The sequence below is a fragment of the Phascolarctos cinereus genome, unplaced genomic scaffold, assembly GCF_003287225.1.
Source record: "Phascolarctos cinereus isolate Bilbo 61053 unplaced genomic scaffold, phaCin_HiC Scaffold_5;HRSCAF=322, whole genome shotgun sequence".
Lineage (NCBI taxonomy): Eukaryota > Metazoa > Chordata > Mammalia > Diprotodontia > Phascolarctidae > Phascolarctos > Phascolarctos cinereus.
Window position 1 is genome coordinate 217,409,394 of NW_027555958.1, and position 72,089 is coordinate 217,481,482.

Below are 72,089 nucleotides of genomic sequence, written 5' to 3' on the forward strand. Positions count from 1 at the left end.
CCCCGGGCAAGTCACTTCACCCTGTTTGCTCAGTTTCGTCATCTATAAAACGAGCTGGAGAAGAAAATAGCAAACCAGTCTAGTGTCTTTGCCAACAAACACAAATTGGGGTCGCAAAGAGTCGAACACAACTGAAATTACTAAACAACACGTACCAGGCACTATGTTAAGTGCTTCACAAATATTAGTTCATTTGGTCCCTATACCAATCCTGAGAAGTAGGTACTATTATCCCCATTTTCCAGATGAGAAAACAGGCAAACAGAGTTTAAGTGACTTGCCCAGGGCCATACTGCTAAGAGTCTGAGGCTGGACTTTAACTCAGGCCCAGCTCTCTATCCACTGCACCATGTAGCTAGAAGGGATCTGCAAGGCCATCTAGTCCAACTCTCTTATTTTACAAATGAGGATACTGAGGCCCAGATGGGTTAAATGATTTGAGCAGGGTCATACGGGTAGTAAATGGGATTTGAACCCTCTGACTACAGATCCAATGTGCTTTTCCATTGTATTATTTGTCATCTGATATGGAAACAGCCTAGCAGGAATGGGACTGCTGGAACCTTTCATGTATTACTTAAAAACTCTATAACACAAAATGGGAAAGCACATTTGGTGACTTTTGGTGTCATAAACCCAATTCGTTTTTGTCATCTCAAAACAGTCCTACAAAATATCTCCAGCTCTTTGCTGTGTAAAACTCATGAATTTAGTTCATGATCATTGATGTAGAAGAGACCTCTGAGATCATTTAGTCCAACCCCCTCATTTTGCAGATGAGGAAACTGAGTCCCCAGAGAGGTTTAAGCAACCTACACATAAGTGGCAGAACTGGTTTTTGAACCCAGGACTTCTGACTCCTAATTCAACACTCTTTTCACTCGACCATAGTATTCTTTGCAAACATGCTGCTTGTAGAATTCCCCCCTAGCTTTCATCAGCTTAAGTTGAATTTTTCCAAACATTTAATGTTCCTTTGCCAAAAACATAAAGTCACTAAAGACGCGGATTTGCAGCAATTTTTTATGCAAACCAAAAACCTTTTTTTAGGTTCTAGATCATAGGTTCTTAAGCTGGCATCCATGGATCCCCAAGGGGTTTGTAGATAGAATTCAGGGGGGTTCATGAACTTGGATGGGAAAAAACATTAAATTTTTATGTCCCCTAACTTTTAACTGAAATTCAGCATTCTTTCAATTATGAATTTTTTTAAAAAAAAATCATTCTGAGATGGAATCTGTTGGCTTCACAAGACACCAAAGGGATCCAGGGTACAAAAAAAAGGTTAAGAATCCCTGTTTTGGAGAATCATAGGGTTTAGAGATGGAGGCTTAGTACAATTCCTGGCACACAGTAAGCACTTAATAAATGCTTGTTTAGTTGACTTGGAGGAGGCGTTAGTGGTTATCTTTTCCAATCCCCTGATTATACTGAGGAGGAAAATGAGATTTCAGTGACTCAAGATCAAATATCAGAACTAGGGATTTAAATCCTGATTCCAAGACCTGATCTCTTTCAGTTACATACTATATTTAACCACTGACTGAATACCTACCTACCTACCTACTACCTTAAAATCAATTGTGCTCCTAAGGTAAAAAATACAGTTTACATAAAAATTTTGCAATTTGGGGGGGTTTTGTTGTTCAGTCATTTCAGTCGTGTCTGACTCTTTATGACCCCATATAGACTGGTTTGCCGTTTCCTTCTCCAGTTGATTTTACAGATGAGGAAGCCGAGGCAATCAGGGTTGTCCAGGATCACACAGCTAGTGTCTGAGCCAGATTTGAACTCAGGCCCTTCTGACTCCAGACCCAGTGCTCTATCCATTAGTAAAGTCTATACAATGTACAACAGAATCAAAGGCCTCTCAAAACTCAAAAGAGATGATATCTATACCCAAATGAACAAAAAAGCTTTTCTTCTTTTACAGGAGACTTGCTTAGCATCAAAGAATATCAGAGATGTCAAGGGTCTTAAAGATGACTTCGTCCCAACGCCCTTTGTTTTACAGATTAGGAAATCAAGACTGAGAGAGGAAGTATAGCTGCCCCAAGGTCACACAGCTGGTTAGGAGCAAAGCCAGGCATAGGCCCAAGCTCTCCTGACCCTGGCCAAGTACACTCACAAGGCAGCATCTGACATTTAAGGTGATCTTTATATCCCACGATAAAAAAGAAACTAAAGAAAGGTCACTTTTCTCCATCTTTATTGATTCCCAGAAAAATGGCTTTTAAAGAAATGGAGAAACTTTTGGCTTAAATATTCAGCATTGCCTGATAGAACATTGGATTTGAAGTTTGGGGGTTTAATTTCTGTCTCGGACACTATAGATCTGTGACACTAGCTCATTTCTTAGGCTTCTCAGCCTCATCATTTTTCTCCTCTGTAAAATGGAAAGGATAATATCCCCCTCACAGGAGGATAAAATGTTGTAGTGTATGTGATGTGGCTGTTCAGTCATTTCAGTTGTGTCTGACCCTTCCTGACCCCATTGGGGGTTTTCTTGGCAAAGATACTGGAGTGGTTCTCCATTTCCTTCTCCAGCTCATTTGACAGATGAGGAAATTGAGGGAAAGAGGGTTAAGTGACTTGCCCAGGGTCACACAGCTAATAAGGATCTGAGGCCAGATGTGAACTCTGGAAGATGAATCTTCCTGACTTTAGGCCCAGCACTCTATCCACTTCGTCACCTAGCTGCTCTTTATTGCATATTAGGCACAGTTATTATTTTTCTCGTTTAACCAAAGTGCTCTCATAAATTAAATTAAAACATATATCTCACAAAATGATGACATAAGAAACAGATTTAAAATAGAAGAACTTTTATTTGAATATTAGTCACACTCTGCTCCTACATCCAGTGTCTGCAGAGGGTGGAATAAAATTTAAAATTCAGGACACAAGTATTTCCTGCACAGCTTGTAAGACAAACAGAAACTAGGACAATCGGTTAGTATTTTAGTCAAACCACACATAAGGCATCGTATTAACTGACAAGTTTTATTGTCATGTAAACTTTTGTTCGGTAACTCAGTGTTTGGAATTTTCAGTAAACAAATATAAAAGACTTTTAAAATTGACAAAGGTGTACAACGACTTTGCACCTTCTAGAGTGATAAATATATAAGGAGGGGAAAAATGATTATCAACTAGGAAAAAGCTGAAAACTTTTTTGGTTCAAAAAAAAATGTTGTAAACTAATGCTAATATGAGAAGTGTCAGTTTGTTAGTTGTTATCTTTTTCCTTAAAGATGCTTGATATTTCTTGTTGAAACTTAATCTTTCAGGTACAAAGAGCATATTTAGTCTGCTGTGGTAGAAGGATGAGAATGAAGACCTTGGTAGCTGGGGATTCTCATGTGAGCAACAAGACGAGTCTCAAAATCATCAAGAGGCTGTTTTAAAAGAAAAGAAATCCAATATAAGTGCAAATAAATGATACAAAACGTAAAGACAAAAAAGTCAGTCCACAGGCAACCAGACGGCACAGTGGACAGGGTGCCAGGCCTGATACAGAAGATAATATTTGTAAAAGGTTTAGCAAATCTTAAAGTACTATGTAAATGCTAGCTATATGTGTGTGTGTGTGTGTGTGTGATATATAATGTCCTTGTAGTATATGCTATATTATATATGTGGGTTATATATAATACAGGATATATACATATACACACATATTCATTTTTTTTCAGTTATGTCTGACTCTTCATGACCCCATTTGTGGTTTTCTTGGTAAAGATATTAGAATGGTTTGCCATTTCCTTCTCCAGCTCATTTTACAGGTAAGGAAACTTGAGGCAAACAGGGTTAAGGGACTTGTCTAGGGTTACACAGTTAGTAAGTGTCTAGGCCAGATCTGAAATCTGTAAGATAAGTCTTCCTGACTCTACCTCAACACTATCTACTTTGCCACGTAACTGCCTGAATTTATACATACAAACACATGTGTGCATGATATGTACATATATGCACATATGCATGTATATGCATATTGTGATATATAGTAAGTTGGAAGTATGTATACATATATGTATGTGTATATATGTATATATATATGTGATTGTACAATATACTATTATAGTATACTGTACTAGATAGAATACAAACAAGATTCCTACAGAATAAATTAGACATAATTAGGCCTATAATATAGGTACAAAGCTGTTTGCATGTTGTCACCCTCATTACAATATAAGCTCCTTGACGGCAGGGAAATTTTGCCTGTATTTGCTGATTGTAAACTAACTGACTGATGGACTTATATTGGAGAAATCAGGTTTCCCAGGCATGGAAGAACTCAGACTTCATTAGCATACTGGCATGGAAAATCTTATAGGAATTTAAAGAGATTACGGTTTCAAGATTTAGGAAGAAATATAAGCTGTCAAGGATTTAAAGCTAGCAGGTCTTCCCAGTTGATAAATGGTCAAAGGATATGAGGAGGCAGTTTTCAGAAGAAGAAATTAAAGCTATCTTTCGTCACATGAAAAAATGCTCTAAATCACTACTGATTAGAGAAATGCAAATCAAAACAACTCTGAGGTACCACATCACACCTATCAGATTGGCTAACATGATAAAACAGGAAAATGATAAATGTTGGAGAAGATGTGGGAAAACTGGAACACTAATGCATTGCTGGTGCAGTTGTGAACTGATCCAATCATTCTACACAGCAATCTGGAACTATGCCCAAAGGGCTATAAAATTGTGCATACTCTTTGACCCAGCAATACCACTTCTAGGTCTGTATCCCAAATAGATCATAAAAACGGGAAAAGGACCCACATGTACAAAAATATTTACAGCAGTTCTTCGTGCGGCAGCAAAAAATTAGAAATTAAGGGGATGCCCATCAATTGGGGAATGGCTGAATGAGTTGTGTTATATGAATGTAAGGGAATACTATTGTGCTATAAGAAATGATGAGCAGGTAGACTTCAGAAAAACCTGGAAAGACTTATATGGACTGATGCTGAGTGAAGTGAGCAGAACCAGGAGAATGCTGTACACAGTTAACAGCCACACTGTGCAATGACTAACTTTGATAACTGAGCTCTTCTCAGCAATGCAAGGATCTAAGACATCTCCAAAACCTCACGATGGAAAACACTATCTACATCCAGAAAAAGAACTCTGGCGTCTGAATGCAGACAGAGCATGCTATTCGCTCTCCTTTTCTTTTGTTGTTTTCTTTTCATTCTTCTTTCTAGTGGTTCTTCCCACTGGTTCTAATTCTTCTTGACATCATGACTAATGTGAAAATATGCGTAATGTGAATGTATAAGCAGAAACCGTGTCAGACTGCACACCATCTTGGGGAAGGATGATGACAGGGACGGGGAGAAAATTGAAAACTCAAAATCTTATGAAAGTGAATGTTGAAAACTGAAAATAAATAAATAAATTGTTAAAAAAAAAAAAGCTAGCAGGTCAAGGAAATGCCATCTCTTGCAAGAAAGATGGCTTGATCCAACAACAGGAAATGATCTTTTTTTCCTATGAATTTATATATAACTTCTGTCTCTGTTATCTTATGATTCTAATGAATGACAGTATAGTCACTGTACAGTGAATAAATACTACATGACTGTAAATGCCCTATTCCCCCCTCTCCACTACTAGATGTAAAGCCAAATCTCAGTCACCTCTCTATCTTCCCTAGCACCTGGTGCTGTCCTTTGTGCCGGGCGGCTACTTAGTGAATGAATGAATGAATGAATGAATGAATGAATGAATGAATGAATGAATGAATGCTGTTAACACCACCTCAAAAATCCCCCATTTGCCAAGCATTTTTTCTACCTGGACAGAATTCTCTCCAAGCCTCTGCTAAAATCCCACCTTCTGCAAGAAACTTTCCCCAGTTCCCCTTAATGGTGGTGCCCTCTCTCTGAGACTCTCCCCAATTTACTCTGCATAGATCTCATATGTACATAGTTGCTTATACATTATTTCCTTCTTTAGAATGTGAGCCCCTCAAGGGCACTGCTTCTCCTTTGTATCATTAGTGCTTGAAACAATGACTGAGAATCACCTACCCAGCAAAACTGAGTACAATGCTTCAGGGGAAAAAATGGTCATTCAATGAAACAGGGGACTTTCAAGCACTCCTGAGGAAAAGACCAGAGCTGAACAGAAAATCTGACTTTCAAATACAAGACTCAAGTGAAACATGGAAAAGGTAAACAGGAAAGAGAAATCACGAGAGACTTATTAAGGTTGAACTGTTTACATTCCTGCATGGAAAGATGATACTTGTAAATCATGAGTCCTTTGTTAGTATTAGGGTAGTGGGAGGGAAAAAAATTATATGCATTTACATATATAGGGCACAGCGTGAGTTGAAGTTGAAGGGGTGATATCTGGAAAATAAAATTAAGGCGTGAGAGAGGATTATACTGGGAGAAGGAGAAAGGGAGAGGTAGAATGGGGTGAATTATCTCACATGAAACAGACAAGAAAAGGCTTTTACAGTGGAAGGGAAATGGGGGAAGGTGAGAGGGAATGAGTGAATCTTATTCTCATAGGATTTGGCTTAAATAGGGAATAACATACACAGTGGGGTATGGAAATCTATCTTACCCTGCAGGAAAATAAGGGGACAAGAGAGCAGGGGGTTGACAGAGAGGAGGGCAGATTGGGGGAGGAGATAATCAGAAGCAAACACTTCTGAAGAGAGACAGGGTCAAAAGAGAGAATAGAATAAATGGCGGGTAGGACAAGACGAAGGGAAATAGATTTAGTTTTTCACAACAGGACTACTATGGAAGTGTTTTGCATGACTACACATCTATAATCCCTATCAAGATGCTTGCCTTTTCAATGGGGGTGGGTGAGGAGGGAGGGGGGGAGAAAATTTGTAACCCAAAGTTTTAAAAACATGTTAAAAATTTAAAAAAATTAAAACGATGACTGGCATATAGTAAGGGCTTAATATTTATGACTGACAAATCCCAGCTGTTTGCTCGTCCAATCTATTTTATTTTAGACCAAACCTGTGATTTCCCAGGTATCGAGACCTCCTAGTGAGGGAATTTCCTCCATCAATAAAGATCAGTAACTATTCTGTAACTTTATAATCTTAACAGAGTGAGGGGGAGGGAGCAGGGTGTTAAGTGACTTCTCCAAGGTCACAAAATCAGGATGTGTTAGAAGTGGGACTAAAAACCAGGCCTTTCTAACTCTAAGCCTGGTTCTCCACCCAAACAGTAAGTCTAATTTTTTGGTATCCTGGGGACATGAATGTGTGGCAGTTTTACAGAAAGACCTTAAACAGACTCATCCCTGGACTTCTACATGGAAATATACTTAATCATTTGGTTATTATAACATTGAGTTTCCCCTATTTGTTTACAAAAGGTGCTCATAAAAGGGGGAAGGTAATTATGCTAAGCACCTTACAAACATTATCTCATTTGATCTTCACAACCACCCTATGAGGTAGTTGCTATTATTTATCCCCATTTTACAGTTGGGGAAACTGAGGTGAGTGACAGAGGTTAAGTGATTTGCCCAAGGTCACACATATAGTTGAGTCTGGATTTGAACTTGGGTCTTCCTGATCCTGGGCCCAGTGCTCTAACCACTTTGTCACTTAGCTGCCCTTGTTCTTAAAAGAACAAAATGGAACCCGTTATAATTATAAAAACAAGCCTGGCCAAGGAGAAGAACTGGCAAATGTACCACCCTCCCTTCTCTGCAGAGGCGGGGCTATGGGTATGGAATACTGCTCGTATATAAGATAGTTAATGTGTTGGCTGGCTTTAATAAGATGCAAATTCTTAAAAAAAATTCTTAAGGGATGGCTCTGTAAGTAGGGAAGGGGAAAGGAAATACTCAGAAATGAAGGTGATGTAAAAATGGGAAAGATATCAATAAAAATAAGATTTTTTAAAAAGTGGTAACGGATGGGCTCCAAGAAACACAGATGCTAAACCTCCATAACAAGAACAGTCAGGAGCTAGAATTCACCAATACCCATCAGTAAACCAGGTACCAAATGTTTTGGGGAAAATGAGAAAAAATAAAAATGAATTTTAAAAAAAAGGTTCTCCTAAGTTTGCTTCCTGTCAAACTCAAATAATTGGTGGGGATACTGTTATCCAATTTTCTCAATTAACAGAAAGGAGACAATGGGATCTCTTTTGCAGGGGGGATGCTATAGAATCTTCTTTGAAAATTTCAAAGAATGGGGGCAGTTAGATGGTGTAGTGGATAGAGCACCAGCTCTGAAGTCAGGAGGACCTGAGTTCAAATCTGGCCTCAGACCAAACACTTGACCTGCACTAGCTGTGTGACCTTGGGCACTTAACCCGAATTGCCTCACTTAAAAAAAAAAAATTCAAAGAATAAGACAGTTTCTCATCTATTCAGCTTAGAACTACAGATATACCTAAAAGAGGGAGATTACATACTTCAGAACATCCTTATCAAATAGCATTTCTAAAATGTCCAAAAACCTCAAATCTCTATGATAGTGGTCAGTAACCAGTGGTATTATTTTCAATAACACGTTCATCAGGATGTGGCAGTTGGGAAAAAGGACCTATCCCTAAAAATGCCCTTTGCCCACATTCCTTCTTCCTTACTCTAACTGTGGAGGATGGCTGCCACCCCCTCCCCATCACCACATACCTCTTCTGGGTAACTCGCCACATTATCCCTCTCTACCCATCAAAGACGTGGCATGCTATTTCTGCCATGTTGCTTTCCCTTACTTTAGTCAAGGGATCTTAACCAGGGAGTCTGTGAGCTTTGGTTTTTAATATATTGATAACTTTATTTCAATATAATTGGTTTCCTCTGCAATCCTTTGTAATTTATTTAATGCATTTAAAAACATTCTGATAAGGGATACATAAGGCTACCCCAGTCTTTCAAAGGCATCCATTGATACAAGAGAAGTTTACAAACACCTCTTCTAGTGGCTGTCAATCAACCAAGTTCTCCAACTTGCTAAATATGGGACTTCTCAAGTGAGAATTTGGAGGTAATTCATAGACTGAACAAAGAGATGTCTATTTGTAATTGCTATACATAGGACCCTGGGCAGCTAGGTGGTGCAGTGGATAGAGTGGTGGACCTGGAGTCAGGAAGATTCATCTTCCTGGGTTAAAGTATGGCCTCAGATACTTACTGCCACCTAGCTGACCCTTCATCCTTATTTAGTTTGGTAAACTAAAAATGAATGTTAATTTAATTGATTACTAATTAATTAAATTAAAAATTAAATGTAAAAGTTAATGTTAATTTAAAGCTTGCATAGGCTTCTAAGCTGTTGTGTGTGACCCTGGACATGTCACTTAACCCTGTCTGCCTCAGTTTCCTCATCTGGAAAATTAGCTGGAAAGGGAAACGTCAAACCCAAAGGGGGTCACAAAGAGTTGGACATGACTGAAACGACTGAACAACAACAATACACGAGAGCACAGATTTAAAGCTGGAAGTGTCCTTAGAGATCACCCAGTCTACCCCACCCCTCCTTATTTTACAGATGAGGAAACTGAGGCCCAAGAAAGTTAACTGAGTTGACTGGGGTCACACTGCTAGTAATCATCACAGGTGGGATTTAAACCAATTTCTGTGATTCCCAACATAAAATTCTTTCCATTTGTGACTGTGAAGGGAAAGAATGCAGAGCCATATTTGCATGACTTTTTTTTGTTAAAGATCTGTGATTTAATTCCTGGGTTTAGAGACACCTCCCACCAATACAAATGGGCCACTCATTTTACAGCTTTAGAAAGTGGACTGGGACACTGAGAAGTGAAGTGATTTATCTAGGGTCACACTGCCATCATATGTCAGATGTAAGACTTGAACCCAGGTCTCATCAGCCTATGATCTTTATTATTAATGGCCAACTACAGCGTAGGATACTAAGGTAAGAGCTAGGCTTTAGTTATTGGCCACTGAATATAGCAGGGTAGAAGAATTCGATCCTCAGTTGTGAAAATTATTGGTCATTTTCATTTCACTCACCATAGCATCCATGATTCTGAAAAATGTTCATGCATGTTCACATCGAGAAATATTAAGAAGCTCAGATTCTTAAGAGTCTAGCCAAAGGCTCAGATGTTTACAATTCAGCTAATAGCTCACAGGTGCTCAGATTTCTTAAGAGTCTGGCTAATATGGCTGATCATTAATAAACCCTGTCTCTAGATGAAAGAAGGTTTGGGTTGAATTCATTCGGCCAGAACCAGCGTGTTGTGATTTTGGGATTCCAGAACCCCTAAACTGATGGGGTTGGGATCTGGACCCCAGAAAGGAAAAACCCTGGACTTTCCCCCCGTGGCCAAATCTCTGGCATTCACCTGAGGCTACAATCTCATCTACAAGCCTTTCATTGTGGCTTCACCCAATCTCTTAGTTCTCAATTACCTTTAACCTAGCCTAGCCCTCCATTGTCTTACCTCCCTATGGCCCCCGGCCACATCCCACCCTTAATCTTAGCTGGGTTCCACTCTCCCTTCACCACTTGGTCCAGGTCCCTGGCTTTCTATTACCTCACAGTACCTGCAGACTAAATGACCACTCCTAGATCCCTCCCACAGTCGTTCTGTATATAAGGTCCATTTTGTCTCCATTAAACTGCTCAGATTCTTACAATCTAGCCACTGCCCATATTTTTACAATCTAGCTAGTAGTTTCACCAGTGCTCAGATTCCTTAAGAGTCTAATAAACTTTGTCTCTGGCTGAAAGAAGGCTTAGGTCGAATTCTTTTAGGCAGGACCTACGTATTGTAATTTTTGGGGTCCCATCACCCCTATACTCCTAAATCTCAACAAAACCTCAAGACCTCATCCTGTCCAAATGCCTTCTGTGGGTTTAGTCATTATCGCCACTATTGTTTGACATCAATACCTATAAATATTTATTAGATACCTGCTATGTGTCAGGCAGTGTGCTAAGCACTAGGGATACAAAAAGAGGCAAGAGATAGCCCCTGCCCTCAAGAAGCTTGCAATCTAATGATATAGTTCTATAAATGCTGACTACATCAATAAGACAAAGAAAATACATTTGGGAAGGCAGAAGCAAAGAGGAAACAATTATCACTTTTTATTGATGACATGATAGTTCACTTAGAGAATCCCAGAAAGATAATTAAAAATTAATTTAACAATTAATAACCTCAGCAAAGTAGCAGACCACAAAATAAACCACATAATTCACAAGCCTTTCTGTACATAATCAAAACCCAGCAAGAAGAGCCAGAAAGAGGAATTCCATTCAAAATAACTATAGAAACACAGGAAGTACAAGACTACAACCACAAAACAATCTTTACAAAATAAAGACGGTGAAATAATAACACTACTACCTAAATTTATTTATTCTGTGCCATACCAACTACCAAAGCTTTATTTCACAGAACAAGGAAAAATAAAAACAAAATTCATCTGAAAAATAAAAGAGTCAATTGAAAATGTGGGAAGAAAGGGGGTAAACTATTTACAAATGCCAAATTATGTTTCAAAGCAGTAATTTATTTTTTCTTTTTAGATAATTAATTTATTTATTTTCAGTTTTCAACATTCATTTCCATAAGATTTTGAGTTTTAAATTTTCTCCCCCTCCCCTTCTCCACCAGACAGCATACAATCTGATATAGGCTCTATATATACATTCATGTGAAGCATGATGTAAAGAACAACTAGAACTAATGGGAGGAACAACGAGAATGAAGCAATAAAACAAAACAACAAAGGAAAAGAAGAAAAAAAAGAGAGAAATATTAAGAGCTGGCATGCATATATTGCTTTAGGTCTGCAAAGTGCCTTTTACATATATGACTTCATGGATCCTTTTTTTTTTTTATCCTAGAGTGGTTTGCATTTTCTTCTCCAGCTCATTTTACAGATGAGAAAACTGAAGTAAACAGGGTTAAGAGACTTGTCCAGGGTCACACAGCTAATAAGAGTCTAAGGCCAGATTTGAACTCAGGAAGATGAATCTTCCTGACCATCCAGGCCCATTCTACCCACTGTGCCACCTAGCTGCCCCTTGATCCTTATTTAATTAGTTTGATAAACTAAGAAGAATGATTTAGTGAATGCTAATTTATAGGCTTCTGGGCTGTTATGAAAATTACATTTAGTAATCTATACATTTCCCAGAATGGAAACTCCCCCTACTAATGCAAATCAAGCGATTTGCCCAGGATCATGTAGCTAGCATGTGACTAAGGTGGCACTTGAACCCAGGTCATTCTGATTTCAAAGCCCATTACTGCACCTTGTTACCTTCAGCATTACTTTATTTACAAAAATTAGAAACTTCTGGTTGCCAAAGACCTAACTATCCCTTCTGAATCTCAGCAAAGGAAATTAAGGACAGAGATATTTCCTTACCTTAGGCCAGCCACAATCCCTGCTGGCATGAGTTTCTTCGATCTCTTGAACCTTATGCCCATGAAAGTGGTTAGAAAGAAGGCAGTAACTGTAAAACAAACCAGGCTATAAGCTGAAGTTACAGCAGAGTAATTCTATGGTTACACAGGAAAAAATATGGGCATCACCTCATTTGTCCAGAACTCTCCCTCTCATAAGACACAGCAAGTTTTTTGTGTCCAAACTTTGAATGGCTCTACTCCTCAAAGACACAATACTTAGGAGAACACTTATTTTCAAATCGCTAACCAGGAGTAGTATACCAAAGTGCTAAAATTTTTTCATGGGACATTTGTCACAACATGAAAGGGACTCTGACCTACCCCCCCAAAAAAAAGAACAGGGTTTTAAGGAGAATGGTGTATCATGAAAAGGAAGTTCTAATTAATAATTCAAGCCTGGAAGAAAAGAAAACTGGCTTTTATAATGTCATAACACCTGGAAGAACTTAATGCATGAAAAATTAATAGCTTAGCTGCCTAATTAATAGGATTCAGTGTGGCCAAGAGCCAGGTATTATACACTTTGCAGGCCAGTCTTTTAGCAACTCACATCTACAGGAGGCTTCATGCATTAAATGGCATTAAAACGGCATACTTGAAAAACAGCTTTCAAGAAAAAAACAACACAACTTACCAAATAACATGCCTGTAAATGACAGAAACCTTTGGATGCAAGCTGCTTAAATGCATGTAAAAAAATATGTTTTAGAATCCTTGCCTTCTTGCAGGGATATTTTAGCTTTTTTTTTTTGGCACTAATTTACTCCTGACACCATTCACAACCCCTCTTCTCCCCATCCGAGACCCAAACATATCATTATTGCAATCTCCTCCCAAAAATATAGATTTGTATTTCAGTTCATGGACAAATTCAGGTGCTTTTTATAGCAATCAAATTGCTATACTAGAATAATATTAATTCAGTTGGTTTCCCAATTCTTCTCTGATTGGATGTCTATGATTAAAGGGCCAGACAAGGCCCATAATTGTTCTGTCTGTGGTTATGCTTCTCCTCAGCATACCAAGAAAACACTTAGAAACGATCAACCCATGATTTTTCAGATTATTTAAGGCACAGCACAATCCAAAAGTTATGCTTGAGAAAGCTGACATTCAAAATGAAAAGCATTCAAAGCTGCCTTCTCCCCAGGTACCCTCCCACCCTCCCAACACCCAAGACAATAATGACTGTATTTCTACAGTTTTTGAAGGTTTTTTTCCTTTTTTTTGGTTAAGCAATTGGGGTTAAGTGACTTGCCCAGGGTCACGTAGCTAGTAAGGGTCAAGTGTTTGGTATGAGGCCAAATCTGAACTTAGGTCCTCCTAACTTCAGGGCCAGTGTTCTATCCACTGCACCACCTAGCTGCCCCAAAGGTTTTCAAAAGAGCCATTTTCACAACAGTCCAATGAAATAAGTGATACAAATATTATCCCCATTTTACAAATAAGTAAACTGAGGCTTGGAGAAACTAGGTGACTGGCCCAGATCCACACAGAAGATGGAACCCAAACCTTTGCAATGATTTGAAATCCATTGTGCTTTCTCCTTATGCCACAGTGATCACCTTGAACTTGAACCTGGAGAGCTGGGTGGGGGGGGTTATTGAGAGGCAGTGCCCCTTGTCAGCGTCACAGATCTAGAGCCAGAAGCGATCTCAGAAATTATCTAGTCCAACTCTCTCATTTTTCACATGAGAAAACTGAAGCCCAAGGAGTTTAGATGACCCGCCCAACATTACCCAGCTATGAAGTGTCAGAGCTGGGATTTACACCCAGGTTCTCAGACACCAAAGCCTGCGCTTTTCCCATTGTTCAGTTAGGTCTCAATTAGTGCGAACAACAAATCCCCACGAAGAGATCACATTATTCAAATCTGAACTGCATATTTCCATTGGGCTGGAACCAACGAACATATTTTAGATAATCACAATTTTGAATGATGTAAATTTGAATACCTGAGACTGCTTCATGAGATTCATTACTCATACTAATTGGTAGCCAGCTGTGCCATGTTGACTCCTGGTCATGCAGAACTGTTTTCCTGATTTGCAAGACATACTAAGAGACCTTGGTTTTTTTTTTTTTTTAACACTTCTTTTCTCAGTCTAGACTACTATAATACTCACGTAGTGACATTTTGACATCTCGGGGGTCCCAGGAGATACGGTAAGCTCCATAAGCTGCCAACAAGCCAAAGAAAAGACCGGCAACCAAAGACACAATGCTTCCTAAAACGACAAGGAGGGCAGACGGTCAGCAAGAGAAATGCAAATCAAAGAAATATGACACATGCGGACATCATTTCACTATGTCACAAAGCTGTGTTGGTGTGGGTTGTCTCTCCTTGGCGACAGACCACAACTCCTCCAAAGCAGTTTCTGGTAGACTTCAGATGACACACACACACAATCTGTCTCCAGTCCCATCCTCAAACCCTTTATTCAGCATGGCATAGCCTGTTAAAGCTCTGTGTTCCAGGACAATCACTGGCGTCACCTTCTCCCACCACCCCAAGGCGTAAGAATAGGATTTTTGTAGAGGATTTAAAATATTTGAAGAAAAAGAGACTTTCTTTCAAAAGTAATGCTAAGAAACAATCAATAAGTATTTACTCAACTATTCTATCACATCTTTCTATCAGTCTATTTATCATATCTTTCTATCATCTATATCTGTCAATCCTTCTAGCACATTGTCCCTCTTGCATTCTGGGCCATCTTGACCTATGTCTTGCTACTGGACTCCGGAGGAGGAAGTGAGGCTGATGACTTTCCATAGCTCTGCCTCACTTAAATCCCATTTACGAGCAAGTCAAGACTTCACCCTCTTTGAGAATGATGGAGGAACACCATTTTGAGGGGTTCAGGCACAGTGCTAGGTACTGGGGATGCAAAGGGGAAAAAATAAAGTAGTTCCTCCTCTCAAAAAGCTTATACTCTATGGGCCTACTTACACGTAAGTAAAAACACAATACCTATGAAGCAAATACAGCATAATCTGGGGGAGCTGGGTGCTAGTTGCAGAAGGGAACCTCGGAAGCAGACAAGATCAACTTAACATCATTCAAAGATAAATATTTACTAACATCTTTTGTTCTGACATCCTGTTCATTTGTGAATGAAGCTTCCCCAGGGAGCTCTCATTTGTAACAAAGAATTTAAAGAGAGAAAGGAGTTCAGTAATAAATGGTTTTCATAATCTGACTTGAAAGGGGGAAAAAAGTTAAATATTCAGGTCTCTTGTTGTTGTATTATTTCAGTCGTGTCTGACTCTTCATGACCCCATTTGGGATTTTCTTGGCAAAGACACTGGAGTGGTTTCCCATTTCCTTCTCCAGTTCATTTTACGGATGAGGAAACTGATGCAAACAGAGGTTAAGTGACTTGCCCAGGGTCACACAGCTAGTATGTGTCTAAGGCCAGATGTGAACTCAGGAAGATGAGTCTTCCTGACTCCAGGCCTTTCACTCTATCCACTACCCCACCTACCTGCCCTCAGGTCTGTTTACTGTTTTATAATTGAAATAAGTTGGAAACTTTGCTGACCAGGGAAAATATGTATTTTCACGAGCAATCCAGTAGTGATGATAACTTCACATTTATATGGCATTTAAGTTTTGCAAATCAATTCACATACACTTTCTCATGTGAGCCTCACAATAACTGGGTGAGGTAGATGCTATTAGCACCTTAATTTTATGGAGAAGGAGGGAAACTGAGGGTCAGAGAAATTAAGTCTGTCACACAGCTAACAGGTGTCTGAAGCAAGATTCAAATCCAGTCGCTTCCCGATGCTAAGTCAAAAGCATCTATGTGGGCCTGGAGTCAGGAGGACCTCAGTTCAAATCCAGCCTCAAAAACTTAATAGCTGTGTGACTTTAGACACTGTCATTTAACCTGTTTACCTCAGTTTCCTCAACTGTAAAATGGGAATAATAATAGCACCTACTTGCCAGAGTTGTTGTGAGGATCAAATGAAATCACATTTATAAAGTGTTTGGCACACAGTAGGTGATTAATAAATGCTTCTTTCCTTCCTTTTAAGTTCAGCATTGTATCCACTAGGCCAGGCAAAGAATTTGATTTCTCTGAAGTTCAAAATAGATTACTATCTATGAAGTTTCAAAAATCTGTGCAATCATTTACAGAGGTTACATTGGTTTCTTCATTTTTCTAACAGATGCACCAAAAACAGAAAAAAAAACTAACTTTGATCATCAACTTAAACAGGGCACAAAGGGGCCGCAATGGGTCCTTTGATCTAATCCCTTAGCCTCCAAGGGAGAAGTACAGATGGTTTTTCTGCCCCGTGTCTTCTGAAAGATCTCTTAAAAAAGCAAATTCTTACATTGAACTCTGGCTACCTTGTCTTTACTCAAAACTCTTTAGAAATACAAAAACTTCCCAGAAAAACAAAACAAAACAAAAGCTGTGATTTTTCACTTCTACAAAAGGGTAAGAAGCAATAAGAAAAGAAACATTTTGCCCATAAATTTCTCTCCTTCAAGCCAATTTGTCTCACTCAATTATATGCCTATCAAGATACACAAGTCAAGAATCTGATCAGTGAAGGAACTGAGTCTTTGAGTTACCTGAGACCTTCCGAGAAGTTAGGTAATTTGCCCAAGATCTTAGTGTCAAAGGCTAGCTTTGAACCCTGGTTTTCTGACTCCCAAGTCAGACTCCAACTCTACTACCCTACAATGATTCTTCATATAATTATAAAAGAATGTTAAAAATAAAATTCTGACACTGGGTGTCTTCTACCTCAAATTTTCCAATGAGTTGGATTTTTCTTTCTTTTGGACACTAGCAACTAACTTGGCACCGAAGTACTTTTCCTCATCAATATGCTATGTCAACATCAACTCATAAAGTTTCCTATCAGTCTTCTTGTCGTTCAGTGGTGTCTAACTGTTCATTCTTGCCAGATACTACAGTGGTTTTCCATTTCCTTCTCCAGTGTCCTCTCATGTTACATACAGATAAGGAAGTGAGGCAAATAGGAGTTAAGTGACTTACCCAGGATCACACAGTTAGTAAGTGTCTCAGGCCAAATCTGAACTCAGATCTTTCTGACTCCAGGCCTGGTGCTCTATCCACTGCCCCTTCTAACTGCCCCCACCAGTTTTAGTAGGAAAAAAAAAATCCAATCTCTAACTGATAAGTAGGGAACTTAAAGAAAGTTTAGTATTAAAAATGACATTAAAACTGAGAACTCTCTAAATTTTTTTGTCTTATTCACAGATTCTCATATTGTTCTTGCAATCATTGCAATCCTAAGTCATCTTTAGATTTAAAATTTAGAATTTACCTTTGCGGTGATATCCCAAAAAGCCTCCAGATGCTATTATGCTAGCATATCCAAAACCAATCCAGTCAACAGTCATGGTTATACGTCTAAAGAAATAGAGAAAATGAAGAGGACTGAGTAAGATAAGACTTATTAAAAAAATTTTTTAAACAGGGAAACATGAATCCGACACATAAAAATGATTAACAAAATAAAATAAGCACACAAAATAAAACCAACAATTTTTCAAGCCTGTTAAAAAAAAAAAAGAAAGAAAAGTGTTGGCAAAATCTTACAATCGAATCTTCTTTTCCTTACCACCGTACTCCCCACAACACATGAAATGACACTTCTCTTATCCGGCAACACCCAGGAATGAGGTATTCAAGACAATCAGGATTCCAGATAAGTCAACTGTCAAAACTTTAAACATCTTTCTTACAGAAAGCTCTACAAAATACATTCCACACTCCTCTGCCTTAATAAGCAGAGCATATCTCAAGGATTCATGATTTCATCAGTGTGTAAGCCCATCCATGCCTTGGCAGAAAGTCTCTGTCAGTTAGTGTAGTTGAAAAACAAAAACAAAAACAAAAAACTGATCACCCAGTGGCCAACTTTAGGGTGAGAAGCCTCTCCAGACTTGACTAGAATGGTCCTCAGAGGACGGACACACAGTCTTTCTCCAGGGCTGCACTGGAGGCTTGGTAGGGCTTGCCAAACCTTGTGTTCTACTGACACACAGCCTCTGGGAACCCAAGACCACCTACCTACCAAAAGGAGGCACCATCAGGGACTTTGGCAGAAAAACGCCACTTTAACTTTTCCTTGTTGACTGCAGGCTATCATTGCAAATGTCAGATTTTATAGGGGGGCCCTAACACAATGATACCCATAAGGGCCTATGGAAGCATGGAAGACTGCTGGTCCCTATCTCGAGTTTCCCCAAAATGGTTACGTTCTTCTAAATGATATTTCTTCTACTTCCTCTCCTACAGCTGCTTCAGCTGTCTGCTGTCCCTTCTCACCACCCACAGCGGTTTTTTCATCTCTGCTACTTCTGCTAATCTACCACTTCCCTATTAGTATTGTTTTCTTCTTCTCTGGTGCCCAGTGCCTCATAGCTTTGGCTGGCTTTGAAGGACATCATGGGCTAACACAGATGTTACTTTATCCTTGTCTGCAAACCAACCGATCACCTGTCATCTTTGATGCTCTGCTTCCTTCTAGGCCTCTTAGGTTTTCCAGGTTCTTCTACAGAGTTGAGGGTATCACAAATCTCAGGACCAGGTAAACAGAGGGTGTTACTGAGTTGGAAAATACGTTTCCCCTGATCTGGACAAATTGGGTTTGAACTTTTAGAGCGACGAAAAATGAAGTATTAGCAAAACCAAGAAAATCACGAGTGACTGTAACAATGTAAACGGAAAGGAAGGAAGAGAGGGAGGAAGGAAGGGAGGAAAAAGGAAGGAGGGAAGGAAGAAGAAACTGAATGATGTATAATTATAATGACCAAATCTAGCATCCCCAAAAGAGATATAAGAGTGCATCCCTCCATGCCATCTTGCCTCCTGCTATCTTTGCAGAAGAGGGAAGATTACCCTACACATTATATCAAGGTTGGTTAATACATTAGTTTTGCTGAACTCTTTTCTATTTTTTTTTATTCTTTGTTATAAGGTTGGGTCTCTGGGTAGGGAAATGAGAAGAATGTTTTGGGAAGTGAAGGTGACATAAAACCAAAAGATATTAACTGAAAAAATTAAAACTCTTTAGGTTACAGCTGTTGCTGCTCAGTCATTTTTCAACTGTGTCCAACTCTTTGTGTCCCTATTCGGAGTTTTCTTAGCAAAGATACTGGAGTAATTTTCCATTTACTTCTTCAGCTCATTTTACAGATGAGGAAACTGAGGCAAACAGGGTTAAGTGACTTGCCCAGGGTCACACAGCTAGTAAGTGTCTGAGGTCAGGTTTGAACTAAAAAAGACTGACTCTTCTTGACTCCAGGCCCAGCAGTCTATTCACTGTGCCAGAGCTGCTGGATCTTTTACTGGACTCTCCACATCTTCCCTTCCTTCTGCCTCTATTACCCATAAGATCCTAAATGGGGATTAAGTGGCCATTAGTACTGGGCACAGACAAACTACAATGAACGCACTTCCAGGTTCCATTAAAAGGCCTTCCAAGTCTGAAATACTCTGATTGCATTAAGGCACCAATCCAATCTACCTTTACAGAAGCTCTCTTAGGGCATCTTTCCCCTCCCCCCCAATCTCATCCCTGTCCCCTTCCACGCCTCTTCTAACTCCAACATAACTACCCTCTAAACAAAAAGTCTTGAAGGAGTGATAACTGTGCTCACAATTCAAGCCCCATCATCTCCAGCTATCAGAAACTCTACCAAAGAAAAGTTTCATGGGCCTCTCATACATGTTTGAGGCTTGCTGTGCTCACAAGTTCTCCCTCAGACTTAACTTTTACCTGCTATAGGAAGGCCAGTCTCATCAGTAAAGCGTGATAGGGAGAGGAAAAACATCAAAGACAATTGTAGGGTTTGGGGCCTGAACACTAGAAGAAAACTGGTGCCACCAAAAAAAAATTGGTAAGCTGAGATGCGAGGCAGATTTTGGGAAGGAGTTTTGATTTAGTTATATTTAATATACAGGTGGAATATCTAGGTGAAGATATACAACAAGCCACTGGAAATACAAAAGTAGACCTCCAGAGACTGGACCTAGAGACAGAGATTTGGGAGTTATCTACATTATGATGATACCTGAAGCCATATAGATGGAATAGATCAGGGGTGGAGAATCTGTGCCCTTTGGATTCAACCTTTTGACCAAGTCCAAGTTTTACAGAACAAATACTTTTATTAAGAGGATCTGTTCTGTGAAGTTTGGATTTAGTCAAAGGGCCAAACTTGAGGACCTAGAGTGCCACATGTGGCCTCAAGGTCAAAGGTTCCCCCCCCCCCCCGACTAGATCATCAAAGATGAGAGATAAATGGGGCAAGAAGAGAGCTTTGTATGACATTCATATTTGGACTATGGGAAGAGGAAGAAGCAGAGAAGAGATTTTCATAAAGAAGAACAAGGATAAAGCAGCATTACAATGGCTCAGAGAAAAATAGAGAATCCAGAAAAAAGAAGCAGTCAAATGCTACAGAAAGGTCAAGAATTACAACTGAGAAAAGGCCACTGGGGTTGACAAATTAAGAAGTCATTGATGATACTGGAAAAAATTATTTCAGTTAAGTGGTGGGGATACAGTCTTTGCAAACCTTAAAGTACTATATAAATGTCAGCTATTATTATTATTATTATTATTATATTATTATTATTATCATTAATGAGATTAGGGATCATCAAGTACACAGAATTAGTAGAGAAACAGGATTAGAATCTAGGATTGTCTCTCGACCCCCAGCACACAGGCTCTTTCCATAACAGTCATTTATTAAGCACCCACTATATAGAAAGCACTGTCCAAAAGCTGGGTAGATACAGATAATTAAGACATGATTTCTGCCATCACTTACTATCAATTTACCAATTACACTGATGTTCTCATTCCTCAGCAAAACTGTCAAGCTCAGCATATTCAAGGCCATTATTATTCAGGCAACTGAACCCTGGAGAGGTGAGTGATATGCCAACATTAACTGGATGAAACTGAGAAGGACTGAAATCAGGAACCTTCAACATCCTCCTCCTTAATTAACATTCATATGGCCAGATCCATCCTCGAAGTTCCTGTTTTAATGTTGGATCTGAGAGCTAAACTTGGAGAAATCCTGAAAACATGCCTACCCAAACCCTAGCTCACTCGATCAGTAGGATTTGGCTTTTCTGGCCCCCAAATGAACTGAATGACAGCTACATGACTTAGGGAGAGGGATGGAATTGGAGTCGGAAATATCTGAGTCCAAATCCTACATTAGACAGAAGTTATGTGATGCAAGCAAGTCACTTAATCTCTCTGATTCAGTTTCCTCATCTGTAAAATGGGTATAGCACCTACCTTGGAGTTGTTGTGAGGCTCAAATGGGAATAATACAGGGTGTCCCCAAAATTCTTAATGCTGCTTTTTAAGCTTTAATAGCTTGTATATACAGCATTCTGCAAATCTTAAATCGCTTTGTAAATGCTAGCCATTATCATAAATGCCCTATTCTAAGGTACTAAGAAGTCAAGACCCCTGAACCTACTGTTCATTTATTTATTTATCTGGGCACAGAAAACCCCACAAGAAGCATCAATTTTCTCCCCCCACCCTTTCCGCTGAAGGGTCATCCGGATACACCTGAACTGCTGTTTTTAAGAAGAAAGTGGATGATATGGTTCCAAGTGACCGAAGGAAGGGATGTCGTGGCGGCACTTTCGTAACTCAGGATGTAGAGAGCAGCAGCGATGCTTTCAAGTGAGGCTATCCTGCATTTATACTAGACGGGAAAATTAAATGGAAGGGAAACTGTCCCTGAAGCTAGAAAGTATTCCCTTACCCCCTGCAAACAGGTTCACTTCCCCAGAAAAACACGCATTCCCTTACGAAAGAAGTTTGTTGGCGTCTTTTTTTTTTAAACGCCCTTTACCCTCTCCACAATAATACTGCGCAGTTTAGGGTGTGTTGCAACTTGGCTGGGGAAATCAGCCCGAAGAGATCTGGTTAATACTGAGGGGGTTCGTGTCCGCTCCCGAAAGGGGGGGTAAAGGAGAAAACACGAGGGGCTACTAGATCTGCAAGAAAAAAGTAAGGTAGAGGTCCCCTCCCTGGAAACCGAAGCAGGTGTGAAGCAGCGGCGGAATGGAAGAGCTGGAAGGGACCCCGGCTATCATCTCATGGTCCATCCCGCACAAATCTCTATCCCTTCGTTTGCTGGGGAAAGGCGAGGGGTCGCTGCTCTGTGCTTAATGCACCTCCTCCCACATTTAGGTCCTTCAGCAGGGAATCAAGGGTTGCATCCCCAGGTGAGGGCATTCTAAAAGGATTGGCCAGTTTCCGCAGCCGCTCTTAGTTCTCCAAACCCACGCGTGCAGATGGGACGGGCCCCCTGAGACAGACAGCAAAGGGGGCTGGAGAAGAGAAAAGCCACCAGCCCAGGTTTACCTTGCTTACCTTGCGCCCTGCAGCCGATCCCGCCTCCAGTAGCCTCTGAACTCCCCTTCTCCCTTCCTTCTTCCCTCCTCCTCACGCCGCTCCGCCCCGGTCTCTGCGCATGCTCGCTTTCCCTCTCTCCTCCCTCTCCTTCCTTCCCGGGTCTGGATCCAATCACGCCCGCCCCGCCCCAAAGGGGCAGGGTGCAGAGTGTCCCCGTCTGCAGAAGCCGGGGCTCCTGGGAGAGGAGGGGAGCGGAATCAGAACGTCCCGGGCCGCGTTCCATCCCTACCGGCAGCCGCGTGCCCACAATCCTGTCCCAGGCTCCAGCACATCCTACCATAGCCGACCATCCATCCCGCAGTCAGCCCCGGCCTTGACGCACTCTGGGCCTTGGAGCTTACTGCCGGGACAGCAGAAGGGGTGGCTGCCACCTACTGGACATAAATTGGGGCTGGGAAAGAGTTCTGGATATATGGAAATTCTGTGTAATGTAACCGAGACACTCATGAAGGAACCCTGGATCCGGGTTCTCTAAGCTTTACGCTACAGTTTCTGCCTTTCTGTTATCATAGGATTAAAAATTTAGGGCCTTTAGAGATCAGCTAAAACAACACACTCATTTTGCAGATGAGGAAACTGAGGCTCGGAGAGGTCACAGGTGATTCAAATGAGGTTTAAAATCCAGGTCCTCAGACTAGCTGCAGCTCAGGAAGCTAGGACTCATAGCTAAAATTTAAAAAACAAAACTCTTAATAGCATGTAGTGCTTCTTTATCACAGCCCTGACGATGTTTATCATCATCATCATCATCATCCCTGTCACCTCCCCGAAGTCCCACACACTGCCTTACGTAGTTGAGAAGAGTGAGACTGAGAGATGTAGTGACTTGTCTAATAGTGAGTGGAATGAATGACACCTTTAAGTCTTCTTATTCCAAATCCGATGTTCTTTCCATAACAACCACTCTGCCTCTGCCATTGAATCGTAGTCATTTATTCACCCAGCAGTGTCCCAAATAAGCTTCCTAATGCACAGGCCTGACTATGTCATTTCCCTGATTAAAAACCTTCAGTGACTCCTTGCTGTCTTAAGAAGATAAAAACCCCTTAACCTAGCATTTTAAAAGCCCTCTGTAATCAGGCTGTGACTGGGAAGGTTGGGAGGGAGGGAAGGAAAGAAGAAAAGGAAGGAAGGAAAGAAAAGAAACGAGGGAAGGACAAAGAAAAATAAAGGAAGGAAGGATAAAGAGAAAGGAGGGAAGGACAAAGAAAGGAGAGGAAAAGAGAAAGGAAGGAAGGAAGGAACGAAGAGGAAGAAAGATGAGGGAAAAACAAAAAGGAAGAAAAATAAAGAGGGAGGAAGAAAGGAAAAGAGAAGGGAGAAAAGGACAAAGAAAATGAAAAAAGGAAAGAAGAAAGAGAAAGGAAAGGAGGGAAAAGAAAATACATGTTCCAAGACTTAACTGTCTATTGCTTATCTCACTTATCTTTACTGAAGCATTTCCTTTTTGTTAGAATGGTAGTTGTGACTGGAGCCTACTTTTCTCATCTCTCCCTCTCCACATTCTACACATTTTTTAAAAAATAGCTTAATTATAAAATATCTTTCACAACAATGGATGATGGGTAGAGGGAGAATTCTTACCTAAGCTAAGGACAAATCAGATAATTTTGATTATGTGGAGTTGAAAAGCTTTTGCCCTAACAAATCAATACAGTGAGAATAAAAAGGAAACTATTGAATAGGGAAAAGCTTTGCTACAAATACATCTGACAAAGATCTAGCATCTAGGAAATGAAATCAAACACATAAGTCCTCAAAGGACATTCCCCAATGGAAATGTGGTTAAAAGATATAACCCAATTATTCTCAAAAGAATTACAAACTATTAACAACCATATGAAAGACTGCTCTAAACCACTAATAGTAAGTGAAATGCAGATTGAAACTGTTCTGAGCCTTCACTTCATATCCAGCAAACTGGCAAAGATGGCTATGTTGAAGGGGTTCCAGGCACACTAAGACACATTGGTTGAGTTCTGAGTTCACAGGATCAGAGGATGCATTACTCCAATTATTCTGGAAGCAATTTGGAATTATGCTTTTAAAAAAAAAAAGGTGTTTATACCATTTAGCCTGGAGATCCCACAGTCATATTTTCCAGGCAAGTGGAGACAGAAAGAAAGGTCCTATTTACTCCAAAATATTCAAAATGGCTCCCTTTTTCACAGCAGCAAAATAGAAACAAAGTAGTTGTCCACCAATTGGGGAATGGCTAAACAAACTGTATATAAAGAATTCAGAGAAGCATGGCAAGACAGATACATGAAGTGATACAGAGTGAAGTAAGCAGAACCAGAAAAATAATATATACAATGAGTCCAAAATAGAAAATGAAAAAAATAATAAAATAAAATAGAATGTTATATAATTATAATGATTAAGTTTAAGCACCAAAGAAAAATTAAGAAAATGTGTCTCTTTCCTTTCATTATAGAAGCAGGAGGATATCAATGTACGATATTAGAACACATCAGATGTGGCTGATTTATTGGATAATTTTTCTGAACTTTTAAAAAATATATTTGTTCGTAATACTAGCATTTACATAGCACTTTCAAGTTTGCAACCTACTTTATGAATGCTATTCATTTTATCCTTAGAACAAGTTTGAGAGGTAGATTGTATTATCATCCCCTGTTGCAAACGAGAAAATGGAGGCAGACAGAGGTTAAATCACTTGCCCAGGATCACACAGCTGATAAGTGTCTGAGGCTAGATTTGAAAACTCCAAGTCCAGTGCTCTATCCACTGGGCCACCTTGTCTCCTTATTACAATGAATAGGGTAGAGATGAAGAAGTATAATACAAAATGCATATTATGTAAAAACAAAAGGCCCTAATTGAAAAAAAAAAAGAAAGAAAAAGAAATTATGTTCTTCTCATGGAATCCTCTCAGATCATTCCACCCAACAGTGATAACTCTCTTCTGAACTCTCATAGCATTTAATGTACTATTTCTTGACAATCGGTTATATATATATTTAAATGGAATCTTTTGCATTGCTGTATTGAACTTTTGTAAAGGTGTTCCTGTTTACTTATGGGTTGGACTAAATGGCCAGTAATTCTATGAACTGTGATTTTGCTGTTATGGCATTATTCACTTTTTTTACATGTTCATATCTTGTCTTCCAACTAGACTGTAACCTTCCTGGAAGCAAACATCATTACTCTTTCTTTGCCTACCCACAATGCTTTACTCAACAAACACTTATTATGAACTATAGTTGGGCGTATGCTGAATTTGAGTTGATAATCAGACACCCAAATGGAGATTAGTCCAGTGGGGAGTTGGACAGAGCAAACTAGACTGTAATTGACAGAGCTTGGCAGAAAGAGTCAAGTCATTGAACAAAAATATTCTATACAATGGGTGCCTTTAATAAATACAGCATTTTGATGAAGCACAAAAGAACAAAGGGAAAAACTGATACAAACAAAAAGTTCTCATCTCAAAGGCAAATTGCTAATGGCATAATCAAACCAAATTTAAGTGATAAAATTCCAATGGGCAAGAAACATTTATAAACAAAAAAATATACAGCAATTACAAAGCTGAAGATTAACTCAAGCAAAGTAAAACCAAAATGCCAATTGAATTTCCGGTTCAGCAGATTAAATGAAGCCAGTTGATGACCTTCTTGATTTCTTTTCCCTAGAAAAGACAGCAGGTGGCACTGAGATATCTGTTTTAACACCATAGGCAGGCCTTCAGGGTTGTAATGATATCATTGAAACATTACAATAAAACTTAGGTATGGTCTTTGAAAAAAGTGAGGACAAAATTGCCGCTTAAACCAAACTTGAACAATGAATGGGAAAACTGGGTTACAATTTCAGGTATTAAATATACATATATTCTGTTCCAGAAAATATTTACTTCTATACCACAACCTGCAGCCATAATCATATGCCCTGCCCTGAGGAGGGATGTTTCTTGTATACATCCTGAATGGACAGTCAATCAATACATGAACTCACAGACATTGATTTAGTACCTACTGTGTGCAAGCCTCTGTGATGAATATTCTTGAAATATGAAGAAATGGAAGACATAGTTACTGCCTTTAAGGATCTTATCATTTAATTCCGTTCAACAAACATTATTAAGCACCTATTGTCTGCAGAGCATTATGTTAGGTACATATTTAGGCACAAAATTTATGGGAGATGCTTTGTGTTAAATAATCCATTGAGATCAGTATTCCTTTAAACAGTACAGATTGCAATCCATCCATGCCTTTTCATTGTGTGTGGCTCTTGACCACTAGCTAGCATAAATGGTCAGCCAGGAGAAAGCAAGGAAGCTTTAAACATGCCCTGTTACATAAGAATATACAGAATAGATACAAATTAAGTAAAGATAGTTAAATACAAGGTAGTTAGGAAGAAAGGACACTACCAGATGGAGAAATAAAGAACAGTTATGGACAGTGGCACAGAGTTGGGAAATATTGCAGGGCCTCCCATTTACTGAGACCGTAGAGTACATGGAGAAGAATAGTGAGAGATAAAGTTGGGAGGGTAAAATTGTAGTAGTTATGGAGGGCCTTGAAGGCCGGGCTAAAGAGTTTGAACTTAGTTCTATAGGCGATAGTTTATAAGATATAGTTCTACAACATTTATGTCATGGTATCATAAAATTGTAGGATCATAGATTTAAAGCTAGAAGAGACCTTAAATGTTATCTAGTCTATTCTCATTTTACAGATAAGGAAACTGAGGCCCAGAGAGGTTAAGTGGTTTGCCCAAGGTTACACAGACAGCAAGTAGCTGAGTCAGGATATGAACATAGGTCCTCTGACTTTAAATCTAATGTAATGTATAATGGTACATTCTATATCATTAAGTAAAAAAAAAAGTTGAATGTCTTCTGGAGGTGATCTGTGGATTCTTTCAATTGGTCCTTTATTTTTTGTGGTCAGAAGTTCTTACATTATGGTATTTAGATTTTTAGACTTGTCCTGTTCTTCTGGGAGATCAATAATCCTTAAATTGTTTCTATACGTCCTGTCTTTGAGATCAATATTTTCCTTGTTTTCTTTTTGTTTCTCTTCTTCCAATCATCCTTTTGCATTCCCAATCAGTTGTTCTTCCTTTTGTTTCTTTGGGGAGCTTTACCACCAACTTAGATTCAAGTTTTTCTATTCTGCCAGTAATTTCTGCTGTGCAAGACATAAAATCTGCTTTCACAACTCTTATTTCTCTTTTAAACCATTCAAGAATATTCTTTGGTTGTCCTTTCCCCTGGCTGGCTGCGCGATGCCCAGAGTCACGGTGAAGGACATGAACCAGCAGGAGTTCGTCCCAGCCCTGGCCACCTTCCTGAAAAAGTCAGGGAAGCTGAAAGTTCCCAAATGGGTGGACATGGTTAAGCTGGCCAAACATAAGGAGCTGGTGCCCCATGATGAGAACTGGTTCTATACCCGGGCAGCCTTCACAGCCTGTCACCTGTATCTCCACAGTGCTGCCGGTGTGGGATCCATGACCAAGATCTGCAGTGGGTGCCAGTGCAATGGGGTCATGCCCAGTGACTTCAGCAGAGGCTCCAAGAGCACGGCCTGAAGGGTCCTGCAAGCCCTGGAAGGCCTCAAGATGGTGGAGAAGGACCAGGATGGGGGCTGGAAGCTGACACCTCAGGGACAGAGAGACCTGGACAGAACTGCTGGACAGGTGGCAGCTGCCAAAAAGAAACATTAGGACAAACCACACCAGATTCATTAATAAATTACCTATTCATTAAAAAAAATATATACTTTTGTGGTTACATGTGCTTCTGAGAATCCATAAGGTCCTCTGACTCATCAGGTGTTGAATAAATTTCCTTTGTCTTGCAATATTTATTCATAGATATCTGGACTCATTTATCTGACTTGGAGGGCATATTTCTTTCTGTTGTTTTTATCTTCCCTATTGGTTTATCTGCTTATGCTGAGATCTTTGGTAATTTCAGTCTTTTTACTAGCCTTCTCTCACAATGGGGAATTCACATTTCACTGACCTCAGTCTCTGCCCCAGGTGATTTTTAGGAGTATAGAACTGGCCATAGCTGGTTGCCTATACTCTTTCCTAAAGGACTAGAGGAGCAACATGTGTATGCTGGTGCCCTGCCCTAGTTACCTCCATGCCTCTGTTCTGTATCAGCACAGAAAACTGCCACACAACCATCCTACTCAGAGCAAGCTTCTTTCTGTCTTTTGGTTTTCTGGGACCCAGGGAGAAAGGAGATAGGCAGAGTTAAATTCTGTTGCAAACATGTGCGTGTGTGTAGAAAGATAGCTAAAGCTACCACACACATATACACAAATACGTAAATGCAGTTTAGATTTATATTGATTCTCTTTACCCAATTAATAAGCATTTATAATAGTATAATAATAATTATATAATATATTATATAATAATAAGTCTACTATGTGCCAGGTATTATACTAGGCATTAGGAGTACAAAAAGTATAAAAATTTTGGGCAAATATTGACTCTGAAATTAACTTTTTCTTAGGCTTAGAATAAGTACTCCACTTGGGCAGTGACCTGGGAATGATGCGAAACTATGGGGTAATCACTCTAGATTTCAGAATTTCCACAGGATGTTGAAGATACTATCTTGGTTGGAGTCTATTACTCCAGGAATCCTCTACTGGGAAAAGAACTTGACCCTTGAAGATGTTGTCTATAGCTATTTACATATGGTTGGTCCTGCACAAGGATTTTTGAGAACCTTTAAGGCCCTTTTCAATAGTGAAATTTGGTAGAACCTCTAGTAAAGGCCAACTTCCTGGGAGCTTCTGTACTGAAAGAGGACACTTAGCACTTCTGCCCATGATGACTAGTAACCATGGTCAGTGTTATCTGAAGGCAGTGGTAAGGCAGAGATTTTCAGTAACCAAAAGGTAGTCACTCTCTTCCTCAAATTCCTTCTCTCTCAACACTTCCATTCGCATCTCCTTTTTTTTTTTTTGTCCCTACCTAGCTTGGTGCTCAAGCTATTCCTCACTGATGTCCTTGGATCTCTGGCTCACAGTGACAACAGATCATTGTCACATAGATAAATATTAGGTGAAAGAATGTGGTTCTAGGATCTTTAAGGAACAAAGGTGAAGTATGGTTGTTTTGACATTAAGATTGGGCATCTTTCACCAAGACAGCACAAGAAGAAGTATAGCAGAGAGAATAGGGTGCTGAACTCAGAGGCAGGACAACCTGGGTTTGAATCCTTCCTCAGATACTTACTAGCTATGTGACTATGAACAAGTCACTTAAATTCTCTGACCCTCAGCTTCATTGTCTGAAAAAGGGGATAATAATAACACCCATTTCACAGGGTTGTTGTGAGGCTCAAATGAAATAATGTAAAATGCTTTGCAAACTTTAAAGCATTACATAAATGTGAGACATTATTATTAGATTTCTCTTTAGCCTCTCTGCTATATTGTTACTAGAGTTCATTCACACACTTCATCTTCCATAGTACACTCCAAACTCAGAACATTCTACATTAAGAAGAGAAAGTAACAAGACACAAGACACCAGGATTGAGATAGATAAGTTTGTCCTAAGAACATTTGTCTCCTGTTTCAGCATTACTCCTGTGTCAGAAATGCCTGGAACACAAGAGTCTGGGTTACTTTGGAATGAAAGAGGGAGAAGTGTGGTATCATGTGTCTCTTGCTTCAAGGCCTGACAATAAACCTGAGAAAATCTCTTGAACCATCTATATTCATGCTATTGGGGCCATCTGCCATCGTCCTGATCTACATCTTGCTACAGGACCCAGATGGCTCTGGAGGAGAAAGTGAGGCTAGTAACCTTGAATAGCCCTCACTTAAATCCAGTGCACTTGTAAGTCATGGCATTATCTTCCTGAGGTCATGGTCCTCTTCAAGAATGAAGGACAAACAACAACAAACTATATTAAAATAAAATTTTATTAAGACTTTCAGCTTAAAACGACACTAAGACTTTTGGGACACCCTGCATATTCTTTTTTTTTTCTTTGGAAGGCAATTGGGATTAAGTGACTTGCCCAGAGTCACACAGCTAGTAAGTGTCAAGTGTCTGAAGCAAGATTTGAACTCAGGTCCTCCTGACTTCAGAGCCGGTGCCCAATCTACTGCACCACCTACCTGCCCCGCCTGGCATATTCTTTAAGTAAATAAATTACAATAACTCCAAACTCCACAAAGACTCAATAGGTATTCAAGTATAGTTCCAGCATGAGAGATCCTTTTATAATTCATGAACCATTTCTAGTGAGTCTGGGACACTTAATAGATAAGATGCCTTCTCTCTACTGCCCTTCAAACATTTTTTTTATTCTAAATTTGACAAACTAACAAAAATGAACATTTCCTTGTACAAAGAAAAGAAAAAAGAGGATGTGAAAAGAAATTACAAATCTCTACTACATATAGCTTGTTTCCTTTTTTAAATTGAAAAAATACATTAATTTTAATGTTGTCCTGATTATCTGTGTCTTCCTCTAAATCTTCTCTTCTGTTTATTCTTGTAATGCTTCACTGATGTTCTTTCTTTTCCTCTTTTTTGGGAGTGGTATGGAGTTGTGTATATCACTACCACTTCTCTCCTCCTCACCAATAAAGAAAAAAAAGTTTAACACTGGAGAGGTCCACATGTCTCATTCTGCACCTCAAATCTAAAACACCTCTCCATCAAGAAGTAGGAAGCATGCTTCATCTTTAGTCCCTTGGAGTCAGGGTTGGACATTGTATTTTTCAGAGTTTAAGTCTTTCAAAGTTGATTTCCTTTACAATGGCTATGGCCATTGTTCAAATTGTCCTGGTTCTGCTCATTTTTATTCTGATTCACTCCATACAGAGTGTTTCCAGGTTTCTCTAGATCCATCCTCTCATCATTACTTAGGCAGATATATGGATGAAGCATTAAATCTGGAGTCAAAAGACCTGTGTTCAAATTCAGCCTCAGATCCTAGCTCTGTGACCGCTGGGCAAGTTACAATCTGTTGGCCTGTTTCCTCATCTATAAAATGAGAATAATAATAGCACTTAACTCCCAGAGTTGTTGTGGGGATAGAACACCAGCCCTGGATTCAGGAGGACCTGAGTTCAAATCCGACCTCAGACACATAACACTCACTAGCTGTGTGACCCTGGGCAAGTCACTTAACCCCAGTTGCCTCACAAAAACAAAACAAAAAAACCTTTGAAATTGATTGTGTGACATGGGAGACAATGGCACAGGATCATCCAGCAGGGCATACCTTCATCAGAGAAGGTGCTGTGTTATATGAGCAAAGCAGAATTGAAGTAGCTCAAAAGAAATGCGAGATGTGCAAATTTAGAGAATCCACTTCAAATGTTCACATGGACTATTTGTACCTGACCTGTGGTAGAGCATTCGGGGCTTGTATTGGTCTGATCAGCCACACTGGGATGCACTGTAACTTGACTCTTAACAGAATGATGTCATTTTGGTCCTCTTTGAGAATGAAAGACAACAACCAGATGTTTCCCATCTGTGTGACCTTTGGTAAGGCACTAAATCTCAATGTCTTCATCTGAAAAAGGAGTGAGGTTGGACTAGATGGCATTTGAGGACCCTTTTTATGTCTAGAGTCTGTCAAACCCTGGAATAAATCAAACTCTTAAGTGGAATGTTGAAAGCTATGTTGACTCAGCATCCCATTGTTCCTATGCTGCTTATCAATAAGTGTAGGGGTAGCCTGTGGTAGGGAAGAAGATTCTAAGTCTGCAGCTTTTTGTATTACCTGCTTTTTGTCACATACCCCTACCTGCATACTGTCACATTCTATCTACTGTCGGGAGGAACTGAGATTCAAGGGCCTAACCTCTTTTGCTGAGGTGGATCTATTTGGATGGTCTCAAAGTTACCTATAAAAGCTATTCCAACCTTGAAGCCATTGCTGATCTTCAGAGACCAGCCTGGCAATGTGTTTCTTCCTTGATGTACTTACAATAAAATCCTTTTAATTTTTGTGGACTGAATTTTGCCTTGTTAACCAGGGTAAAAGCTCAAATGAAGAATTTTCCTTTCAACAGGGGGGAGTAAGGCATCTTTAAATGAGTTAACGGAATAGCAAACGTGCTACCTTTGAAAGATTCTTATACTTTTGGGAGAAAAGGGGGAAGGAGTCACATTAGGTAGCAAGACCTGGTCATGAGATGCCAGCCACCCTCCACAATCTGAGCAAGAGAAACCATTTCATTCTGACTATTTTGCCCTTCATGTTATGAATCCCAACAGAAGGGAGTAAGGACATCAGAAGCTACTTTGGACACTGGTCTGGCTCAAGCTTTTTTTTTGTTTACAAGGAAAGGTCCTAGTGTGGGATTTAGGGTGTAGCTTAGTTCAACCCAATCTAAAATATTTTATAAATCAGAATGCAAAGACATTACTAGAATTCTGTCATTACTAGGATCATTAAGGGGGAGTGGCAGCTAATATTACAATTGATATCAACAATTTTTCCTGCCAAGTCTTAGAAATTGCCTGTTTTCCTCACTTCATCCCAAAGTTGAAGTCCTTCTTGGGTTCTGCATATTAAGGTTGGCCATCTCTCCCTTAAATGCTCCCAGTTTATCTTCAAGCTGACAAAGCCCTCTTCAATTCACTCCCTTTATTCTCTGGGTGGGATTATTCCAATCACATCAGGAGGGGCTTTGTTTCTCAGCATTTTAAAGAATGTATGCCCTCTGGATCAAAAGAGCCAACTCAGACTGAGCCAGGCTACATTAGCAAATAAAAGTAACTTTCTCTGAGATTCCACTAGTATCAGATAACCTCTAGGACAAAGATGCCTGTGAGTTGTAGGAGGATCTTGTTTAAGATGTCAAATAGTTGAATTGTAGTGGTTGTTTGTTTGGGGTTTTTTGCCTTAAGTTTTAATAGAAATCATTGAAGTCACCAGCCAGAGGTTTTTTTGTTTGTTTTTGGGTTTTTTTTTTTAATTACTGACTCTATCTACTGAACTCTGCTAGGGCTCTAAACCTTTTCTGTGTCATGGACCCTTTTAGCACCCTGGTGAAGCCCATGAACCCCCTTCTCCAAATAATGTTTTGGGTTTGTTTGTTTGCTGTTTTTTTGCCTGCATAAAATAAGATACATAGTATTACAAAGAAAACCAATTACATTGAAACAGAGCCATCTTATTTTTTAAAACCCAGCCCCCAAGTTAAGAACCTCTACCTAACCTAGAGTTTCTTTCCCCTGTTATTGTTGTTGTTTTGTTTGTCCTTGATTCTTAAAGAGGACCATGACACCAGGAAGATAATGCCATGACTTGCAAGTGGATTGGATTTGAGTGAGGAAGGGCTGTGCAAAGTCACCAACCTCACTTTCTCTTCCTGAGCCATCTGGGTCCAGTGGCAAGAGATAGATCCGAACAATTGGAAATGACCTCACTTCACTGCTAGAGGAAGTAAAATGTCACCTACCTAGAAAAATCTCTTACCTTCCCTTGCTTGGTAAGCTCTCTGAGCCTCGGTTTCTTTATAAAAAGAGGAGACTCCCAAGCCTGAAATGCACACTCTCCTCATCTTAGTCTTTTAGAATTGCTGGCTTCTTAAAAGACTCAATTCACATGCTGCCTTCTTCAAGAGGTCTTACTGGTTCCCTTCTGCTGTTAATGTTTTTCCCTCTAAGGTGGCCTTGAATCTACCATGTATGTATTGTTAAAGAAAGACCCTAGGCCCAATAAAGAGGGACCCTAAATGAAACAGCCTGATCCCAGATTATAAAATTGTTTGTTGTCTGAGAAAAGCTTGCAAACAGGAAACTTGCAAGGGAGCAGACAGAGAGAGACAAACAGACAGAGACAGAGACAGAGAGAGTTCTTAGCTGCTCAAAGGAGAGTGGAAAAGGGTGAGATAATATAGTGTCTAGAGGCTTTGAGGCAGGTAGGGAGCAGCATGTTAAGGGAGAAGACATCTGTAGACACAATAAGCCAGGCAGCAGGATGTTTAGAAAGTTTTGAGCAAGGTGTTGAGTCTGCAACTGCTGTTCAAGATTGCCCTTGAGATGTTCAAGGCTGGTTCTGTGGTTTCTGATTGCTACAGGCATCTCCAAATTTGGCTAGAGTTCATTCACAAAGGATCACTGGTATGTCAGCAATTTTGGACTTCAAAAGCCTTCCTGATGGGCTAGCTGTTGTATAACTCTGACAGGTTAGTATAGTCATTACAGAGCCCACATCAACAGTATCTTGTATATAACTACACATTGAAAAGACTCCGATTTGGGAAAGATTGAAGGCCAAAGGAAAAGGGGACGGCAGAGGATAAGAGGTATAGTGTCATGACAACAAACATGAATTTGGACAGACTTTAGGAGATCGTGGAGATTAGAAGCACCTGGTGTGCTATGGTCCATTGGGTCATGAAAAGTTGGACACAACTGAACAACAACTTATATATATATGTGTGTGTGTGTGTGTGTGTGTGTGTGTGTGTGTGTGTGTGTGTGTGTGTGTGTGTTTGTGTGTGTGTGTGTGTTTTCATATTGGAATGTAAGCACCTCGAGGGCAGGGACTATTTTTGCTTTTTCTCTGTATCCCCAGAGCTTAGTACAGTGCTTAGCATATAGTGAGTACTTGATCAATGCTTGTTGATTAAATCCAACTCTTCCTGACTTCAAGGTCAGGTGTCTATCCATTCCACTACTCTGTCAATCAGTAACTAAGATGAAGTTAACCATATCTTTTTAAAACTTGGTGTCAGAAACACAAACAAAAAAGTCACCAATTTTATATAACAGAAACTTAGGAGTATCATATGTTCACACACCATACTGACAATCTCAATCAATCACCAAACATGAATTAAGTACCTACTATGTGCACATGGCTAACAGATACAAGTACAAAGAATGAAACAATTCCTATTCACAAGAAGCTTGTGTTCTAATGGGAAAGGAAACAACTATGTGTGTGTGTGTGTGTGTATACATACATATATATATGTATATATCTATATACATATATATATATCTATATATATATCTATATATATATAGATATATATGTATACACACACACACATAGCAAAAGTATAAAGTGAGTAAATATAAATCTATACAAAGCAGTTAAATGTAAGGTAGTTTGGGAGGGAAGACACTGGCAATTTGGGGGATCAGGAAAGGCTTTATGCAGATGCTGGTGCTTGAGCTGAATCTTAAAGGAAAAGAGGGATACATTCCAGGCATGGGAGATTGCCAGTGCAAAGACAAGGAATTCGGAGTGTTACATGTGAGGGGCAGAGAAGGTCAATTTGGCTGGATCAAGAATGTGAGAAAGGGAATAATGTCCAATGAGTCTAGAAAGATCAGCTGGTGCCAAGTTGCATATGAACTTTAAAAGCTAAATATATATATTTATATATCAAACATTCATTTATATTTTATGTAAATATGGAACATGGTATATCAGTAAATAATACCTATGAAATCATCATAGTTACTGATGCCATATAAATTTATTCTATTTTTATCCCTTCATACTACTCTGTGATATGATAATGCCATATTTGCTTTTTGCAGCTGGCATAATAATTGAAGCAAAGGAAGGTTGTGTGACTTTTGTGGTCACTCTGTTTCTGGACAGAGCAGGGCTTATCTCTGCTCTTAGTTCATGGGTTTCTTTGTTATATCCTCTGTAAATGTGTTTTCAGATGTTCAGTTTTGGGTTTTTTCCCCCTGATTGGAGTTGCTCTTCATAGTACCTAAGTTTTTTTTTTTAAAGAAAATTATTATTCTTAATTGATATCATGTTTGCATGTCTGCTAAAGCAAGGAAGAACTTCTGGTTTCAGCAAAATGAATTCCCAGTCACTTCTTTTTCCTTAACATAATATTGGTAGAAGGGCAGCTAGGTGGCGCAGTGGATAGAGTGACGGCCCTGAAGTCAGGAGTACCTGAGTTCAAATCCAGCCTCAGACCAGACACTTCATACACTTACTAGCTGTGTGACCCTGGACAGGTCACTTAACCCCAACTGCCTAAAAAAAACAAAAAATAAAAATAATAATATTGGTAGAAGGACAGATTTCCTCTTGCTAGATTGGACACATAAGGAAAATAAACACTGATAACTTTACCTTATTTGGGCAAACCATATTGAACATCATTCCATAAAAGTATTCACACGAGAGTAAAAGACAAATATTAAGGGTATCACAATCTTTACTCTTCTCTACTTCTCCTCAGGTAAAAGCTGCTGAATTTGGGATGTTTAAAGGAAAAAAAAATAACCTAGGTTGCAAGGAAAACTAATCTATTCCTCTAAGGTTATCTTGTGTCTAACCTCTATTTATCTTATATGTAGCTATCTATATATAGGATTTTCCAAAAATCTTAGTGCAGTTTTAAGCTTTAAGAACCTTATCATTTTAAATGCTATAAGTTTTTTACAAAATCAAACATTTGAGAGATTATTTACAATTCTAAAATATTGACATGTTTCTTATAAAAATTCAACATAACCACCATCTCATAGTATACATTGTCCTAGTCAGTTTTTGAAGTTTGTAAAAACTTTCACTGACTGCTGCTCAGAGACTGAAAGGAATGCATTTGCAATCCCAGACTTAAGATCATTCAAAAACTAGGTTTTAATGTATACACGACAGTTTTGATGTGCCCCCACAAGAAAAAGTCTAATGGAGATATATCAGGTAATGGAGGTGGCCAAGCAAGAGGACCTCTTCTACTGAGAAAACATCATCAAAAACCGGAAAATGCAATGTAAAATGACAGGGTCCCCCATCTTGTTAAAGTTAAAAACACTCAGAATTCCTAAAAACTAAGTAAGTATAAAAGAGATGTAAATAATTAAGCTTTTAAATGATGGTTGTAGCATTTACACTTCTGAAATTGTTGTAAAGGCGCTTGGCTTGGGAGTTTTCAGATCTCCTAACATGGAGGCACCCTGCATCCTGCCTTTTCCTACCACGTGGTGTGATGGCCTCCTTTGATTGGCTGCATCTTTAAAACTGGTCAGACCGACAATTTCTCTTCTTCCTGTGTACTCTTTTAGTGCTCCTACAGGGTGAAGATTACAATTCATTCAGAGCATAGGCACCATAAACTGAATTCAATGGGAGGATCCTCCTCTCCCCTTTCTCCTTTTATACCTTCTAGCTGGGGTGTTTGTTTCTGTTCTGTGGCATTTGTCCTGAGTTTTAATTTGCCACTGGTGATTCTCCTAGACTTGGGAGTTCAAACCATGGTGACCGTGGAGGCAGGATTTCAGGTGGGATGTTGCTGGCAAATCAATGGTCAGGGAAGTCTGGAAAAGCCAGGGTACCTGGGACTAATTTGTGATTATACCTTTTGAAGTAAATATTCCTTTATAAAAGGACTGTGAGTGGTTCAATGGAACACCCTTTACACTTGAGGGTACACCATCAAAAAAAGGCTGGAATCCTTTTCAAAGAGTCTAGATACCCTAAACCTTTTTAAGGATGCTAGAGAACCCTGGGGAAGGGGTGCAGTATAACATACTTGACCTTCAGGCAGTGAGGGCCAGGGTAGAAATGTTATATTACAAAAGCTTAAAATTGTACTAAGACTTTTGGGACTCTCTGAAACATCTCCTCCATTAGAACGTAAGCTCTTTGTGGTCAGAGACCGATTTTCTTTTTCTTTGTATCTTCAGAGCTTAGCACAACACCTGTTACATAGAAAGTGTTTAATAAATGTTTGTTAACTGATTAAACCCAGGTCTTCTTGGGTTTGAGACTTCAAGACCAGCTTCCTATCCATTTCATCACTCTGGGAATCAGTTGCTAAGGTGAATTTAACCATGTCTTCTTAACACTTTGTGTCAGAAAACAAATAAAAAATTACTAATTTTATATACCAAATTATGAATGCCATATATTCAGATACCATGAAGATCTTAATCAATCAACAAGCATTTCTTTATATGCATGCTTACCATATGAGGTATGGGGGATACAAGTACAAGGGATGAAATAATCCCAACCTAAGGAGCTCACATTTTAATGGAGAAGACAACATGCATAAAAATACATAGCATAGAATATATTGGAAGAATAGACAAGATGGCCAAGCTGCTATATTTGTGCTCCTTAAGTTTCTTTTTATGGTAACACCTGGCAACTTAGCAGACAGGGTCCACTTCAAGGAATCATTGATTCCTGAGCTGATAAATCCACCTCTTAACTTTATGTTAATGTGACTGCTGAATAGTTCAAAGATCTGTGATTTTAGCAGAGTGGCTAGGCTCTTTACCAATTCAGCTCACAACTTTCTCTATGCTCTCCTAGACAGTGTCATTAGCTGTTCGAATGGGGGAAAAATTCAAGTGGTAGTCAGCTTTCTGGTGATGAGACTTTCCTAATTAGCTGGACTAGCCCTTTGATGATAATGTATCTCTGAGCCTTCACTCAGGTTTTCAAGTTTTGTTGTTGTTGTTCAGTCATGTCCAACTCATTGTGACTTCATTAGAATTTTCTTAGCAATGGTGCTGGAGTAGTTTGCCATTTCCTTCTCCAGCTTATGTAACAGATGAGATGCTGAGACAAACAGGGTTATGTGACTTGCCCAGGATCACACAATTAATAAGTATCTGAACCTAGATTTGAACTCATGAAGATGAGTCCTTTTGATTTCAAGCCCAGCACTCTATCTACTGTGCCACCTTAGCTACCCACAATATATCTCTGAGCCTTCATTCAAAGGCTTTCCAGCTTAGTAATGTTGGAATTTGGACTCCACAGACACAGCCTTTGAAAATCCAAGAACACTTTGAGTACAGGGTGAGCCTCCAAGATAGGATTTTAGTAGAGGTATCCCAGAAAAGTACTTATTAAAACGTGAGTTTCTTAAATGATAGCAAAACCTCTTTAGTACATTTTCCAGGGATCATCAGACAAAAATAAACATGGGAAGCCAGAAAAACATGCTAATAAGAGCTTGAGGGAAGAAGTTGAGACCAAAATATAGGGCATGATAATACAAGAAAACATGTAAATAAGGAACATGTTAACAATTCATTTGCCCAAGAATCCATTAGGATTCACTATAAGGGGAAATATATATATATATATACATATATATATATATATATATATATGTTTGCTTTAATTATGAGCCAGTGAGGATACTGAGGGACCTTAAAAATAATTATGTACATTACATAGTCTTTTGTTCTTAGATGAAACCTATTATTCTACAAGAAATAATTCATTTGGACCCTTACTCTATTCCAATAAGTATTAATCAATTTGGTATGATTCCATAGGGGTAATGATTATAAGTTCTGTATATTAGGCTCCAGAGCTTTGAGCTGCAGATTGTAAGTTCACTTGCCTAATCATAGGAAGCTCTCCACCCTTGTTTTTCCTTGTTGTGGTGACCTAGCCCAGCTTGGAGGAGGTGACTCAGTTATTTTAGTACCTCTGGACCATTCTCTTTTACCCAATGTGAGCAGGTGACCATCTTATGACCACTGTTTTGCCCAACCCAAGACCCCCCTGCTGATATACCATTTCTAGCTGATGCATCATTTTCTGGCCTGTGAAGCAAGATCTATCAACCAATGGGATTTTGTACTTTGTATAGCCTCTTTTAGAATGTTCAGGTATCAAATCTGGTATCAAACTTTATATAAAACAAGACCCTGAAAGAAGGTTGGCATCTTAGATCATGAGAAAGATCTGAGGTCCACTTCATTAGAGGGGACCATAGACCCATTAATAAAGTATCACTGGCTCAGAGTTCTGCCTCAGTCTCTTTTATTGTTGAGTTGGACAATTTTAATCCTCACAGTTTTATGAGTATAGGGAACTCCTGATGTAGAAACTCCCTCTAATGTTGTAGATCAGCATCTGCTCTGCAATTTATAGTCTTAAATTGCTGTCTAGGGCACTGAGAAGATAATTTATTTGCCCCAGATCTGATAGAAAGTATGTGTCAGGAGCAATGCCTTAAAAAAAACCAAACAAATACAATAGGGCATTTAATTTCTAGCATAAGTGTGCTCACATTACCAGTCTGGGGTCCAATTACTTCTCCCCCAGAGTTCTAAGGGTAACATTGAGGAGTTGGGCTTCTAGCATTGTTGCTCCTGAGCCCCCACTGGTATACTTCCCAATATCAATCCACCATTTGAGCTCCTCTTATCTTTTTAGAAAGGGATAGTGAGTAGATATAGCAAGAATAGTCAGTACAAAACATTCTTCCTAAACCAAGAGCACACCAGTTCCTTGCACACAAGGTTTCTGGGGAATTAAAGTACAATGGTGGTAAAATATACATAATGAGAACCTGTATGGCCACATGGCACCTCCCTCTTCATGGCCCTGGATATAATTTTCTCCCTTTTTGGAGTCATCATGAAGTTCTGCTTAGGTATAGCTCTCTTCTGGGCACCTAGGATCAGTGCCTTTCTAGGTTCTATAACCAATGCTTCTTTCATTATAAGGGTTCATGATCTCTGAAGCTGCCACTATATTCAGGTGACCATTTTTCCACATTCACCTGTTGTTAACCACTACTGCACTGGCAGGTACTAATAACAGCTTCAATGGACTCTGCTGCCTTACTCCAGTCACCCCTGGGACCTTTGATGAAATCTCTGGATTTCTCATACTCAACCAGCTCACCTGGACACTCCCATCTCAGAATACTCATTTGCCTAAAATTAGAAAATATCAAACACAAAATAAACACAAGTTCCATGAGCTCATGGACATATTTTGCTCTAGTGAGACATAGGTCAGCTGTCCTTTGCTGCACCTAGAAAATCAAAGCAATCCTCCTTGCTTGTAGCTGCCAAGGAAAAGAGCAGAGATTGAGAGATGAGCACATTCAGTTCTGGTTTAGCACCTGCTGAGCTGTTGATTCTTCCAGCTCCATAGCCAATTAAAAGACTTTTTAATTATCACACAGCAACAGCTCCTGAAACAACATGTCTAAAAACTAGCTTTCCAAAATTTTTATATAGCCACTTGAATGAAAGCCAGGCAGGTAATATGTGGGCATGTTTTAAAGACTAGGCTATCATCAGCCAGTCCCCCCAATTACATGGTTAGAGAATCAATCCCAAATGGTTTATTTTAAGGAGGGACATCTTTTTAATGAACTTTTATAAAAAAGATAAAATAAATTTTGGTATCACTATAATTAGTGACTGTCAGATTCCTTATGTGTGACATGAGGGGTTTATACTAGTTCAGGGGTTAGTAAACTATGACCTACAGGCCAAAATTCAGCCTGTTACCTATTTTTTGTGTGGTCCACAATCTAAGAATAGTTTTTACATTTTTTAAACAAAAAATTTAAATGATATATTAAAATTATATAATCAATGTTATATATTTTAATTAAATCCATTTTATATATTTTATCATATATCATATATTACACATAGAGACCCTAGACTAGATGATATTTAAGGTCTCTTCTAACTCTATGTCCTATAATACATTGATCTCTAAATATATGTATAATATACATATATATGTAAAATCTTATAAATTAGAAATTTGACAAGCATTTACTAAGTGCCTACTGTATGCAAGGCATTGTATTGGGTCCTGGGAACATAAGATTTTTAAAAACATCAATAACAACCCAAGATGGTACCGGACCTCAAGAAGTTTACATTCTGCAGAGGAAAAACTATGTGGAAATGAGTAAGTGTGAGTGTAGGGTTCATTGATTTACTCTACCTCATCTCACTTAAAGTAAGTGATAAGATGCTCAAGTAATTACTCAGTCAATCACAGGCTTTAGAATAAGGTTAGGAAAGTCTTACTGAAGTTACATAATAATCATATTTGAGGAAACATGGCATATCCCAGGGGTTATCCATAAATTATCAAGCTAGGGACATGTAGTCACTGGAGAAATAGGAGCAAGTGTGTCTTTCTATCACATCCCTAAGGAGGAACCACCTGGGAGAGAAGAGGTCTCAGCTTTGGTCTTAGCCAAGTGTTTCTTCCCAACCCTCAAACCCCACTCCCCCACTTCCTTTCTTGGAGTAGGACCTTTCCAGCTTAAAAGAATCCAGAAGATGTTGAGACTCCCATTTTCCCCGTGGTTAGCTACATTATAGATCATCTGACAGCATTGTCTACCAAGAAAAGGTAGATGCAGATTCACCATGTTTAAGGGGCCTTTTTGAGGATCTCACAAATGAAAGAAAAAGGCTTTCAGCAGCTAGGAGCTGTATTACTCTTTGCTATACTTGCTTTCTAATTTTAGCCCACCCTCCCCAGGACTCCACTACTAAGCATAAACTTTAAGGAGGTCCAAGAGAGAGGGAAATAGCCAATATTTTGAAATACATACACACATACGCGCGCACACACACATTTATCAGCACTTTTTTATAGTAGTAAAGAAGTATAAGAAAAGTAGCTGCTTATCAACTGGGGAATGGGTGAAAATGTTGATTTATAAATAACATGAGGAATATTAAGAATTCAGAGGAACTTGGAAAGGTTTAAATGAACTAGTGCAGGCCAATGTAAGCAGATCCAGGAGAACAACTCACATGATGACCACAATAATGTAAATGCTGGAAGACTTCAAAATTCTAATCTGCACAATGACCGATTGTGATCAGAACACTAACTGTGAAGCATGTGTTCCACTTCTTGTGAGAGAAGTGGTAGAATATGGGGGCAGAATAAGCCATTCATCAGACGTTCTTAACCTGGGGTCTATGAACTTTAAAAATAAAAAAAAATTTGATAACTGCATTTCAATATAATTGATTTCCTTTGCAATCTTATGTATTTTATTTTACATGTCTTAAAAAATTGTTCTGAGAATGGATCCTTTGGCTTCACCAGACCGCCAAATGAACCCATGACAGAAAAAAGATTAAGAACCTCTGGCATACATCATCAAATATGGCCAAACATGGTTGATTGGTTTAGTTTAACTGTACCTCTTTGCTGGTAGAGTGGGAGAGATATTAGAAAGTAACATCAGTGTTTTTAGAAAGTAAAATAAAGGGGCAGCTAGGTGACACAGTCAATAGAGCACCTGCCCTGGATTCAGGAAGACCTGAGTTCAAATCTGGCCTCAGACACTTGATATTTAATAGCTGTGTGACCCTGGGCAAGTCACTTCACCCCATTGCCTCACCAAAAAAAAAGTAAAATAACAAATGGAATTTTTAAGTAAAAATTTAAAGAGTAAAATAAAACATTTTTGGGGAAAGGCTTTAAAGTGGGACATCAAATAACTGCAAGAAAGAAGTCAACTGGATTCAAGGACGGTACAATAAAGCCACTTTACCTAAGGCACTCCAACGGTTCTCTCTCTCTGGAGAATGGCCCAGAGAATGAATGGGGGAATGGATAATGGGGAGACAATATTCAGCAGTGGGGAAGCCTCTCCATTGGTTGTTTAGAGTATTTGCCACTGTTACATGGATGGGCCTTTGATCTATAGAGATGATCTGTAGTCACTGGTAGCCCTGCCAATGGGCACCAGCTAACCCAGTTTTGGCAGGATGGTGGTATAGGATGTACCTAAAGAGAATGTTCCGTATGTGTGCTACACAGAGAAGGGCTTTCTCAGAGACCCTTACTTGGAGGGCTAAGGGCACAATAGGGTTGATGAGGAAAAACAGTCCTGTTACTTGACTGTTGTTTGAAGTCAGACTGGTATCTTACTAGAGCTCAGAATCCAGGAGCCCTCTTAGCACAAACTCCAATTGTATAGTAACTTAGGTTTTTAAAAAAGGCAAGGCAACAGAACAGATGCACCACAAGCTATTTTTTTAAATGAAAGTTATTTGCAAGTAGAGAGAGCTCTCTGAGCCTCAGTTTCCCCAGCTGTAAGCTGTCAGAGGATTAGAATAGATAACCTTTAAGGTTCCTTCTAGCTCAAGATCTATATTCCTATACCTTCAGTGGAAGCTGCCTGTGGGAGATCACTTCATTATGTGAAGTGATGGGTCAAATACGTGGAAACTGGCAGGGGGAGAGTGCAGGGGGACATGGAAATCACCAACACAGCATCCTATGCCAGTCTGTCACCCTGTGCTCTTGATCCCAAGCCAGCAAATCTGTCCACAAGTAACCTAAGACAGGGCTTTAGAATTAGGCATCTCAGAAGTCTCTATGGAGACCCTTGTCAAAAAGAAAGTTTCCTAGAGTTCTGTCTGAAGAGGCATCTTTGAGAAAGGGACTGACACAGAAGCATCCTGTTACAGCTTGGCTTACAGGCTACACCAACATCAGGGAGAGGCCGCAGTCATTTCCTATTCATCTCATCAGGCCTCAGAGCTTTTAAAGCATCAGTAATTGAAAGCTTAAGCCTCAAAGCCAGCAACATTAACTACTTGGCTACTGGAGAAATATACAAAAAAGATTCCCTATTTGAATTCTCTCTACATTAAATCACGACACGTTAAAGGCAGCTAAAAGAGGCAGTCTGGCTAAGCCACACGTTCCCTTTAAACCCACACCCCACCCTCACTTTCCTTACCTCACAGGTCCTCCAATGTTCATCCTCTTTTCCAAAAGAATTTTTTTTTTGGATCTACCACAAAAGACTTGCTAGGACAAGCAGCTTCTCTAGGAAGTAGGGAGAAAGGTGAGAGAATAGAATTGTCTTTGTCCCATGGAATTACTGTCCTTCAAGGTTTAATACAAGAATCACCTCAAAGATAAAGCTCTGCTTGTCCCCCACGTTTCTACCCCATCTCTGAAATTATTGTGCATTTACTTTATAGACATATTTAGTTACTCATGTAGCCTGCTTAAACTCTGAGCACTCCTATCCCAACTTTCTACTGTCAATGACAAGTCAAGTTTTCAGAGTTTGCATTTATCTCTCCTGCAGGGTCCTAGGGATACCCCTGAGAAATCAAAAGGAATTCTCTAGGTTCAGTGACTGGAGCCCAGACTGGTATGCTTCACCCCAAAGTTATCAGTTGAAAACCAATTTAATTGGTTAGCCTTAAGGAGCTTTTAGAAAAGGGTATTTACTCCGGTGGTGTAGTTAAAAGAGTTGGTGCGAAATATTTCCTACAAAAGTCTAGGGATACTCCCTTGGGTCCATGTCTTTAAGCAAGGCAGACCAGAGCTTAGGCTTATCTTCCCGTCAGTGGTTATCATCTCTGAAGAGCACTATAGTTAGCAGCTGCCGAGAGTACCTCCCATAGTGTAGCTTGTTCCAAATGGCAGATGTAGGAGCTTCCAACTCTTTAGGGTCCAGAAATGTCCATCTCAGGATCACTGTTTTTCTCACTCAGGGTGAGGAAAAACAAAGCAGAGGCAGCTAGGGATCTGAGACCCAGGCTCAGGTCCATCCAGTCAGCACATGTGGACAGCAGTCCTAATTACTGCCCAGAAGTTTGAGAGAGATAGACAAACAGATAGAGACACATAGAGAAAAACAGAGAGACAGAGAAACACACACACACAGAGGGAGAGAGAGAGAGAGAGAGAGAGAGAGAGAGAGAGAGAGAGAAATGGTTCAATAGTTCTATGCCATACATTTTGAGGAGAGGAAGAAGAGAGTAAAAAAGAAATTGTACCTCCCTTATCTTTTTGGTTTATGTCCTGACCAAGCCCGATCCATCTTGGTGCACATTTCTAGCATTTGTTTCCTTTTTCCTTTCTACCTACTGTCCTATACATGCCACACCAAAAGAGTTAATTGTCTAACGCTAATTTCCAAGGAAAAAGAGAATATATATGTAAACCAATTCCCACCTAGGCAGGGTGAAGGAGGGACAGTATTATGCTTCTGTGAATGCAAAGGAAGATGTGACTCCTGATTGGTAGAGAGAATGCTGAGTGAGATTCTGGGCACCTGACATAAGGAACTTACCTGAGTCCCTGTCCCTAGGTTCTTCTACCTTCAAAAAAAAACCACAGTAGTTAAATGTGACCCATAGGTGACCCCTAAAGTTCGTGAAAGACAACTCTTCTTCTTTGTGTTCTAAAAGAAGCAAGACAAACCAATTCACACATCAGCCTTGTGACACAGTGAAAATAGTAGTACTGGATTTGCAATCAAGGACCTTTTTTCAAAACCTGTATCTTCCATTTACCACCTATTTAACCTTGGACAAGCCATTTCCCATTTTGTGCCTCAGTTTCCTCATCTGTAAAATGAGGAGGTTGGATTAGATGGCCTCTGATGTCCTACTCAGTTCTAAATCTATAATTCTATGATCTTGTGACATAGGAGGATGGGAAAGGTCTAATCACCAGAGAAAAGATATATTGCATAGACACATCTTCCCTTGGGAGCTTATCTGCTGCTTCCCTCATGGCTATCACAGTATAATTTGCACGTTCTGAGGGTCTATGTGTACTTCTGGAAGATCTATAAATTCTAGCCCTGGACAGTGGCTTTCTAAGTCATGAGGTATCCAAACTATGGAAAGCCATGAACTATTGTTATCCCTGACCTGCAAGTATGAGGAATAAAATGATGCCAGCTAGATATTATAGGTATACCTTAGATGCCTGGAATTGAGAGGCAGCATAATGTAGCAGACAGAGAGCTGGCCTGAGTCAGTTTTGAGTGCTGCTTTCTGTGTGACTGTGGGCAAGTCACAAACGTCTCAGTGACCCGAGGCAGCTCTCTAAGACTATAAATGTACAACAGGTACCTATCTGCATTAGGAAAAGGTTTTTCCTCCTTGGGAGTTCCCTATATGAATTAAATCACAAGTAATATTTGCCTCCCTATGCCCCCCACCCTCCAAAAATGAAAAAGATAAAAAGCTGTAGAGGGTCCTCGAGGTGATCTAATACAACCAGTCACAGGGTTAGCAAGGGACAGAGCCAGGAATCAAACCCTGTTCTACTAACCCTGAATCCAGTGGTTTCTCTTCTTCCTCCCACATATACACCATGTTTTCTCTTCAGTATTACACATACACCCCCTCTTCTTCATATAGAGGCAATGGAAAGAAGTTTGGACTTGATATCAGAAAACCCATTTTCAAACCCCAGCTCAGGATTTACAATGAGAGCTTTGGACTCAATGATCTCTAGTTCTTTCCAGCTCTAAATCTGTGATTCTTTTTTATGTACTTCATTTTTTTTTTAAGACTTGATCTTCCTATCTTTCCGAGCCTGGAAGTACAGAGTTGACTCAAGAGCCTGGTCCCACACTGATTAGCATGGGAACTTTTACCTGCCCCTTTTTCTGACCTGGGAGGCTTCACACTTCCTTAGGTAACCTGATGGCTCCCTGTTCCGGGGACTCACCATATCAGTGTCATACTTAGTTGGGACACTTGATAGACTTAGCTCACTGTAGCACAGAACTCCTGAGCCCAGGAAATCCACCAGCCTGAGGCTCCCTGGCAGAAGCTAAAATAGGCAGTAGCCGCCATGCCTGACTTATATACTCTTTTTTCCTAGCAACCCAAAGAATTTGGTTAATATGCCTCCATTGTCACCTATGAGAGTGGGATTATAATGAACTCTTGGATTCAATGCTTTACTCTGAACACAAATGGAACAGAACCTTCATCATGGCTAGCTGTAGAAATTAGATAGTCCCTGTCTGCCCAACATGACAAAATTTCAAAATGAGATCATACTCATGGACCCCAAATGATACGTATAAAGTTCACCTAAGTTTTAAAAATCATCACCTTATTTTCTTTGCTAGGTATTGTTCCTATCAAGATTTAACCTTTAAAATAATGAGAGAATATGAGGACTAGACAATAAGATCTTCAACTTTATTTTATTTCCTTACTTCCTAGACATGTACCTTCCTAGGTGCATGACTGTGGGATGACAGAAGCGATAGTTTCAGTTGAAAGTCTATCATAATGTATAGAGCACTAGACTTGTAGTCAAGGAGACCTCAGTCTAAATCTTGTTTTAGACACTTAGTAGCTCTGTCACTCCTAGGTAAGCAGAGAGCAAGCAAGCCATTTGCCTCAGTTTTCTCATATGTGTAACAATAAATTCCACTGGGATTGGGGGTTGGTTGTACTCACGAAACTCTGGGCTCACATGTAGACTGGATTCAAACTTTTCAAAGAGAAGGGTCAGGTTTCTTTCTCATAGTCTCTGGCTCATTATGCTTTTGCCTTGGAGCCTCAGGGAAAATCATTTGTAGCTTAGGTAAAGTTTATGAGTAGGGACTGGGAATAAGTAAATTTTGTTATTTCCTTTCCTTTCCCCATTCCCCAAATTGGACTAAAAGGTACTCAATGTACAATGTAGATCAGGTGTAGGACAGCTATTTATTTTCCCCATATAGAACGAAGGCATAAGACACTAAAGAATTATATGTATAATCTGATGAAGACTTAAAACATGAAACAGCAACCTGAAACTCCAATTAAACTCTTCTAGAAGGTTAATATTTAAAACACTAAAACATGAGACACTTAGATTGTTGAACGGGCAATTCACCTTCACCTTTGCACTGTCCAAACCACTCCCTTGGGGTCCATGTCTTTAAGCAAGGCAGACCAGAGTTTAGGCTTATCTTCCCATCAGTGGTTATCATCTCTGAAGAGCACTATAGTTAGCAGCTGCCGAGAGTACCTCCCATAGTGTGGCTTGTTCCAAATGGCAGATGTAGGAGCTTCCAACTCTTTAGGGTCCAGAAATGTCCATCTCAGGATCACTGTTTTTCTCACTCAGGGTGAGGAAAAACAAAGCAGAGGCAGCTAGGGATCTGAGACCCAGGCTCAGGTCCATCCAGTCAGCACATGTGGACAGCAGTCCTAATTACTGCCCAGAAGTTTGAGAGAGATAGACAAACAGATAGAGACACATAGAGAAAAACAGAGAGACAGAGAAACACACACACACAGAGGGAGAGAGAGAGAGAGAGAGAGAGAGAGAGAGAGAGAGAGAGAGAGAGAGAGAGAGAGAGAGAGAGAGAGAGAGAAATGGTTCAATAGTTCTATGCCATACATTTTGAGGAGAGGAAGAAGAGAGTAAAAAAGAAATTGTACCTCCCTTTAAATTTTAATGAGGGAGCATCTCTTCCTGCATCAGTGACCAGCCCTTTTTGCAACCCTCCTCCTCCTTCTGCCATCATAGAGGAAGCACCAAATCCCTGAGCACCGAGTCATCTCTTGTGGACCAGAACAGAAGTTACCGGGGGGAGACCAGCTCAGCTCCAGTGGTCAATGCTCTAGCCAAAGTAGACTGGGTATGGGGCAAAAGAGGCAGCTCAGATTACACCCATTGTCTCTGTAAAACAGGGTCCATAGTAATATCATCTACCTTACAGGATTATTATGAGGCTGAAATGAGATAGCATATATAAAGTGTTCTGCAAACCTTAAGGTATTATGCAAATGTGAGCAAGCTGTTATCATCTGTAGCTATTTATCATCACCTTTGCAAGCCTTAAAACACCTAACTGCTCATGGTCCTCTTCAGGAAGGAAGGACAAACAACAACAACTGTGCAGTGATGCATTTTGAATGGATGCATGAAGGGGATTCCTGATTATGTGCTGAGTAGAGAACCAAGAAGTCAATTCCATAAAATAACAACAGTAACAAAAATAAGAGGTTTTTTCCTATTACTTTACCCTCAGGATGTAATCACTTTCCCTCACTTGTTAAAAATTTTGCTTGGGAATTTCCCTTGTGGTTTGAAATTGAGAGTACTTCAAAATTTGGGTCTTGCATTCCAGCTGCACTGTTCTTCATACTCTCAATTATCAATAATCCACAGTAACAGTCTCCCAGTGACCTACAACAAAAAAGGTTGTCCACCCTGCCTGCTCCTAGGCTGAGAGGATGATACATTTGAGGGCTAGAGATGTAGCCAAATCTATTCCTTTTTATTGAAAACAAAGGAGCATGCATATTTTATCTACCCAGATAAATGAATCCATTCTGAGACACAAAATCCACAATCCAAGTCAGCACATGTGTCCTAGGACAGTCATCAAAAGCTAGAACTAGACCAAGTAACTTTTAAATTTCCAGTGCTGAGGTCCTGCTGAAGCCCTTCCATATAAAATCAGCCAAGCAAGGATTAGGACCAGTGCTGCTAAAATACAAAAATCCTTTCTTAATGAAATTGTCTTATGCATATGAAACCTAACTCATCCTTCACAATTCCAAAACAGATGCGACCTTTTCTTTAAAGTCTTCCTGCTTCCTCTAGCTAACAATAATATCTCCCTCTTCGAATTCTCATTTTACTTTGCTTGCACCACTTCTATGGCAGTTATCATATACTGTGTGTATTGTAGTTGACTGCTTCACCTCTCCTATTAGATTATGAGCTCCTTGAGGGCAGGGGCTAATTAAACTACTTTATTCATCTTTGCATTCCACCAGAGTACCTAGCAAACAGCAGGCTATGTGCTTATAAAGGAAGTAGGAAAAAAAACACTAAAAAGAACAAAGATGGGAAAGGCAACCAGATTGGAGAGAGAGAGAGAGAGAGGAGAGAGAGAGAGAGAGAGAGAGTGTGTGTGTGTGTGTGTGTGTGTCCATGCGCTGGAGGTAACACTGCTGTGGAAGAATTGAGGAACTGATACACAATGTATCTTAAGGTGGGGAAGATACCAAAAGATGTGGAAAAACATCTCAGACCTCATTAATACTGACCCAAAAAAGTGGCCCAAAAGCCTTTCAGTAAGTACTGAATGCCTTCTCTCTCATTGTCTGTCATCTATACAAAGTCTTTATGAGAGTCCTCTATACGTGGATTGAGAACATCCTTTATGGAGCTATTATTAGGGAATAAGCAGGCTTTCATAAGAGACATTCAACAGCAGACCACATCCTTATGATCTCACAGTTAAATGAAAGATGTAGCTAATATAAGATCCCATTGTGCCTGAATGGAAAAAAACACTTGATTTGGCAGAACAAAACTCCACCTTGCAGACTCTTTTTGCAGCACAATGCCTCCCATCCATCCATCAAAATCACTCAAGAGAATATGTTTGGGTGTGAGGGAAGTAGCCAAATCCATTTCTCTTTATTGAGAACAAAACAAGCATGCATACTTTAACTACCCAAAATAAACTGGTACATTCCTAGATGCAAAATCAAAGATCCAATTTAGCCCACGAGTCCTCTTCATTCATCCATTCAACATGCATTATTGAGTATCTACCCTGTGCCAGGTTTTTCAAAGGTTACAAATATGATAAAAATAGCTACTAGATCACATTTTAAAATTTGTAAAACCCTAGGAGGTAAGTATTATCATTCCTGTTCTACAGATATAATGGGTATAATCAGGGCTCCCTATTCTCCCTGTCATCCTCTCTCCCTCCTTGGTTTTTCCGCGATCTGCTCTGGCTAAAACAAGATTCCTTCAAGATTTCTTAGAACATATAATAACAGAAAAAATCCAGTTCAGTGACCCTCTGATCATAAACATCACCTCTGATTGTAAACATTATAAAACAGGGAAATACATACTTGTCAAGGGTGTTCACCACTATGATGGAAAAAAAGCAATCTAGTACAGAGGCCAGGTCCAAGTGGGATTCCCTGTGAATGCTGAGTTCCTCCAGATGTAGCTGTTTATGGATGACATTATTGTGCTAATTTCAGTAAGTTCCAGAACACTGCAGAGTCTCTTGGAAGAAATCTGTAATTACTCAAAGAAGTGCAGCCTGACTATCCATATATCAGAGACAAAGTGGATGAAGAATATCCATTGCCCAGATTTCAACATTCATTTGGAAAGAAAACCTATATAGCACCTTGTCCCTCAGTATATCTGGATTAGTCACTACAGATCTGCAGCTAACTGGTTGGGCTCAGAGTTGAACAGGAAAAGGAGAGTCAGTTGAATTGGCTTCTTTACTGACTGCAGTTTCTGATGAGAGCAAAGTGCCATCCTTTGAACCCCAACATTTCACTAATATTACTATATGGCAGTGAGATATGAGATACAATTTCCAAAAATTAAAATGAACATCACACAGCGAGCAATGGAAGGATGCACACTGCCTGCGAAGCAGACTGCAATGTATATAGTGAAGATCTATACAATGTATACAATGAAGAACTCTGAAGGATAAGAGTAAAAGATATCAGTAAGGCAAAGTGACTGGAAGAGAAGATGGGTTGGTCATATTTCAAAAGCAAAGAATGACAAGTGGACAGCCAGAGTGTTCTAATAGTAACCTCTTAATGTCTAGAGGAATGGAAGAACTGCCTCCCCCAAAGGTTGGGTGGATGACATGGACAAGAGTTGTACCAAATGGGCTAGGGTGGATGGGCTGCAATACACATCCTTTGAAGGAACTTCTAAATCACTGAGATCACAGATCTATTTGAGAGCACCATAATAGCTACCATTTCTATCATTTTAAGATTAGTAACCTGCTTTACATACATCATCTCAATTGGGCGCTGCAACAGTTATATAAGGTAGGTACCATAGGTATTGTCATTCTCATGTTACAGATGAGGGAACTGAGGTTTATTAAGGTTATATGACTTGCCTATGGGCATGCAGTTAATGCCAATGTCAAGATTTAAACCCAAATCTCATCCTACTCCTTTCTGGAGCACACTCCAAATGACCTCTTACAGAATAAAAGGTCAATCTCAGCAATCATCTAGTAGTCATGGGATCATAGACTTAGAGCTAGGAGGGATCTCTGAGGCCATCTGGTCCAACTGCCCCATTTTATAGATGAGAAAACTGAGGTCCAGAGGTTAAATGACTTGCTTAAGGTCACACAAGTAGGAAAGAAAGAGCACAGCTGAGAAAAGAGTCCTCAAGATCTTTGGACTTTAATACATGCCTTGTGATTTTAAAAAGTGCCTTTTATTTTCCACTGATTTATATGGTACCCAAAAACCTTGGGGTCTCTGAATTTTCCATTAATAATTGTAGTTCACTCAGTAATGATTTTCAAATACCACAGCTCAGCAACAATGTTCCTGTCTATAGGCAGCCTTCAGCATCAATGTATTCTCAGACCACTTCTCTTGATTGTAATGAAATCTATTTTACGTTGGGGAGGATTTAAAAGGGGGCACATTATATACAGGTAGGTGCCTTTAAACAATTTTATTGACATAGAGGAGAACCACAAACCTAGCTTCTTTGCTTACACACAGTCTTAATGGAGAGGGGCACCTAGCCAATTATAAGCATGTGGAATAGATCAGAGCCAGTTTAGGAGAAATATCTTGCTTAGCTACCTCTCAGTTGCTCTGACCAACTTCCTCAGTCTAGCCAAGGGATGGGGAACCTGCATTCTCAAGGCCACATGTGGCGCTCTAGGTCCTCAAGTGCGGCCCTTTGACTGAATCCAAACTTCACTGAACTAATCCCCTTAATAAAAGGATTTGTTCTGTAAATCTTGGACTCAGTCAAAATGCCTACCTGCTGAGATGCCGCAGCTTCTTGGAGTCACAGGTGAGATTTGAGTGACAGGTGAACCCCAAAGGTAGATAAACAGTCTTGAAAAGGGCTCAGCAAACCCTCACACTAGAAGTGCTAGTCTTCCCTGAATACTCCATATGCTAAACCAGGTGGAGGGTAACCAACAGACCTGAAACCTATCAGTGAGTTAGTAAGTCTACCCCAAGCATGTGAAGACTTTCCCCTGTAGAATGAACAGATAAGAACAATTTGTTTCAAAGGCCATGAAGGCAGCTAATGTAGGCCCCATAAAGCGCTTAAAGCTTGGTCAGACATCAAAGACGCCAAGGTCATCCACTGCATCCCAGTGAATCTCCAGTCATACTGACTTTTGTCCTCCCACTGGACTTCAATGACTCTGGAAGAGAGACTGATGACTTTGTGTATCTCTGCCTCTTTTAAATCCAATTTACCTGGAAGCCTAGACATCACCCATGATGTCATTGGTCCTCTCCAGAAATGAAGGATGAATAGCAATGCACTCCACAACCTCTTAAATCAACTCCTTCTCCCCACTCACACACCTATCACCTTAGTTCAGGCCCTCATCACCTTGCCTCAATCCTTCCAACAGCAAGCAATTTGATCTTCCTGACTCAAGTCTCTCACCACTGTAGGGCATCCATTGCTACCAAATAATTTTCCTTAAGCACATCTGATCATGGTTTTCCCTCTTACACCAATCCCATTGGTTTCCTATGGCCTCCAGAATAAAATAGAGACCTTTCTGTTTAGCTTTTAAAGCTCTAAGCAACCTGACCCCAACCAATCTTTCCAGACTCATTGGGCTCTACTCCCCTTCCCAGTACTCTGTGATCCAACCAAACTATTCTGTTCCTCACTCAAAACACTCCATCTCCTATGTCCATGCCCATTCCCTATGCCAGAAATGTTCCTCCCCCACATCCCTTCTCTTCCCACCACTTCATACAGTCTCCTTCCTTCTTTAAGGTAAAGCTTAGGAATAATTTTCTGCATGAACCCTTTTCTATACATAGCATGAGAGGCACATAGTAACAGGTGTTGACTAATTCCTCCAACTGTTAGTGCCCTCCCTACCAAATTATTTTTGATTTAAACAATTTGTACACATTTTTATATATTCAGTTATATTTATGTTTTGTATACCCCATTAGAATATAAGCTGATAGGGGCAGCTAGGTGGCACAGTAGATAGAGCAGGGGCTCTGGAGTCAAAAGGACCTTAGTTCAAATCCAGCCTCAGACACATAACACTTAATAGCTGTGTGACTCTTGGCAAGTCACTTAACACCAATTGCCTGACCAAAAAAAAAAAAGAGAGAGAGAGCTAAGCTGACTGCCAGAGAGGATTTTTTTCATTCTTTGTATTTGTACCCTCAGAGCCTAGCACAATAGCTAGCAAATTTTTTTCATTTGTGTCTGACTCTTCAAGAGCCTATTTGGGGTTTTCTTGGCAAAGATACTGGAGCGGTTTACCATTTCCTTCTCCAGCTCATTTTATAGATGAGGAAACTAAGGCAAACGGGGTTAAGGAACTTGCCCAGGGTTACACAGCTAGTAAATGTCTGAGGCCAGATTTGAACTTAGGAAGTTGAGTCTTCCCCTGACTTCAGGCCCAGCTCTCTAGCCACTAAGCCACCTAGCTTCCTCTATCTAGCACATAGTAGACCCTTAATAAATACATGTAAATTGATTATCCTATAAATATTTGGCAAGTCCCATTAATATAATTCCTCTATAGATCTCAGCTTTTTAGCTAGCCCCTTCACTCTTCCCTATTCTGTGCTTCTCACTGGAAAACATGGATCCTACTTTCAATCCTCTATGGGAACTGGGACCCTGAGTCATTGTCTCTCCTAGGGCCTCTCTTCTTAACCCATTTCCAAGTAAACCTTAGTAATTAGTTAGAGTCATTCACATATATAAAGTCATTTAACACAAATTACAATCCAAAGTCTTGCTTCAGTTTGCATTGGATTGAAATGTATGTTAAATGATTTTATATATGCTAATGATACTAATTGTTCAGGTTTGCATTGGGAATATGATGCAGTGCTTTAAATGACTCCCAGGCTTATGTCTGAAACAAAAGCCTAGCTTTTTAGCATCAATATTCATCTGCTAGTGCTGTAAGTCTTTGAAGTGGGTAATACCACAGTTCTAAAAAAAATTAATGTTACAGTTCACACAAAGGCCAAAGGAGAGATCCAGGACAGGCATGAAGAGGCTACAGCATATTACCAACAAAGAGCCTTGAAATGATATTATCATAGAAAGACGTAGCCAGAAAAGGAGTTGAGCAAGTCAGGTAGCAGAATGGAGGGGTAGCCTATGGAGGATTTATATGAAGGCATACCCAGACAAGACCCACGTGAGATGAACAACAGTGAGATCACAGATCCATCGAGTAGCCAAGTTAAGCCCAGCCCAATAAATATAATATCTCCTTTTAAATTTTATACCAGGGCCTCAATGTAGAGTAGAAATGAGCCTGGGCTATGTCCATAAAGCATCCATTAGCTCTGACAGGACTTATCAAATTGAAAAAGATTTGAATTTGGGCCCAGCAACAGACTGTGTATCTGTTGCCTAAGGACCCAGCCAAGAAAGAAGCCAAGAGGCTCAGCAGCTGGAAATTGCCACCAGGGAACGAAATATTTTTTGGCCACAGCCACTCATGAAAAACTGTCTCCTAAGCAAAGATAAATAATAGATCTAGAGCTGAGAGACCATCTAGTCCAGGGGTGGGGAACCTGAGGCCTCAAGGCCATGTGTGGCCCTCCAGGTCCTCAAGTGCAGCCCTTTGACTGAATCCAAACTTCACAGAACAAATCCCCTTAATGAAAAGATTTATTCTGTAAAACTTGGACTCAGTCAAAGGCTGTACCCAAGGACCTAGAAGGCCACATGTGGCCTTGAGGCTGCAGGTTCCCCCTGATCTAGTCCAATCACTTTATTTAATACATGAAGAAACTGAGGTCTCCAGAGATTAAATAATTTGCCCAGGATTGCTCAGGTAGTGTCAGAGGAGAAATTTGGAGCCAGGTCCTCTAACTTAAGAGCTAATGCAGTATGTATTAGTGGAAAGACCCACAATGATGAAATCACCTATCAAAAGGCTAAAGCTGAGTAGAAATAATGTTGTTCATTCATTTCAGCTGTGTCTGACTCTTCATGACTCCATTCGGGGTTTTCTCGGCAGATATAGTAAAGTGGTTTGCCATTTCTTTCTTTAGCTCTTTTTACAGATGAGAAGACTGAGGCAAACAAGGTTAAGTGCACAGGGTCAAACAGCTAGTTAAGTGTCTGAGGCCAAATTTGAAGTTAGGAAGATAAGTCTTCCTGACTCTAAGGTAGCATTTATATAGCACTTTAAGGTTTACAAAGCACTTTACTAATACTACATTTTATCTTCTCAACAATCCTGGGAGGTAGGTGCTGTTGTTATCCTCATTTTACAGATGAAGAAATGGAGATAGAAGTTAATTCACCTGCCCAGGGTCACACAGTAAGTATTTGAGACTTGATTTGAACCCAGGTCTTCCTGTTACCAGGTCTAGCACTCCATCCACAGTAGCACCCAAAAGTCAAGAGAAATCTAGAAAAGTAAACTTATCTGAGCAATAGGAGGGGACCACATTATGATTTAGTGCTACATTTGAATAGAAGGAGAAATGAGCATCCTTTCCATAGGGTACTAACAGAGTTCATTAAGAAAAACAGAGGACCTGGGAGTGGATTGGCTCTGTTCTGAAGGTTTTAAAAGGAGAAACAGAAGGAAGGATAAAAAGGAGTACATTGATATAGAAAGAAGGGGATTGGACTTGCTATTTCTCATAATTAAGATGGGTGAATAGTCAGTCATCTAGTCAGTCAGTTAACATTTATTAAGTGCCTACTATGTGCCAGGCAATGTGCTCAGTGCTGGTGATACAAGTACAAAGAACCCAAAGGAGTGAAGGTGGTAGAAAATTAGGCCATGGCTGACCTGGGCCTCCTCCTTAAATGGTGGTTTGGAGTTCATGGCTCCACCCTCCCATCTGGGGGTTAGGGAGTACTGATGAGGGGTGAGTACCAAGACTGATTCAATCTTGCCAGATGATGAGATTCCCAATGATGAGGTTCCTAGGGACATGAAGGAAAAATCCAAAGGAGTCCAAAAGGAATGACAATGAGTGGGAAAACAAAAGACGGTGGAAGAGGTGAAGGGAGTAAGTATCAGATGAATCTCCCTTTTATTTAAAATGGACAAAGGAAAATTGAATACACACACACAGAGTGTAGAAATACATCAGACTCAGCAAGAAAACAAAGATTCAAGGGTGGGAGTGGTGTTAAGAGGATGATACCAAATTAGAAAATAGCCAAAAGCAAAATAAAACCTCTTACCCTGAAGGAGGAATTCATTTTTTAAAATTTTATTTTTATTTTCAGTTCCAAATTCTTTCCCTCCCTCCACTCTGTCTCCCACCCATTGAGATGCGAGAAATATGATATCCATTATACTTATGAAGTCATGCTGACCATATGTACATATTAACCATGTTCCTGGAAAGCTAGGTAGTACAGGGGATAGAATGAAGGGCCTGAAGTCAGGGAGACTCATCTTCCTGAGTTCAAATCTGGCCTCAGACCTTTACTAGATGTGTGACCCTGGGCAAGTCACTTAACCCTGTTTGCCACAGTTTCTTCATCTGTAAAATGAGTTGGAGAAGGAATAAATACATTCAAGCAAAAATCTCCTGACATCCTGCCTCTTCCTCTACCCCCATACCCACTGGCCCTCATGCACTGGCAAACCAGGATACACACAAGAAGTGGTATTAATATTAATGGTATTCAGTAACTTACAATGCAGGAGGATTGCTTGATTCCTCCAGTTCACTCCTCTTACCATATAGGCGAAGGGAAGCAGCTTTAGGTAATTTAAATAAGTCCACTTGGCCTCAGGGTCCAAAATAAGACAGTTGGGTTAGGGAGTTCACCTGAGCCTTAGATCTGTGGGAAGCATTTACATAGACAGGAAAGAGACTGTTTACATACTAGGAAAGAAAGAACATCAGATTGTGGAGTCACCATGACCCAATCCAATACTGAGAATGTATAATTGCTTTGAGGGGCTTTGTTCATCTACTCTGGAAAAACCCTTATGTGAGACCAGAGGTTACAGGATCCATTATAAAAGGAAGATTTCAATAGGATATCTGAAGATTACCATAAAACATCTGAAGTGATTTCCCCGCTGAAGCCCATGATAGATAGCTCATTGTTGTTCAGTTGTCTGACTCTTCATGACCTCGTGGGCCATACTGTCCATGGGGTTTTTTCGGTGATTTGGGGGCAAAAGATAGCTGGAGTTGTTTGGCATTTCCTTCTCCAGCGGATTAAGATGAGTCTTCCTGACTGTAAGCTAGCATTTATATAGCACTTTAAGGTTTACAAAGCACTTTACAAATACTAGCCCATTGCTAGTAAGTGATAGGCTGAATTTGAACTTAGGTCTATTCTGATTCCAGGCTCAATGCTCTACCCACTAAGCCATCTAGCTGCCCAATGGGGAACTACTTTCTTGGAAAAGGGAAGAGACACCATTGGTATCATCTGTGGAAACACAATGAGCACCATACTAATGGCAGCAGACACTGGGAGTCGTCACCCCCTCCCCAAAAGGAGAGGTTCCGGAGGGAGAGTTTTGTTGGTGTTATTACTTTCCCATAAACTCAAATGATGAGCTCTGTTTTCATTGACCTGTAAATAAACCTTTTCATTCCATGAGTTACCAGAGGAGTTGATGACAACACCCACTGCTGAAGTTCCCAGGTTATTTGAGTAAGGACAATGAGCCAGAGATGTGGAAGATTCCTCCCTCCCAACCCCTAAGGTATTCTTGGGCTCTGTGCCATATTAGAACTTATGACACAAAGGCTATACTTACTTTAGTATCTTAAACAATTGTCTCCTATTTATTGTTAGATCATTCACAGAGTTTCCACAAGGTCCTAACTTAGAACTAGGTACAAATTAGTACGTAAAAAAAAAAAAAAAGACTCTGTACGCTTGACTGGGGATGGGGTCGGGGAGCTTGGGAAATGTCTGATTTTCAAATGCTTGTCTACATTGCTTGAAAAGAGAGAGGAAATACTAGTATTTTAAATACACCAGCCTCAGTGACTGGTTCCACATTATTTTCCACATAGCCATCTTTTCCTGTTGCCATCTTTGAGGCCTGACGTTTTATTCTTTTTTATTACTATTTTATTTTTTCCAATTGCATGTAAAGACAAATTTTTACATTCATTTAAAAAACTGCGTTCCAAATTTTCTCCCTCCTTCCCTCACCTTCTCCCTCTCTGAGATGGTAAGCAATTTGATAAAGGTTACGTATGGACAATCATGTAAAACATATTTCTATATTAGCCATGTCGTAAAAGAAGAAACAGACTAAAAGAAGAAAAAAACATGAAAAAATAAAGGGAAAATAATATGCTTCAATCTGCATTCACACTCCATCGGTTTTTTCTCTGAAGATGGTTAGTATTTTTCATCACGAGTCCTTTGGAATTGTCTTGGATCGTGGTATCACTGAGAATAGCTAAGCCTGACATGTTCTTGTGGGAACCTAATGTCACCTTGAATTGAAAGTTTGTTTCTTCTTGTTGTTGTTGCTGTTGGATATTCAAATTAAATAGCTCCTAGCACCGTGACTTGTGCGTAGAAGGTACTCACATATTTGTTGAATGAGTGGATGAAAATATAAGGTCCCTTTGGAACTCAATGATACTGAGAATGTGGAAAGGGGTTGGATGGTAAAAGCCTGACTGAACTTTCTTAAATTGTGCCCCTCCCCTACAATTCTAGAATTAAAATAAAACAAAATGAAACTACAGAGACTTTTAGAAACCAGCTCTTCCTTTAGCTACATATGTTTAGGACACAGTTACTACCACAACAGACTGAATGTGTGTGTATTTAAAAATAGCATCCAAGAGCTCTATGGTCCATTTATTTCCATCTGAATGGTTTGCATATAAATTCCTGGCTTCCCTTACAAACCAGAAGGTGCTTGTTGAGCTGACTTAAAGGGGGTGGTGGTGGGAGGACTGGTTTCTCTTCAAAACCAGAGAACTCCAGCAAACATCCAAGGATTTAAACACCAGACTCTTTTTTATTTCTGCCTCTTTATTCTAAATCAGTTATGGAATTAGAGTCCAACAGAAGTAGCTTGTCAAAGTCGACTTCTCCCAGAGTTACACAAGAAAACCTAACTCATCTTTTCCATAGTTGAATTTGGCTCTATTAACAACCAGAGCTATCAATGGGACCTCTGTACATGCAAGGGATACCCAAGAGGACTGAGAAGTGAATGACTCAGCCTGATGATTCCTGATACTTGCTCAGCCCAAGGGGACTCTTCTTCTTGCTCTTTTTAATTTGTATGGGTTGAGGGAGGTAAAGAGGAGGAGAATTTTGAAAACTGACACGGATGGGGACAAAATTCCCATCATGAACTAAACAGGGTCATTGACAGAGAGGAAATACGAGCTTCTGAGAACCAGGAGTCTGTCTTCTTTGCATAAAGGCCATACTAATAATGGAGAGGGCACTCAGCCAATTAGAGTGAATACACATTTTAAGTGTGTCAGCAATCTGACTCTGTAGTGAAGGACCTGTCTTTCATGATATCTGAGTTGCTGAGAAGCCACCTGGTTATCTATCACCTGCCATCAAGTGGCGTTTTTCGTTTGTTTGTTTGTTTCCAGATCTCCCCATGGCTCTCTTCTGCTCCCAAGACGTTTTAGCTTTTTGAGAGGGTTTCCTCACACTTTATCTCAAAGCCTAGTGGCATTAGTATCAGGAGCTGGCCACTTGTGGCAATGTCACCATCATCAAGCAATGTAGGTAAGCATATCAACTTTCAGTGAATCCAAGGACACCTTTTTATTGGTCTGGAATTAGTTGTGTTGTATGTTAACTGAAATAGATGGATCATTTCCTGGGTCTAGAAATGTTTTCATTACGAGGGGATTTTTGTTGTAATGAAATTTGAATTATGCAGCACTCTGGCATAGATGATGTCAAGGTATTTCAAAATATTGTTAAGCACTATGCAAATAATATAAACTGACTTAGAGGCAGTGTGAATAATGGATAGAAACTTGGCTTCAGTGGTGGTATACAGCATTAGACATGGAGCCAGGAAGACCCGAGTTCAAATCCAGCCTTAGATGCTTACTAGTTGTGGCTAGTTACTTGACCTCTGTCTGTACCATCTGTAAAATGGGGGTAATAATAGCACCTGCTTCCCAGGATCACTATGAGGATAAAATGAGATAATAGTTGTAAAGTGATTTATGAAACGTAAAGCACCCTATAAATGCTAGCTATTGTTATTATCAATTGTCTCTGTTACATACAGGTTGTGTGATCCCTGGCAAATCTCTTAACCCTTTCAGTGTCCCAGGCAACTAACTAGCTAAGACTAAAAGTCTCAGAGCAGGCACCAATATGTGTTGACAGAGACATTTCCTCACTAAGAATTCTCTATAACAATGAAATCACAGGGCCAGTTAAAAGAAAAATGTCCAACATGTATAGCTTACTGTCTTATGGAGTGAGGAGAGGAAGGAGGGTCAGATAGAATTGGGAACTCAAAGCTTACAAAAAAAACCCCCAACAACTTTAAAAAAAAACCCCAACAAATACTAAAAATTTTAATAGAGGGGAAAAATAAAATTTCTTTTAAAGTTTAGGAAAAAAAGAAATACCCCAAAATTTCAAAGCTCTTAAAGGTTTGCAATGTGCTTTACCTAAGTCATCTCATTTAATCTTCACAAGCAATCTTGTGAGGTTTGCTCTACAAGTATTGTTGTCCCAATTTTAGGCCCCTTAGAATGTAAACTTGAGAGCAAGTGTTATTTCCTTTTTGACTACCTGGCACATAAATGAATGTTTGCTGAATTTGAAGTGACTTGCTGTTGGTCAAAAAGCTAATGTTTTTAAAGGCAGGATTGGAACCAAGGGCTTACCTGATCCCAATTCAGGCATGTTTCCCAATATACTATATAACCTTTGGGGGATGCTGTAGGGTTTTGATTCTTGATTTTGTACAAGTCCTGAAGGCTAATGCATGGATAATGTACAGATTCAAACAGAAACGGATAGGCTTTTGTCATTGGAAATGACATTAGAGAAAAGACATTAAAATCTTCTTTGCCCTGCACCCTAAAAATCATGGAACTTTTTGGTCTAACATGTAGTTAAAACTCTTCATATATGTTGTCTCCCCTATTAGAACGTGAGTTTCTTGAGGGAAGGGACTGACATTTTTTTTCTATTTATATCCCCAACACTTAGCACAGTGCTTTGCATACAGTAAGCACTTAATAAATGCTTTACTCATTCATTCAAATAGAGGTTATTTGGTAGCTCTGAAAAAGTGACAACTGTAGTATGTATATTTTACCTTCTTAGGCCAAGGAAGGTAAGGTTTCAGCCCTGACCTCTCTCCAGAACTGAATATGGAGGTCTCCTCCCCCCCGGAATCTACTGCCATATGCGGAAGTAGTGTCTGCTCTGCCTTTCTTCACCAAAGTGGCTGAGAAAAACTCCTCCTACACCAGGCCTCCAGCAGAAAGGAAACTGTTCCAACTACTTGACTAGACTAGGCCAGCAGCTCAGTGCATATTTCCATGCCTTCTCTGCACAGGTCTTCTGTATGTGCATAATTTCCTTCAATATTGGGATGAAGCAGAGGAAATGAAGTTGATGCAAGTGAATTTAGTCAGGTTCCTCGGAACCCAATCACCAGCTATCTTTTATTTTTTATAACTGGGAAACTGCCCCCCCCCACCTATTTTCTCTCTTCTTCCCCCCACTTAAAAAAGAACAAGAAAAAAAAAACCTTGAAATGAATATTCATGATCAATGAAAACAAATTTCTATATTGGCTGTGTCCAAAAAATATGTGTGTCATTCTGTATCCTGGGTATATGATCTCTCAGTCAGGAGGTAGGTAGCATGTTTATCCCTGGTTCTCCAGAATCTTGGGTGGTCTACTGCATTGATCAAGAGTTCTGAAGTCTTTCAAAGTTGTCTTTACAATGTTGCTATTATTGTATAAATTGTTCTTCTGGTTCTGCTCACTTCTATATGCATCAGTTTATACAAGCTTATACAAGTGGTAGTATGCCAGCTACTACCCTGGTCCCTACTGCCTGAAGGTAGGTGCCTTACATTTCACCCCTCCCTCAGGGTTCTCTGGTATTCTTAAAGAGATTTGGGGGCTTCTAGTCTCTTCCATTGGCTGAAATCCTCACTGATTGTATGCTTTCTATTTTAAGGGGTCCCTTGCCCGTCGGTTCTGTTTAATCAACTTAATAGTCAGATTAACTGGGTGGCTTAGCACATAAGAGTTCCAGGCCTGGAGTCAGGAAGATTCATCTTCCTGGGTTCAAATCTAACCTCAGACATTATCTGTATGACCTGGGCAAGTCACTTAACCCTCTTTCCCTCAGTTTCCTCATCTGTAAAATGAGCTGGAGAAGGAAATGGCAAACCACTCCAGTATCTTTGCAAAAAACAAAAACTAAAATTAAAAACCCTAAATGAAGTTACATGATTGAAATGACTCAATAAATTTACTTCAAAGATATTATAAAAACAGATTTATAAATACCCCCTCCCCCAAACTGGGGGGAGAATATATAATCCCCCCTTATACCACCTCAATCTCTGAGAAGGGCAATTAGGTTCACAGCACAACGCAGTTCCTATACAGCATGGACAAAGTTCTGAGTCCAAAGCCCCCCTGGACTTGAATCCCAAGCCCACACTGGCTTCTCAGGGCTTCTCTGCTAGTCTGGCAGCAATAAGCAGCTTAGAATTCTCCTCCAAAGTTGCCTAGATTTGAGTCCAAATCTGGGGAATCCTGTCCACATCTAGAATTGAAAGGACAAATGAAATAGACTCAACCAAAACCCCAAGCCCACAGGACCTAAGGGAGTGGGGAAGCAGGGGAAGGACTACCTTCCCCTCTCCCAGCTCCTTCCTTTGTCTATGCTGCATGTGAATAAGACCTCCATCCTTTGGATACTGCCAGGAAAAGAGACAACTCTCCCAGTCTGGTAGTTTTAAAGATTCAGTCTGTTCTGGATGTATAACCTGAGCAAAGAAGCTGTTCCCACCCATGAGGAAGGGAAACAGAATGTCTTCTTTCTGGTCCCTGGCATCTCTCATGTGGGTTTCTCCATATAGGATAATCTGAGCATGCAAAAAGCACAGTCTCATTACATGTCTTCTCAGATTTCTTTGAAACTATCCTTTTCATCATTTCTCACAGCACAACAGTATTCTATCACATTCATATACTATAATTTGCTCAGACATTTGCCAATTGATGGGTACTCCCTGCCGCTTCCAGTTTCTGATTTTTGCCTACACACACACACACACACACACACACACACACACACACAGAGCTATAAATATTGTTGTTCATATAGGTCCTTTTCCTCTTTATTTGAACTCTCTGGGGTACAGACCTCATCGTAGAATTGCTAGATCAAAAGTTTAATAACTTTTTGGGCATGATTTCAAATTGTTTTCCAGAATGATTGAACCAATTTGCAGCTCCACCAACAATCCATTAACATGCCTATTTTTCCCCAGCCACTCCAACATTTTTCATTTTCCTTTTGTCAACTTTGCCAAACTGATGGGTGTGGGGTGAAACCTCAGAGTTATTTTCATTTTAATTTCCGTAATTATTAGAGGTTTGGAATGTTTTTTCATATGGTTATTGATAGCTTGGATTACTTCTTTTAAAAACTGCTTATTCATATCCTTAGCCCATTTATCAATTGTCGAATGGCTTTTATTCCTACAAATTTGAATCAGTTCCTTATATATCTTGGAAATGAAACTCCTAACAGAGAAATATGCTGCAAAGAATTTTCTCCAAACCCATAAAGCTAATCAATCCCCCTGCTGCCTGCATCTCCTATTCCCTTTTACTGGAAGAGAGGACAGGCTGATATCACTGCTCAGCAGTAGAAAACACAAATTCAGGAGTCAGAGGACCTAGATTCATATCCTGCCTCTGATGCTTACTACCTGCATGACCTTGGGTAAGTCATTTGGCTTCCCTGCACCTCACCTTTCTCATCTGTAAAATGAAGAGGTTGGTCTAAATGGTTTCTGAGGTCCCTTCTAGCTCCAAATCTATGATAATTGGGTAACCTTGCAAAGTGGGACCTCAGCTAAATGTTACTTCCCTGGCCCTATATCTAGTAAACATTCACTTTGGCTTTCCCTAATTCCTACAATTCAAAATCACAACTTGCCAAGATAAAAACCCTCTTCCCCTCCTACAAACTTCCACCTTCACCTCTATCTAGCTCATCCCAAGCCCTAACCTTCTTGCTCCCCATATTTCCATTATGTTCTATGGAATTCCAACTCCATTGTTAACAAGCCTTCCTTCATCCTAGACTTTTCCCTTCACACTCTATCTCCTTGTGCTTATAGAAACCTGGCTTCATCCTAAAGATGCAGCATGCCTAGCTACCTTCACCAATACTGGATACTTCGTTGTTGTTGTTTAGTTGTTTTCAATCATGTCTGTTTCTTTGTAACTCCATTTGGGGTTTTCTTGGCAAAAATACTGGAGTGATTTGCCATTTCCTTCTCCAGTTCATTTTACAAATGAGCAAACTGAGGCAAACAGGGTTAAGTGACTTGCCCAGGGTCACACAGCTAGTAAGTGTCTGGGGACAGATTTGAACTAAGGAAGCAAGAATCTCAGAATTTCCATAGGATCATTGGGTCACAGATCTAGAGATGAAAATTATCTCATAGGTCGTTTAGTCCATCTCCCTCATTTTAAAGATGAGGAAACTAAATTCCCAGAGAGGTTGAATGATTTGCCCAAAATTGTTTTGGGGAGAGGGTTGGTGGGAAATCTTAGTGTAAAAACTCAATGCACAGCTGCAAACTATCAAGTCTTCTGTGACTCATAATATAAGAGACCTGTTTGGAACACTGAGAGGTTCAGTGACTTTATCATGGTCATGCAGCAAGGCTACTGTGAACATGGATACTTCCTAGCTGTAACTGGTTTCTGATTCCCCCTTCTTCTACACAAAGCTTCCTCTCAACTCTTTAGTTTTTCAGTCATTTTCAGTCACGTCTAACTCTTTGTGACCTCATTTCCTTGGCAAAGATATTGGAGTCATTTGCCATTTCCTTCTCCAGATCATTTTATAGATGAGGAAACTGAGACAAAAGAGTTAAGTGACTTGCCTAGAGTCACACAGCTAGTAAGTGTCTGAGGCCAGATTTGAACTCAGGAAGATGAGTCCTCCTGATTCTAGGCTGGGCACTCTATCTACTGTGCCACCTCGCTGCCAGAACAAGTCTAATCCCTTTTTATTTTCACATGATAACCCTTCAGATTCTTGAAAACAGGTATTACATTCCTCCTCTTTTCTTCTCTGGGCTAAACACTCCTAATTCCTTATATAACAGGGGTTGCAATCTTGCTCCATCTCCGCATAAACAGGGAGACTTAACATTTTATCCAAGTCAAATTTCATCTTATTAGATTGAGCCCAACACCCTACTCTGTCAGATCCTGATTCTCTTATCCAGTTTTAACTCTGGCTCCCACCTTTGTATCATCTGCCAATTTGATAAGCTTTGAATGTTAAACAGCAATGTCAACAACCACTTATACTCTACCTGGACTCATTCTTCAGTGGTTACCATACTCTCCTCCTCTCACACCTTGCCCATGCCAGTGATTCTGAACCCCTGGCTGCCAACTTCCTTACCCCCATACCCATCAACTGTTGGGCAACGTCCTACTCCAAATATACGGACTCCTCCTTTGAGCTGTGTTCTATGGAATGCCTACTTTATAATCAGCAAACTTGTTTTCATCTTAAACCTTTTCTTTCCTCACTCCTTCCATCTTCTGTCTCTCACTGCAACTTGGCCTTTTCTTCTTGACACTAAGTTCTTGGCCACCCTTTCTAGTACCCTCCAACTCATTGGACTCGTAGGAGAGACAGAATACTGCCACTTCCAGATTATGCCTCTAACATTCTCACTCAGCACTCTCCTTCTTTAAGGATCACTCGATCCAAATGTATTACCCAGTCAATTTCTGGTAGCTGTTATCTATTGACTCCAAAGACGTTCTTCTTCATTCCTCAAAGAATTCAGTGACAATTTTCTTTCCACTCCAACTTCTGCCCTTATACTAGGGGACTTCAACATACATAGTGATATTCCCTCAGGTGACAGAGTGGACAGAGCACCGGGTCCTGGAGTCAGGAAGACATCTTCCTGAGTTCAATCCAGCCTCAGACCTGTGTGACCCTGAGCAAGTCACTTAACCCTGATTGCCTAGATATACATATATATATATATATATATATATATATATATATACATAATATACATACATATATATATATACACACACACACACATATGTATATATGTATGTATATATAGCTATCTATCTATCTACCTATCTATCTATCTATATATACATACACACACATATATATTCCCTCAAATATTCTAACTTCCAAGTTCCTCAATTTCTTCAATTCCTACGACCTATTCCTCCACTCCACCTCAGCTACACAGGGAGCTGGTCATATATTTGATCATGCCATCATCCACAAATGTTCCTTTTCTATCTTCATGAACGTCAAATTTTCTTTGTCTGACCCCAATCTTTTATCATTCTATTTTCCTTCCTCCTTATGACTGTTAACTCTGTTCTTCATCCTCACTATGATCTCCAAACTCTCCATGCCTAAGTTCTTTTATAGGCCATACCCTTCACTACATCCTTACATTCTACTCCCTTCCTTATCTTGACCCCTTTGGTCAATCATTTCAACTCGACACTATCCCCCGTGGTTGAATCCTTTGCCCTTGTAAAATCAAAACTGGGATTGCTCCTATCACCTGCCACCTTCATTCCTATTGACATCATATTGAATGGAGTTGGAGCAAATGATGAAATTGTGCTGACTACGTACACTACACATTTTTGTTACATAATCTTAACTGGGCCCTCATCGCAGCAAGGCAATCAGTTTATGTCCCTTTAAGCAATTTTCTATCTCATTAACTACAACAGTGATTTCAAACCTTTTCATCCCACCTCAAGCCTTCCACAGAATCCCCTCTTCTCCTGCCCCCCCCAAACTCCCATCTCAGCGAAGGACCTTGCCACATAGTTCACCAAAAAAATTAAAGTCATTCTCTAAGATCTCCCTCTTCTCTCCTCTTTATCACCTGACATTACTTAAATGTCTTCCATCATAATCTCCTCCTTCATTCCCGTCTCACATGAAGAGGTGGCCCTATACTTGCCAAGGCAAAATCCTGTACATGCACCCTTGATCCCATTCCAACCTGTCTTTTCTAGCAGTTTGCCCCTCTTATCACACCTACTCTTTTTACTAATCTTCAATCTTTCCTTATTTACTGGCTGCTTCCCTGTTGCCTACTAACACACACATATTTCCCTCATCCTTAAAAAAACTCACTTGATCTGACCATCCCTGCTAGCTTATATTTCTTCTCAGTCTTATATATTTATATATTATATACATATTTGATTACATTATATTATAATTTCTCATAGTCTTATATTTCTTCTCTCCTGTAAACAGATAAACTCCTTGAGAAAGCTGTATACATTTGGAACCTCCATCACCTGTCCTCACACTCATTTGTGAGTTCTTCCTAGAACTTCCATTCTGAGGAAGGCCCAGACCAGATATCTTTCCTTCTCTAGGCTTCACCACCATTCCTCTGCATGAATACCTCTACCCTTCCCCCCTCCCCCTTTCCAGTTACCTTTTGTGTGTTGTATTCCAATGTAAGATCCCCGAGGACAAGGACTATTTTTCTTTTTGCGTGTATTTGTATTCCTACCACTTAGCACTGTGCCAGGCACACAGTAAGTACTTAATAAATATTTATTGACTTGACATAATTTCTCATATCTATCTTCTTTTCTCCACTCATATGGTCATCACTCTGGTTGAGGCCCTGACTATCTCTTGCCTGGATCATTATAGTCTCCTTAAAATTATTTTTTTAATATTTTATTTTTTTTCCAATTACACATAAAAGCAATTTTTTAACATTCATTTTTTTAAAATGCTGAGTAACAAATTCTCTCCCTCCCTTCCTCCCCAATCCCCTCCTTGACAAGGCAAGCAATTTGATATAGATTATACATGTGTAGTCATGTGAAACACATTTCCACATTAGCCATGTTGCAAAAAAAAACAAAAACCTAAAAAAAAACCAAGAAAAATAAAGTTTTAAAAAAATATATGCTTTGATCTGCATTCAGAGTCCATTAGTTCTTTCTCTGCAGATGGATAACATTTTTCATAAGTCTTTTGGAGTTGTCTTGGATCATGCCACAGCCTCCTAATTGGTGTCCCTGTTTGCAGACTTTCCCTACCTCCAATTTATCTTCCCCATAGTTACTAAATTATCTTCTTAATCCCCAGTGACCATGTCCTTCCCTTGCTCAAGAAATTCTCTATTCCCTATTCTTATTTAGACAAAAATGTTTGGCATTTTAAAGTCCTTCATAACCTGGCTCCAAATTATCTTCCCAGATTTATTTCCTATTCTGCTGGTTCACAAGCGTTATGTTCCAATTAGCCGCTCCCCTGATTTTGGCATTCTATAGCCTATCTCTAAACCTTCACAAAGGCTATACCGAGTTCTGGGAAGGCACTCCCTTCCTGCCTGTACCTTTTAGAAACCTCATTTTTCAAGGCAGCTCCCAATTGTTAAAGTTCTCTCCCTCCTCAAGTTACCTTTTATTCACTTTTTTTGTCTACATGTCGTATCCCTCTTACCCACTTCAACATAAATTCCTGAGGTAGGGTGGTGACAGGAAAAAAATGATAATCTTAGCCCATCTCTTACTGTTTCCTCTGCTCCTTGCAGGTGACCTCAGAGATCAGAGGCAGGAAACCAATCAAACGCACCCATGAGATGCCCACTTCTTTTGAAATACATAATCCAGGCCTGGATTGTCATTGCTGCTGGGGTAAATGGAATGTCCTCATATGTGTGTGGATCTACCATGTGTCTTTCACTGCTCTGAACTGCCCTCATATAGGAAGGATAAATTACTCAGATTAGGAGGGGTCAGTGTTGACTCAACCTCCCAGATTATATTCTGATCTTTTCCTCCTGGGTGTATCCTTAGTTGCCCCTGCCCACCCCTAGTGTGTTATTTCAGACTTCAAGCCCTCCCTGGACTGAATTAAACTATGTATACAACAAAGATCTATTGCCTTTTTTTTTTTGGAATTACTGGCTGGTCTGCCTCTTTTGGAAACTATTTCCAAATACTCAAAGCAACTGCAATTGATTGAGACAGTTAATTTTTCAGGTGGCTGAAGTTTACCTCTACAGAAGATAAAACAAAATAAACATTTGACCATTTTGGATGGATATGTTGTAAAATATATTACAAACTCCCTTCCCTTCTTAAACGGGATTTTGAAAATCATCTCATGTTTTCTCAATGACACAGAGCCATCAATATCTGTTTTTCTCTCCCCTCTCAGAGTGCCAAGATGTCAGTAGTCACTACTTCTGTCACTCACTGCCATGCCCTCTCTCACCCTGTTTCCTCCACAGTTACACACTTTTTCCTTTTCGTTATAGTTTTTCACTTCTAATTTTCTATGGGCTCACCAACCAGATAACTAGCTTTCTCAGGATTCTATTTTATACAGGTCAGGTTCTGAATGAAGACCTGAGGACTCAAGTATAGTGTCTATGTGACAATCATTTGGACATTTGGAGTGTCCAGAGGCCATTTTTGGTTATTTCTAGGTCTGGAGCTG

General features: G+C 39.8%; 1 protein-coding gene and 1 pseudogene across 1 annotated transcript; one reads left to right on the top strand and one right to left on the bottom strand.

The window, feature by feature from the left end:
• Positions 1–2,808: 2,808 nt before the first annotated feature.
• Positions 2,809–23,151, bottom strand: TMEM14A (transmembrane protein 14A). The gene is given in 6 exon segments (XM_020993956.2): positions 2,809–3,398; positions 12,364–12,451; positions 14,531–14,632; positions 17,718–17,803; positions 22,815–23,070; positions 23,073–23,151. Coding segments are annotated over 6 exon segments (636 nt in total). The 5' UTR covers positions 23,137–23,151; the 3' UTR covers positions 2,809–3,358.
• Positions 23,152–28,121: 4,970 nt separating this feature from the next.
• LOC110213586 (small ribosomal subunit protein eS19 pseudogene) lies at positions 28,122–28,628 on the top strand (annotated as a pseudogene).
• The last annotated feature ends 43,461 nt before the right edge of the window (positions 28,629–72,089 follow it).